Raw genomic sequence first — 72,089 nt, 5'->3', positions numbered from 1 at the left:
CTGCATTTTTGAGTCCGAAGGGCATTACCTTGTAGTAGTAGAGGCCTTAACTAGTAATGAACGCTATCTTTTTTTGATCTTGTTCGTCCATCATCATCTGATTTTAACCAAAAAATGCATCCATGAAGCTGAGAAGTTCATGTCCAGTGATCGAATCTACCAATTGGTTGATTTGTGGTAGAGGAAAACTGTCTTTTCGATAGGCTTTATTCAGATCAGTAAAATCTATGCACATCCTCCATTTCTCATTTGATTTCTTGACCATGACCACATTTGCTAACCATTTTGAGTAATAAACTTCTCGAATGAAATCAGCAGACAATAGTTTTGACCATGATAGCCTTATTGTGCTCTAGAGCAAAAACTCATCATTTCTGTTGGATTGGTTTATGCCTTGGATCTACTGATAAACGATGTACTATCACTTCTTTATCTATGTCAGGCATGTCCTCGTGGCTCCAAGCAAAGACATCTTGGTTATCCTTCAAGAATTGCATTACCTTCATCTTCATTTCTAGTTCTAACTTGGCCCCTATCTTCGTGGTTCTGGTCTGATCTGCTTCGGCTAACTGTATTTCTTCCAACTCTTCTGCATGGTTCTTTTTTGGCTTTGCTTCCTCGACTGTCCAGGTATGGTTTTCCTCTATAGCCAAGGCTGCTTGGTAACATTCCCGAGCTAGAACCTAGTCTCCTCGAACCTCTTCGACTCTGTTCTCCATTGGAAACTTCATCTTCAAGTAATAGGTGGAGGTCGATGCTTTGAATTTGTTCAGCGTTGGTCGCCTAATGATCACATTGTAGGACGAAGGACAGTCCACAACAAGGAAGTTGATATCCTTCTTCACTTGATTTGGGAACATTCCTGCAACCACAGCCAGTGTAACAATTCCCTTCAGATATACCTTGTCTCGGTAGAAACTTACCAAGGGTGAGTGGAATATACCGATTTTCATCTATTGGAAAGCGGATAAATACATTATGTCCACTGAACTGCCATTGTCAATTAGGACTTGGCAAATATTGAAATTTTCAATTTTCAACATGATCACCAATGGATCGTCATGTTGTTGTTTTACCCCCTATGTATCCTTTCCTAAGAAGGTGACATCTGGTTTGTCTGATTTGGCATGCTTTGTCCAAACAGTTTCTGTACGTATCTTGTTCACTTGCCTTGTGTATGCCTTTCTGAGTGACCTAAATGAACCTCTAGCCACTAATCCCCTAGTTATAGTTCTAATTTCTCCTGCTACTGCTTACTGCTTCTCTTTTTCTGGTGCTTGTAGGAGACTTCTATCTTCATCTTGAGGTCAACTCCCACCTTCGTCTTTCCAGGACCCATAATGCTGACCACTTTGCCCCATAAACCTTTTTAGTTTTCCTTGTTGAATCAAATTTTCAATTCGATTCTTCAAATCATGACACTCGTCCGTATCATACCCATGATCCTTATGGAAATGACAATACTTATTCTTATTTCTCACCTCTAGATTACATCTCATTGGCTTGGGCCACCTCAGAATGGGGTCATTTTTTACCTATATTAAAATTTTGCTAGGAGGCATTACCAGCGGGGTGAATTTTGGGAAATTCCTTCTATTATCCGTTGGCAGGCTGTGTGCGAGTTTGCCCTCTTTTCTATGATTTGGATGATCTTAACTTTCCTTCTCCATCCTTAGCCTTTTCATGATCCCTTTAGAAGCTAGGACATCCTCCACATTCATGTACTTCAATGCTTTGAACAATAAATCAGCGATGGTTGTCGGCGGGTTCTTAGTTATCAAAAACAGGAAGTCCTCTGACCTTAATCTCGCTTGAAAGGCTGTAAGCAGCACCTGATCTTCTGCTTTGTCTACTTGTAGGACTTCTTTGTTAAATCTTGTCACATACATTCTCAAGGATTCTCCTGCTTCCTGTCTAACACTTAATAAGTGCAAAGTGGGTCATTTGTACGTTTGTCCACCGATGAAATGACGGACGAACGCACCTCCTAGTTCCTTGAAACTCTCGATCGTTGAAAGGGGAATTTCGCTAAACCAAACTCTGGTTGGCCCCTTCAAAGTGGTTGGAAAAGCTCTACACATAATTTCATCCAGGGTTTTACTGCGACTTAAATAATGCTCTCAAGTGCAAGATTGTTGCGAAGTAATAACTCGGTAAGTCCGAGGTAGAATCCACAGGGAAAAGGGAATTGATTAGCAAACCACAAGAGAATAAAACTAAAATAACAAAGTTTAATTGAAGAGATTTTTTTATAGTTTAGTAAAGTTAATTTAAATTAAGAGAAAATAACAATATATTAAGGCGATAAGGTTTAGGGATCCACACACAACACATCTATTGGTAGTCTTAACAATATTTATTTTATGACTCAACTAAAATTCATACGAAGGATGATTTTAGTCGGATGATTTAACAATAAAAACTCAAGAATTAATTGTCTAAGGTAGTTTCATGCAATTGATTGATTTAAGGCAAAACAAAACTAGTGAATTAGTTCGCAAGGAATACTAAGCATTTAACATGCCCGGAGTCTATGATAAATCAAAGGATTATATAGAACTAAACACTTTTCTAGATGAGTAAAACAATCAAAAACATAAAAACATAAGCATTAAAACCAATAAATAATTGTTAAGAACATATCAATAAACGGTTGGGTTTCACCCCTTGCCTTAGCAAGGTTTCTAGCAAGCCATAACACAAATAAAACTCTAAAAACTATAAATAAACTTTAAGAAAACCTAAATTATGTTCTACAATAGCTCTCTTCTGAATTTTTCCCTAAAGAGCCTTTAAATAGGTCAAGGAATCCTATTACAAGTTGAATTCTCGTTTGGAGGAAATCCAAAGTTTTTAGGCTTCAGTTATGTTGGGAAATTTAGACCCCGGTTGATAGAATTAACAAGTTTTAAACCCAAGTTGTTAATTAGATTTATTATTAATAAACTTGTTAAAACAAACAAACATCAATATCATGACAATAATGAATGCAGCGGAAAAATAAATAAGACAAGATATAATGACCGAGGAAAACCAATGAAACTAACTAGTTTCACAGTAAAAAACCTGGGGGGGAAACCTCCCGAAAAGCAATCCACTATAGTAAAGAGAAGTTTCAGATCTAGTACAAAACTTTTGTCCCTAGACTCTACATCCTCGTAGATGAACTCACAGCAGAAACCTTCTACCGCTTTAGAACTTTTGAACTCTTCAATATATGAACGCCACCCTTTTTGTAGCACGGATCCCAATACGTGACTAACTCCTTTGCACAAATCCTAGAACGTGACTAACACCTTTGCACAAATCCTAGTAGATGACTCACTCACCAACTTAAGGAAGAAGAATGTTGGCTGTAAAGTTCTTCACTTCATCAACAATGAAGATCAAGAAGCACTTGGTTACAAAACCCTAAGGCGCAAAGGCGCAGTAGCTTCTTTCAGAGAGAATAAGGCATTGGTCACCTTTTGCATATGTTCTTCTTGTATTCTCTTATGTGATGGCGTCTAAAATAAGCCTTATATAGGTCTAGGGTTGTGAGAAAAGAAACCTTACACAAATATATAAGTCTGGCCTAAAAACAGAAATCTAAATTCCCGTAACCTTGACAGATAGCAGCTATGGAGCAGGTGTCGAGCAGGTGTCGAGATTTAATGAATCTTGACAGATAGCAACTATCGAGGAGGTGTCGAAAAGGTGTCGAGGGGACGGAAACTTTCTCGATCGATCGACCAGTTATCGAGAAGCTATTGAGATTGCGATAAGCATCAGCTGAAGATCTCGACAGATAGTCAGGTGTCGAGGAGGTGTCCAGCAGCTATTGAGCTTTAAAATTCAACACTTTCTCACTTGATTCTTGGACAGACTTGCATGACTTTAACACTTGAACTTAAAACAAGGTTTCTTGAAGTATTAAACACATTCTAGATCTACCCAAATACAAGTAAAATGTATTTTGTCAAAGGATTAGCCAACTACATAAAATAGTGACATATGTTCTTAACAAATGAACCACATATGTCCTAACAATCTCTCCCTTTGGCAATTCGTGACAAAACCACAACAAACAAATGAACATATAAGAGAAGTCATAAATCACTTAACTTATAGTTACTTGTTAAATACAATAAAATCTATCCTAGCATAAACCCTTGAAAAACTTTGCAAGAAGAGAGTTAATAACATGGAAGACTTTGACAACCTGTATTTCTGAAATACTTAAACAAAACTCATCAAGGCATCTTTGTGTAAAATAGAAATAATAGATTGCATACAAGTATAAGAAACATGTGTATAAAGATAGAAAAGAAACAACACATGTAAAGGTAGGTGAAAGAAAACATACATCATCATATATATATATATATATATAAAAGATAAGCACAATGTATGTAAACATGGTCACAAGACCCAAGGTACAAGAAGAAGGAAGTAAGCACTCCCCTTAACAAGATGAAACACATCTCCCCCTTACAAATGAATGTATTTCTCCCCCTAACATGTAGAATCTTAAAAAAGAAACCACATCACAATTTCTCCCCCTTTTTTTCATGATTGACAAAGGGTACAAGAAGTTAGAAGGCTTCACCCGAGAAACATAAAGATGATCAAGGATGATCAAGGGGGCACAAAGAATTCATAAAAATGCATGAATGTAATGAAACAAGATGCTATGGATAACAAGATAAAAGAAAGATGCACACCATATTAAAAACAAATCTCTTAACAAGAAAAATGTTAAGCACATAGATTCAAAACACACACACACACACACACACACACACACACACACACATTAAACAAATCTAACCAATTTTATTTTTCAAAAACAAGTCAAGACAGTTTAGTGAACATACATTAACACATGTAAAACCTTGTAATGGCCAAATCACATTGTACCTGCACATGTATCATGAGTAATAAAGAATATTGCGTGTTGTGTGTGAAAAACATTGCAAGATTGCATATGTGTATACATGTTATGATGATCTGAGATATGAGAAAATAACTTTAACTCACACACAATCATAACTGTTTGATGGGGACTATCACCTTCGAGGTACATCCTATAACTCCCACATCTCCTAGAATACACGCTTGCAACCATATTTAAAACATTTTTGATCTTTTTGCTTTTTATTTTTCTTTACATATTTTTCTTTTATTTTAGCATATCATGCATGGGCATATAAAGAGAGAAAAGAAATACCCAAGATGTTAAGCATTTGACATCGCACTTTTGCTATGCCGAAGCATACGAATGTTTTTGACACTGCACTTTTGCTATGCCGAAGCATACAAGTGTCTTATTATGATTGGCGGGTAATAGTGGTGAGATGGTTATTTATGCCTTTCTCTTAGAATTTTCTAGTCCTACTCGTAAAAAAGAGTGATATGAGTGTTAAGTTCAAGAGATGACTTAATCTTACTCATTACAAACAAGAGCCAAAAGCTCACTTGCTTAGTTGTGCATAGAGATGCTCATCTAAGCTACAAAAGATACAAAGTTTAGAAAGTTTTGTTTCAATGGCTATCCAAGGTACACAAGTACCAATGTACACAAAACACACATTGTTTTTGTATTTTTCTGATTTTTCCTTTTTATTTTTATCTTGAAAACAAAACAAAATAAAAACTAAATAACCAAACAAAAATAGATAAACAACATGAATGCATGAAAGAAAAATGCATATGCATGAAAACATGATAAAAATATGCAGATGCATGAAAGCATGATTCCAAAAACAGATAAGAAATCAAGCAAAGAGAGTCCTACTTTAGATTGAAAGAATTAAAGCAGAGGACAAACAGAAAAGACAATTAAGTCTTAAGCTCCTTTCTCACCCACACAGCACGAGTTTTTGGCCGTGAAGATGAAAAGACACGTGTCCTAGTATGTCTATTAAAGGACATAGAAGAATTAAAATTCTCCTGAAATTGAGTTAAAAAGCTCAAAACTTTTAATAACTCTCCAAACAAAGGTGTACTTCCTTGAGAGGAAACCTGTGACCGTTTGGACAATTGCTTATGGGGATACAACTTAAAGCAAATAGGACGAATGTGTCCAGAAACACCATAATGGTGACAAACGTGAGCAGTTTTAGAGCTACTCAGTTTCCTAGAAGGAGGTCTAACCTGAGAGGTTGACAGAGACCTCAACTTAGGATAATTTGGCCTAATATGACCAACAATATGACAATGATGACAAATGGGGAAAAATTCAGATTTATCATTCAACCTAGGAGGAGTTTTAGACATAGGTTTAGAAATTTCAACATTAACATCAAATTGTTTACCTTTGTCTATCCTAGCAATATTAGCCTTCAAATCCTGATTATTCCTTTTAAATGGAGGAATATAAAAATCCTTTTCTTTTGAGCTAGGCTCAACAACAAGTTTGGCACTAGTTAATTTTTCAACTTCAGTTTTAGATTCAACTAGTTGCTCTTCCAAACTTTTAATTTTGTCCACCTAAGATGAAATTTGATTTTTAAAACTCTCATTCAAATTATTGGCTTCTTCCAATTTTACAATCAAATCATCTTTTTCAAGCTTGACCTTTTTAATTTTAGCTTTCAATTTTGTAGAACATTCAAGAGATTTCATACAAAAATTATAAAGCTTGCAACAGGCATTTTGAAAATTATCATCATCATTCAATACAAGATCACGCAAATCAAAACAATCAAGGGATTCCATGACAAAGGGGGTCAAGGATCACACTCAGGAAATTAATCCAATCAGAGTGAACCCGCTTTGATACCACTTGTTGGAAAATTTAGACCCCGATTGATAGAATTAACAAGTTTTAAACCCAAGTTGTTAATTAGATTTATTATAAATAAACTTGTTAAAACAAACAAACATCAATATCATGTCAATAATGAATGCAGTGGAAAAATAAATAAGACAAGATATGATGACCTAGGAAAACAAATGAAACTAACCAGTTTCACAGTAAAAAATCTAGGGGGAAACCTTCCCGAAAAGCAATCCACTATAGTAAAAAGAAGTTTCAGATCTAGAACAAAACCTTTGTCCCTAGACTCTACAATCCCCGTAGATGAACTCACAGTAGAAACCTTCTACCGCTTCAGAACTTTTGAACTCTTCAATATATGAACGCCACCCTTTTTGTTACACGAATCCCAATACGTGATTAACTCCTTTGCACGAATCCTAGAACGTGACTCACTCCTTTGCACGAATCCTAGTACGTGACTCACTCACCAACTTAAGGAAGAAGAATGTTGGCTACAAAGTTCTTCACTTCATTAACAACGAAGATCAAGAAGCACTTGGTTACAAAACCCTAAGGCGCAAAGACGCAGTAGCTTTTTTCAGAGAGAATAAGGCATCGGTCACCTTTTGCATATGTTTTCCTTGTATTCTCTTATGTGACGGCCTCTAAAATAAGTCTTATATAGGTCTAGGGTTGTGAGAAAAGAAACCCTACACAAATACATAAGCCTAGCCTAAAAACAGAAATCTGAATTCTTGTAACCTCGACAGATAACAACTATCGAGGAGGTGTCGAGAAGGTGTCGAGGGGACAGAAACTTTCTCGATCGATCGACCAGCTATCGAGAAACTATCGAGATTATGATAAGCATCAGCTGAAGATCTCGACAGATAGCCAGGTGTTGAGGAGGTGTCGAGCAGCTATCGAGCTTTAAAATTCAGCACTTTCTTACTTGATTCTTGGATAGACTTGCATGGCTTTAACACTTGAATTTGAAACAAGGTTTCTTAAAGTATTAAACACATCCTAGATCTACCCAAATACAAGTAAAGTGCGTTTTGTCAAAAGATTAGCCAACTACATAAAATAATAACATATGTTCTTAACAAGTGAACCACATATGTCCTAACAAATTAACTGACATTTTTGGCCCATTTAACTTCAGAATTCGGACTTATAGTAAACCACAAAGTTGTAGCCCTCTAAGTTAGCTTTCCAGCCCAGCTTGAATCATCCTGATTGGACATCTGAGCCAAAAGTTGTACTCCAAATACTAACTGGTATGCAAGCTAGAATCCTAATTCGAATTAGACTTGGATTTGATGCAAATTTCCTTTGATTCCTAGCTCCAATTGGACTTGAATTTAATTGGGTTGACCTTCTTTGACTTCATCATGGCCCTTATAAAAGTAAAGTCCATTAGCTTTCTTCTTTGCACAAATCCACTTATTTAATTTCATTATCCTACAAAAGACAAATTCGCGCATTAAAATTCATTTGAGCACAAAATTGATTATTCAGAATTATTCCAAAATTAACTATAAAATGCATGAATTAACTCAAAATAAGTATGATAGTGCTTTCTTATAATGATATAAATATGCAAAATTAAGCTATTATCAGGTTTTCTGCAAGTTCATTAGGCTTTTGAAGGACTTGATGTGGTCAAGCGGGTCCTTTAATCCGTCAAATGAATCGAGCTAGGGGAGCCTAAACATCTATGGCAGCGGTAAATCTAGCACAACTGTAGTAAATGGTGATGCAGTTTGTTTGATCATTCCGTCTAGGTTTCTCTCTCCCTTCCCCTTCACTGCGTTATTCAATTCGTCCATCCGTTTCTTCATGTTTTGGAATTCTTCTTCCATCCTGCTTGGAAGCTCAGTCTTGTTAGAATTATCTCTAATAGGCCAAGAATGTATTGACCCCTTATGATAAATTAACCAATTAATTTAGCTAGGTGAATTAATTAAGTTAATTAAGATACAAAGTGCGTGGTAGTACAAACAAATCACCAATTAACTAAAGTATGCAATGGAAATTAAATTGACATGGTGATTTGTTTATGAATGGGGAAAACCTACACGGCAAAAACCCCACCAGGTGATTTTAAGGTCACTACTCTCGAGAATTCACTATTATCAAAACAAGCTGTTACAAGTAAAGGAATCCCAGTACCTTATACCAACTTACAGTTGAATCCTTACCCCAATACCCAATTGGACTTGTTCTATAGTGACAATCTCTCATTTTCAATGCATGACTCCTAGTATGTGACTAACTAATAGATGCTTGGATCCTAGTATGCGACTTGATCACCAACTTGGGAAAGATGTTGGCTGCAAAGTTCTTCAGCTCATCCAGACGATGAAAATCAAGAAGCTCCTTGGTCACAAAACCCTAAAGTGTACAAACACAGCAGCTTCTTCAAGAGAAAGATGAACTAGGACAAATTCTATCTCCGGTCAAAATTTGTATGAACAAGACTTTGCTCTACACTTGCACAATTGTGCAACCTTTGACGGCCCTCAAAATAATCCTTATATATGTTTAAGGTTGTGAGAAAAGAAAGCCTAAACACATACTCACGGATTGGATGCAAAAAAGAACTGAAAATCTGTTTTTTATAAACCTCGATACATAGCCATCTATTGAGCTAGCTGTCGAGCCACAGGATGAAACAGCTTTTAAACCTCGATAGATGCTACTTGTCGAGCTTTAAAATGCAGCACTTTCTCACTTGTTTCTTGAACAGACTTGCATGACTTCAACACTTGAACGTGAGATTAAAATGGATATGAAAGTTGGGACAATGTGATATAGAATAGACAACATAAGCTTTCCTTGAGCAAGGAGACCGAAAAAAGTCAATGTACAAGAAATCCCGAAAATAAAAAGTGTTAGTAGAAATTATTGGCCAGAGTGACAAAATTGCAATAAAATTGGCAATGAGAAGGGAAACGGTGCTAGGAGTGAAACTTCAACGGAAACTGGTACTAGTTTCGGAAAAAAAACCCCCCCCCCCGTGAATTCTTTTGTTTGGGCCATAAAATTGTTGTTTTTACTCTTTTTAATAGTCTTCTTTTCTATTATAACTTTTAATTTAAAAGTTAAAATAATGTTTGTTTGTTTTAGAATGTCCCCTAGAGAAAGTAGTGTTTGATTTCACAATTATCTCAAATTTTTTTTTTTTTTGTTTTTAGTAATTTTTCCTATTTTGCCATTTGAAAGCTCAGATTTGTGCAAAAACACAAGAGCTTGTTCGAATCCCCAATTAAAAATTACAGCTAGATTGCTTTTATTTTAACATAAACAAAGTGCGGAACAAGAGTAAATAAAGCGCAATGAACTAATAACACTACCTAAGCCATATTCATCCATCATCAACTATAAAATAAAAGCTTAAAGAGTAGAAAAGAAAGATGCAAACACAAGATAACACTAAGATGTGTTATCAAAGAGGAAACTAAAGAACTTGACGAAAAACCTCTCGGTGACCCTCCAAGTCAAAATTGATCCACTAGAGAATAAAGTTGGAGTACATAAATAACAAAAGACCCTCCAAGCCTAGTCTATCCCATGTACTTGAGCCCTCTAAGCTCTTGCTACCAACATATTTCTTGGAGTTTTGTCTTCTCTAGCTTTCCGGATCCTACAATTCAGTCCGATTGCATCTGCCAATGAATAACTCATTCCAATCCTTCCCAGCAGCACCAAATTCTCACTTAGCACTTAGAATGGCTGTGGTAAGTATTTGGGCTAACATCCTCTCAAGGATCTAGAGATTGAGAGGTAGGAGTTTGAGGAAAACCTTAAGAAAATGTGTAGATGATTATGGGTATAACAATCTCTAACTCTCAAGTGTATTTGCTAGGGTTTTCTCTCTAAAAGGCACTCCTTACAATTCATGGGTAATGAGGGTATATATAGTGTGGGTAAAGAATTTGGTAAAGAAAATAAACTTTTTGCCAAACAGAGGGTTTCGTGGGTACTTCGCGGGATGGCCCTTCTCGCAAAACACTTGCGAACTTCACAGCCTGACATGACTCTTCAACTTCTAGTCATGTGCTTCACACGTGGCCTTTTCGCAGGTTGCTTCTCGCGAGCTAGTCGTGAATTCCACTGATTCATCCTTTGAAGCTTCATTCTTCACCAATCTCTCACACTCATCCCTTACAAATAAACCCACATACATACAGGAAAAATGATTAAAGAAATTACAATCAAATTTGGTACGGAATTAAAGCCAACACAAGATTGTTGAAAATCACAACTTTACACCATCTATTTTCATGCTTAACGTGAATTAGAGTTTTAGGACATTTTTCCTAGTTACCCTAGGAGTGCTTTAGGATTTTCTAAGCGTATCCTAGAAATCCTAGGATTTCTTTTTCTATTAAGCATTGTAACCTCCAAGGCAATTCCATTTTTTTAATAATAAAATTTCAAAGTTTCCTCTAATATTATCCTGGTAGATTTTAGCCTCTCTCTTTGTGGATTCAAGGAATCCTTAGCTTGTGGATTTAAACTTATCTTTTAGGAGCAAACTTGTTTTGTTTTTTTGGGCGGCTTTTTGCCTACGTTATACTAGCAGCTTAAGTAAAAATCAACTTAAAGAGAAGAAGCTTGAGCACGTGTATTTGTGCTTGATTAAATTAAGTAGGACTCTTTGCAAATTTCAACCAAGCTGAGCTTAAAACCAGTGGCGGCTCTAGGAATTTTGTTTAGGGGGTTCATTAAAAAATTTTATTAAAAAAAAAACTTGAATATATTGAGTTACCGACATAAAAAAATAATAATAATAAAACATGAAGTTTTATAATTTTCTTTTACAAGTATTCAAATTTTGAATTGTTATATGATAGTTCATTATAAGTATCTATTGCCAATGTGGGTAGTTATGAGCCTATAATCATTTTATTTTGTTAAGTTATCTAACATTTTTATTTTTATATAGTTTTTATTATCTATTTGTTATTGTTTTTATAAAAATAGTTTAAACTAAATGACTAAACTAAACTCATTGGTTTTGTATTAATTATTGATGTACACAACCACACTTATTCATACATAAAATTATACAATAGTGTCTACTTAACTAATTAAATGCTTCGACAATAACTAACTTTACATTTTTTTTTCTTGAATTTTACTAACTTTATAATAAAAAGTTATTATAACATGATAACAATATACACACATGTAACAAACCATATCTATTTCCTAATTATTAAATTATATATATTTATATTATAATGTACACACAAACATCCACACACATCATAATTCACACAAATAATATTATAACAAAAGTAATGCACACAATCAATATTAGACACACTCACACACAAAATATAAATTTATAAAAAATAATGACACTTACAATTCACAAACACTTACATTTTATTCTTAGAGTTGGAAGTACTTGTAATAAGAGTGTATAAAATTTAAGTCAGAGTGTGCAAATATATTTTTAAGAAAAAAATTAAAGTATTAAACTAAAAAAATATTTTTTATATATAATTTTTTTTTTTTTTGGGGAAGTCAGGGGGTTCATTTGAACCCCCTGAGAACAGTGTAGAGCCGCCCATGATCAGCATGACTTTCAATCTCAAATAGGGCACCTGATATAGGCCTTAAGAATTGATTTTCTAATGGAAAAGTTATATGTTTCAGCAGGAATCATTCTTCTTCCATGACTTCCAATTCAAACATACTTTTGTAGTTCAACTTCTGTAGGTAATTATTAGATAAAGCAAAATTTAGATATATGTGTTTGGCTATGAAAATTTTAGGTGAAAATTTGCAATAGAATCTGTATCTGACCGTCTAAACATTTATAATACAATGGAGAATTCACATTCCTCTGTAATCCTTCAGATTTAACTTGACATATTCCTAGTCATTGATTTTCATCAAAAACTTATCTTGTATGTCAAGGAGCATCAGACAATATAAAATGAGTTGAAATTATCCAGTGTAACTGATGCATTACATTATCCTCTTATATAAAAATAGGTTTTATATGTACACAAGACCTACCGTTGTATAATACGGAGGTATGATACACTAGGTGTTCGAAATAATTTCTTCAGCATTTGATACATGTGGGAAAATGAAGAAAATAAAACTAAGCAGAGAACAAAATATACCTGAAATTCATCACACAAAATTCAAAAAAGGAAAAAAAAATACACAACATAGCTGAAAAGAAAAGAAAAGAAAGCTATTTCAGTCACAGACAAAAGTTTAACTTGATAGCAAGAGTTCCTTCATGGAATTGGCAAGAAACTAGCCAATTTTATTAATCAGTTCTCATCCATTCCATGGGAAATCCGAAAAACACAAATTCAAAACAGAGCGAATTGTCTCGAAAGTGAAACAGAAATGTCTTTTGAAAGCCTAAAAATACAATTTAAACAAATCAACCCTCAAAAAGGGTACATTTAGAGAATGATAATAAACATCTTAGAAGCCAGGAGGCTTGTAAGCAATGAAACTGATGCACTGCACTTGACGCACGTTGTCGAATCCAATGATTCGGACAAAGGCATTGGGGTAAGCCTTCTTGACCTCCTCAAGCTCCCTCAACACCTGAGAGGAATCGGTGCATCCAAACATGGGAAGCTTCCACATCACCCAGTAGCGTCCATCATAGTACCCTGGTGACCTGTGGTTCTCACGGTACACAAAGGGGTGCTACATACACATAATAATTCAATTGTTAACCATCAGTAACTACATGTATACGTATATAAATTTTGTGTTATTCTAATCAACTTAATTAGGAACATATATATATATATATATATATATAAAAGTTAATGAAAATGAATGATAAAGAGAACTTCAATGACCTCCAACTCAAATTCTAAGCAAGGAACCCATCCCTTTCGAAGAAGGTAGTCTACTTCCTTAGCCAATGAATCAGCAGTAAGTGGTGGAAGGTAGGAAAGAGTCTCAAACTTCTTTTTTCCAAGTGGAGGCCACACCTGCAATATAACGAAGTTTAATCTAATTTAGTAAACAACTTCAAAATATATATATATATATACACAATTTGGTTTTTTTTTTTTCAACTACAGTATATATTATTCTTGCAATTTAATTGAGTGAAAATCATGACAAACTAAGTACACTCTTAGAAATATTAAAAGTACTTTTAAAATTGGTAAATGTATCTACTAAAATATGCATACGTATTACATGCAACCTTTCTATATTATTTTTCAATTCATAAATACTTAATCTAGCTTCAAATTCATAAGGTACCTGCATGCATTGCACTCTTCCACCATTGCTTGCAAGAGAGGTGATGTCATTGTTGGTCTTTTGGGTGACTGGGAAGGCTGCGTTAGACTTGAGGCCAGTGAATGGTGCGACCATGCTGGCTTGAGCCAGGGTAGCCCGGTTAACGGGGGCGACGGTAGCGGAGGTAAGAATTGAGGAAGCCATTTCTTTCTTTCTCCTTTACTTCTCAAAATCCTTTGCTAGAGTTGCAAAGCTTCTACTCTCACTTCCTATATATAATGGTATAAATTGGATAGTTCATATCCTGTGGTCACAAATTGATGGACTTAATTTCAAACAAAATTTCACCATTGGATCGTATACTTGATGACATTACACCATTATGGCCACATGAAACAGGAATTTTTTTTGCATCTAGCCTTATCGTTAAGCACCACAATGACAGTGCCACGTGGCAGGAGCTACATAATCTTATCTCATCCAAGAGGGCAAGAATGAGTGATGGTGGTTAAGTTTATTTCTGGTCAGTCAGCCTTTTCCTTGCGTTCTCTTTCAGACTTTGCCCTCATCTTATGTAATAATGTACTGCCCGTTTAAGACCATACCTTCTCGGACCCTTTTTTTTTTTTTTTTTGATAGGTACCTGCTCGGACTTATTCTGTGTGTCAAGTTAAATATTGCCCTTGGTCCCTTAGTTGAACAAGTCAAGTTCATCTTGGGACATTGCAAGCCATTTTGGACCTGCAATATGAGGTTGGGGCAAAACATTTTCAAGTAAAAAAGAAGTAAATAATCAGCGTAAATGCTACTTGCATGAGTATTTCTACAAGTTAGTATGATATTTATATACTTGTCAAACTTATTTCACACAATCTCACCAATCGATAGTACTAATTAAGTCCTCCCATTTTGAAAAGTTGAAAGACTTAAATGATTTTTTTTTCTTTGTGGTTGTTTATAGATGTCACCCTTACACTTTGATATGAATATCAATTTGGTTCTTAGACTTTTAGTTTGAAAAATATACTCTTGCAATATTAGACTTGTGACAAATCAAATTTTTTATTAATATATTTTTTTTGGTTAAAATTTGAGCAGTCTCATTTTTTATGTTTTTAGTTTCTTCTCTTTCTTTAGTAGTTATCCTTACATCCGCCTTAGGTTTGACAACTGTGGCACTATAGACATATCTAGTCAAGAACCCACAATCCTGTTACCAAGAGCTTCTCCGATTGGGCTTTCAACTCTTCGAGTATTCAAGAGACAATTGCTAAAATTGAAATTATAAGAATTAGACTTGAAACTCATGTCAAAGTTTAAGAGTGATCTTCGTAAAAATCTACAAAATTACTTCTGAATTTTGATAGGTAGCTACTTCCCATGTAAAAAGACTTTATGTATGTATAGTGAAACTTCATGCAACTTTTATAAATGGATGATGATTGGCCAAGAGTCTCATAACTCAACTAACATATTTTTTGGTATTTTTAATAGAGACATCTACAATTCAAATCATCCCTCCCTCAACTATGGACTTATAACATATAAAAGTAAATTAAAATAGTGAGAATTGCAAGGTTATATATACCGGCCGGCAACATATTGCTCATTTCTGGGGTTAGGTTAGTGACTTCGAGTCAACAAAAGCCACCTATAATAACTCAAAATGTGTTAATATTGCATGGATAGCTAGGTATTTCTTTGTGTTCATATATTGGTTTCCAACTTACTCTAAACTTGCGATGACTTTTTCAGATTTACTCTATTAGTTCGGAAACATTTACCTTCCATAATCAATTATTTCAATAAAAAATTTTTTCTCTATGTTGACAGTTTGGTGTCCACTAGAGTCCAACTTGTAGACTAGTAATATCAAAATAAAATGAGGACGAACTACAATTTATAGAATACAATACCAAGAACATTCGAGCACCATGCATTTGTATTCATTTTTTGACGCCATTCTACTAGTTGGCCTGTTGCTGAACTCAATTAGTTATGGCATGAAGCCTTGAAGAGAAAATCTGTATAGGTTGCTTGTCTTGTCTTTTCCCTTCTTTGTTTCTTTCTTTCTTTTTTTCTTTGTTTTTGTTTACCTAAAACAAAAAGGGGCTGTTGCTGAACTTAATTAGTTATGGCACGAAGAGAAAATCTGTCTAGGCTCATTGTTTGTCTGGATTTTATATCTCAAAATTATGAAACTTTCGGGTGTAAAATCCAAGCATCCCCAAACTTTAGGAGGTAAAATCCAAACACCCCTAAAATGTAGGAGTTAAAATCCTAATTTTGAAACGTCAGGGTGTAAAATCCAAACACCCCCAAAGGTCAAGGGGTAAAATCCAAATTTTGAAACTTCAAGGTGTAAAATCCAATTAGCTCCAAACTTTAGGGGTGTAATTTGCAATTTACCCCTCTTTATTTATTCTTCATCTATTTCTCTCTTCCTCTCTGTCTCTCTCTCTCTCTTCCGCCACAAGTTGACCCACCAAACCTTTCTCTATGTCTCTCTCTCTTCCACTACAAGCTGACCTACCAAACCTTTCTTCCCCAATCGAAACTCACTACAAACCCACCAACCACAACACCACCGACCATCAACACATTACAAACGACCCCAATCGAAATCCATCCCAACTGCCACAAGATAACCCACCACACCCACAACAACCCACCACCACTGCAACCCATGGTGTGACCCACAACCCAATCAACAATCCATCACATCCATTGCAACCCACAGCCCGATCAACAACCTACCACCACTGCCACAACTAACAACCCAATCCAACCCCACCATTGTAATCAAACCCCACCACAACAACCCAATCCAACCCCACCACTGTGACCAAAACCCAATCATTGCCAAACCAACATAACCCAACCATTGACATTAAAAATAGTGTACATTTTTAGACCCCTTAAAACACAACTAGATTGACTTAGTTAATTAGCCAAGTGATTACTTAGTCAAATTATCAGATCTAGGTTAACACAAATATATCATATCATTGTAGAGTGTGGAAAAATAAATAACAAAACGATAAGATAACCTAGGAAAATCAAACCGAAAAAAAACCTGGGGAGGATTTAACCTATCTATCCTCAAGGTAAAATAGATCCACTATGAAAGAATTGAATTTTACACAATAGCGATTTCGACCACTAACATCCTGTTGCTACCTCGAGTAGGAAACTTACTATATTGACCACATGATAGCTCTGAGTCCACGGACTACTTCTTTCTTGGATTCACAGTAAGTACAAGCTCTCTTGGTTGTGTATCTTTAAGCTCTTAAAATTGCAACTTAATTGATCATTAAGCTCTCGACATCAATCTAGATCTTGAAAATCCTAAGTGTGTATGAAGGCAAACACTTCTAGATTTCACAAGAGATTCACACACACAGCATAAAAAGTAACCACAAAACGTGGCTAGAGTTTTCCCTTTTATACATAAGGCAAAACATAAAACCCTACACGTCAAACGGGCTTAGGGTAAGTTGGAAAATTCTGTAAAAAAAAAATCTGCATGAGCTTTGATCGATTGAGTCTAATTTTCGATCAATCGAGCCAGGCAAATTTACACAGTAAATCTTGCAGTACACTCGATTCCAACTTTACACTTAAACATACTTTAACCAAGTCTAAAATAAGAGTAAACGTTTTGATCATGGTTTGCCAATATTACAAAATGAAGTTCTAATACATTTAAACCTAAATTTTAGAACCCAACAAACTCTCCCTTTGGCAATCCATAACAAAACACAAACTAGACAAAGTGCTCAAAGTTACAAAAAAAGCCCATTACAAAAACATTGCCCAACACAACAAATTCAACCTAACTATTATCTATCAGTTGCAAGTGTAGACAGCAGCACGACTGAATCAACTTGTATATTCCTGTAACACTTAACAAATGCAAAAACGCATGTGTGAAAAATACAAGTAAAACAAAATAAATTCTTAATTTCACATAACATAAACTATAAGACATATATCATGAATAACCTCATAAATATAAATCAATAATCAATGTAGCACAATGTTAAACAAGAAATAGAAATTAACACATCATAATATATCCCCCTATCATAGACAACTCAACTAAAACAAAATAAATCATGAACCAAAAAATATAAATACATGATGAAGCACCTAGATACAATCTAAAGCTCCACAGCTCCAAAACAGAAAACAAAATCTCCCCCTATCAACAAAATCTCCTATCCATATGTACCCCCCCTTTTTGTGACGAATTGCCAAAGCGCAATCACTCATCATCAAAAGGAGGTGGCGAAGGTGATCGTCTAAAACTCACCAAATCTACTCACAAAGCCTAAAGCTGGGTAAGCACGTCCACCAATAGCTGACCATGAGCCGCCTGAATGGTCAGGACAATGTCCAAATCTTGACGAATGCTAACGACATCCAAAGCAGAAGGTGGAGGAACAGTAGCAGCGGTTGAATCAACATAAGCATCTGCAGCCGGATCACCTAAAGTAGAAGGAGGAAAAGGTGCACCAGAAGAGGAAGAATCGACTTTAAGTCGTTTAGAGCTAGCTCGCATCTGAGTAGCCCTCTGCCTAAGAAAGGTAGCACCTATAGGAGCTATGATATGAATGAGCTCAGACGCCGGAAACTGCTTTAATCCTAAATGTAAAAAAATCCTATGAATGAAAGCAGGAAAGAAAAGAGCATGAGTAGTAGAACTACTCCTATGAACCTCAATCAAAGAATGAATGAGAAGATGAGGAAAGCTCATAGGAGCATCTGTGACAAACGCATACAAAAATGCACATCTCTCCAAAGGAATAGTGTGCAGGTAAGAGATAGGCCAAATGGAATGGCAAGAAAGCTGGAAAAAGAGATAATGAATCTCGGTTAACTCGTGAAAGGTGATCCAATGATTAGAACCCCACTGGATATAAGTACCAGTAATAAATTACATAATGTCATCTAGGGGAGGAGACTCATCGTAAGGATAAACAGGATGCTGGACCAGTGGCACCCCAAGAGCATCAGCCACCACTGAAGGAGTAATGGTGTACTCTTCACCCCGTATCCAACTCTTCACCTGAGTGTTGGAATCATAGGAGTGGACCGAGAGGTTCAAATAGAACTCTCTGATCAAGGCAATTGCAGCGGGATGTGAAATGTCCAACAAAGGAAATCAACCCCTACACTCAAAGTTTCTTTGAATCTCACCGTCTAACTCATCTAAAACGGCCTTCCTCTCAACCCATACATTCCTATGAATGTTAAGCTTCTCATAAGTTTCCTGGTTTTTCTCACTAAGGAACCTCTCACTATCAAAGGAAGGAGAAGAAGTAGAGGTGGAGGTCCTATGAGCTTTAGTCTTCCTAACCATGATGCTAAGGGTCAAAAGGACAGACATAAAAGAGATAGAGGAAAAAAAAAAAAAAAACTAAGGGCAGACTGCAAGTTAGCACAAAAATATAGAAAATAACAATCTATATGATGCATAAACAATAGCAACAAATGATGCATGCTCTAATGCAGTGAAAATAAGTTCAATTGCATTTTAAAATTACAAAATTGGCTTGAGCATAGAGCTTATATCAAAAACCCCAAATTTTAAAAACCCACTTTCAAAAAACTCAAAAATTTTATCAATTGATCATTACTTAAGATAGATAATAGTATATAATGATCAAATTAATCNTTAATGTACACACCAATTTTGTTGATTGATTTAATTATAGTCCAATAATGTACACACCAATTTTAGCATTTAAACCGAGCTACACCTTATATTCTTTTTGTGCATATGCTACACTTTCTCGAACACAAAATCTTATGATATGCACTAAGGTGTTCATGATTAGCTAGTAAACAGTGGTGAGATGGTTATTTATGCCTTTCTCAATAAGATCAAGTCCAGCAATCAAAGGCATGTGACTTCAAGATCAAGATCATGTGATCAAAAACTATAAACATCTTCCTACACAACATGTATTACAAAGCTCAAACTAGTAAAGTGCAATAAAATAAGCTCATCTAAGCTAAATAAGATACATAAACATGTAATGTAAAGATAAATTGGCCAACCTTGATGTCAAATCCAAGAAATAATGCAAAACATATTTTACTTCCCTTTTCTCTCTTTTTTTTTTTTTTTTTGGTGAAAAGAAATAACAAAAACAACCTAGAATGAAATGCATTAATGTTATGCAATGCAAATCCTAGAAAAGCAAAGAAAACAAAAACAACAAAGAACAAAAGTCACAAAGAGTAAAGCGATGAAGCACAAGGACTATGTCAGAAAAACTCAATTAGATCGAGCTTTTTGCATCAAAAACTTTTTAAATGCAACTCTAGCATTGGAGTTGTTATTCATATTTGAATTCTGAGTAACTCCAAGATTGGAATAAAGGTTTAAAGCTTTTACCAACTCACCAATAAGTATCATAAGATCTTGTGCTTGAGGCATAGGTACTTCTGGCTTATTTGCTCGCTTAGCAGCTTGCAACTTGAAACAGTTTGGACAAATATGCCCAGACTTTCCACAAATATGACAAACCCATGCAGGTCTATCATGTAACTTGCCCTTAGGAGGGTTAAGAGTCTTAGGTTTAGATTCTTGAAAATCAACCCTAATTTCCTAGGAGGTATAACTTCAATTGGTTTGACAACCTCACTCACGGGAGGTTCAGAAGAAGAAACAAAGTTTGTGGAATAGTTTCAGGCACAAATATGCTTTCTACAAAGCCTAAACCAGTTTTGTTTGAGAGAGACTTTTGAACACTCAGAATGTGATTAAGTTTGGAGCTTGCAGACCTATTAGTTTGTTCTCTAACCATAGATAATTCAAGTTCCAAATTCTTAACTTTATCAAGCAAAAGCATGTTCTCAATTTTCACATTATTCAACAATTCATTAGCATTAAACAGTTTCACAAGCAAATTTTTCTTATCAAGTTCAAGAGATGCAATTTTCTTTAAGTCTAAATCAACACTCATAGCATTCTTTGCAGCAACTTTGCAAAGTTTATTATAGGCTTCTTCAAATCTGCATCCTCATAGAGTTCCCCATCAAAAGGGTTCTCCTCAACAGCAGCATTTTCATCAACTACAGCAGTAGCAGTGAAAATAATGAAGTTTTCATCTCATCACTACTAGACTCATTGTAACAGAGAGTTTATCATCAAATCCTTTCACATCAACATTATCAACGGACTTAAGAGCCATTGATTTGGATTTGCTTGTCTTAGGTAGGTCCAACTTATAGGACTGAAGAGATCCTACAAGTTCAGTGATGGCAATCACTTTGTGTATAAAATTCTCAGTCAAAGATCTAAGAATCTTCCTAACAATCTTAGGTTGATCATAGATTTCACCCAAATTATAAGCAGAATTGACAATATCATTAAGTTCAGCATAGAATTCATCAAAAGTTTCATCATCAGACATCCTAATGCTTTCAAATCTAGTTGTTAACTACTACAACTTATTGATTTTAACTGCCTGTGTGCCTTCATGCACAGTTTGGATAATATTCCAAGCAGTATGAGCAACCTTAACATTAGAGATTCTCTTGAATTCCTCCATAGAAATAGCATTATAAATAGCATTCATTACTTTGCTATTAGAAGTGGCTGCTTCTTTTTGAAAAGTTTGTCACTCACTCACTGGAGTAGTGGGCTTCTCCCATCTGTATTCAACGGAATTCCAAACTCTCTCATCAATAGATTTCAGGAATGCTTTCATCCTTACTTTCCAATAAGCATAATTATTCCCATCAAAATGAGGTGGGATAACAAGAGAGTGACCATGTTCCATGACAATGGGGGTCAAGGATCAACTCTTAGATCAAAGGATCTAAACATTAGAGCTAACCTACTCTGATACCATTTGTACGTTTTTAGACCCCTTAAAACACAACCAGATTAACATAGTTAATTAGCCAAGTGATTACTTAGTCAAATTATCAGATATAGGTAAACACAAATATATCATATCATTGTAAAGTGCAGAAAATAAATAACATAACGATATGATAACCCAGGAAAACCAAACCGAAAAAATCTAGGGAGGATTTAGTCTAGCTATCCTTAAGGCAAAATAGGTCCACTATGAAAGAATTGAATTTACATAATAGCGACTTAGACCACTAACGTCCTATTACTACATCGAGTAGAAAACTTACTACATGACCACATGACAGCTTCGAGTCCACAGACTACTTCTTTCTTGGATTCATAGCAAGTACAAGCATTCCCGTTTATGTATCTTTAAACTCTTGAAACTGCAACTGAATTAATCATCAAGCTCTCGACATCAATCTAGATCTTGAAAACCCTAAGTGTGTATGAAGGTAAACACCTCTAGATATCACAAGAGACTCACACACACAACATAAAGAGCAACCACAAAACGTGGCTAGGGTTTCCCTTTTATACATAAGGCAAAACATAAAACCTTACACATCAAACGAGCTTGGGCTAGGTTGGAAAATTCTACAGAAAAACAATTTGCATGAGTTTCGATCGATCGAGCCAAGCAGATTTACACAGTAAATCCTGTAGTAGACTCGACTCTAACTTTACACTTAAACATACTTTGAGCAAATCTAAAACAAGACTAAACATTTTGATCATGGTTTGCCAACATTACAAAATTAAGCTCTAATACATTTAAACCTAAAGTCTTAGAACCCAACAAATAGAGAGAGAGAGAGAGAGAGAGAGAGAGAGAGAGAAAGGGGACATCACGAACCCACCACACTGACCCACACAACGAACCCACACAGACGATTTCAATGAACCCAAAGGCAAGTGTGAAGAGAAGAAAGGCTTGGTCCAGTCAAGAGGGAGAAGGGGAGGCACAGGAGAGAAAAAGAAAAAAGGAAAAAAGGAGAGAAGACTGAAGAGAGAAAGAGAGAAAAAAGAGAGAATGATTTTTAGTGAGAGAAGAGAAAGACAAAATAAATTTTTTTTATTTTTATCCCTTTGTTGCTACAGTAGATTGCCAAAGATGGCATATAGCAAGTTTGTTAAAATTTTTAACAATAACACTATTGATGTAGCTTAGTTGTTGTTATTTGTGGTGCTAAAAATAGCAATTTGACAATATAGCTTCATCATTGCTAATGCTCTTTTATTGTATAGCCACGAATGACTTTCAGAAGGATACATAATTTTATTTTTCTTGTAGAAAAGAAAAAATGGAAAACCCCTTTCAATCGGTATCAATATAAATTAATAGACGGAGTACTATGCCAAAGGACTATAAAAATTAAAATGTTAGGAGTTAGAATCCAACAAAGTTGCAATTAGGATGTTTCCCACTTCCTGTAAGAGTATAAGAACACAAAGGAATATTATGTGGGAAGGAATAATATGGTCTAATTGGATTTTTGAATAAAATTGAATATGTGCTAATGTCAACCTTGGGTAATACATGTAGTGAAAACGGATTTGGAATGTATTTGGTAAAAGCTGTTAAAAAGTTTTTTTTTTTTTTTTTTTTTTTTTTTTTTTTTTTTTTTTAATTTGAGTGTTTGGCTACACTTATAAAAGTGGCGGTTTGTGTTGTCAATTACAAAAAATGGCAATGTATATATAAGGGAGTTTATTTTAGACATAGTGTCAACTTCTTAATAATAATAATAACAAATATATTATTGGTATTATTTTAATAATGTTTGTGTTAGTTTTTTTTAGTGTCATAATTATTTGTTATTACTATTAATGACTTCTTATCAATATTAATTAAATCTCAAAAAAATTTCATCATCATGGAGCACAAAATGATAATGTAAAAAGATGATAAAATCCACACCAATAATCCAAGTTTAAATTGTACTACATGATATTATAAAAAATAAAAAGGAAAACTACTAATTATTATCCCCCTAAATGGAATTAGCAATGGAATCATGAGGAACCAACATCTCAAGGTTTGTTAAAGATCTTATGTTCTGCTCATAATTATTGCTTACTTCACTATTATGTTGTCTCATAGGAATTGAATCTCGATTGGCACTATTGAAGCCCCTATCATTCCTATCATTTAGTCTAACAAAATTATGAAGAGCCTTAGCAGTAGATACAATAAGTATTTGGATATGGAGTGAAAAAGATGACATGTTTATGATAATTCTCTATTTATTCTTTCACATACCAAAAGTGCACTCATTCACACATCGAAGAAATGAGTGAGCATGATCAAATTTTTCATGTTTGCTTTTAGATCTTCCACATCTCTTTCAAAAATCCTGAAGATGGTAAGGTATCCTCTTGTATGGTGCCAAATAGTCTTTCATCATTGGGTATCTAGAATCAACTACATAATATTTCCCTATAAAACAACACTCAATTAAATTAACACACACACAATATGTCATTGTAATGAACAATTGATTAACCAATTACAAACTTGGTGATGGGTTTGGAAAGTTGTTACTTGGTTTACGAATGGTACCAAGAAAAATGGAGGTGTTGTGTGCTGAACCTTCCCATCCAGGCAAAACAATTGTGAATAATATATCAAAGTCACATGCAGCCATCACATTTTGGGTTGGATATCCCTTTCTTCCATAGTATGAAATGGACTTATTAGTGAGTACAACCGCTACCACATGTGTACCATCAATTGCATTGATGCGATCTGAATAAAAACATAAATGATTTTCAGTTCCACATGCATTATATTATCTTAGAGACAATAGAACTTATTCAAATATAAAATACAACACATACTTAGAAATGTGGCCAATAAATTGGATGGTCTTGTAATTTGGTTGGTATTGGGTTAAATGTGTGAGTGAAGTCCCAAATTGAATAATGATGAGAAGAATGACTAGTTAATATAACATAATTGAGCACATACCCATTGGGCTTGGCCTTTTCGGTTAAGGCATTTCTCTATATATTATATTAATTATTCAAGGAAGCACCCCAAGGGTGTTATCTCCCTAAAAAGTGGTATTAGAGCCCATGGTAGTATGGGGTAAAGGTGGCAAGGTTATCGAGGTTCAATTCGCAGTTGGAGCAGGAATGAAGAGTGTGAACTTGGAACCCTTTTGCAAATGGAGTAAGGATGGGTCCCTTTTGCAGTTGGAGCGGGGACAATATATTGCACCAAGGAAGCTTATGAAGCCCACACAAACGATCTTGGAAAAGGCCAGAAAGGCAAAGACTCACACATGAGGGGGAGATTGTTGGGTTACATGTGTGAGTGAAGTCTTACATTGAATAATGATGAGAAGAATGAGTAGTTAATATAATATAATTGAGTACATACCCATTGGGCTTAGGCCTTTTGAAACAAAGTGTGTCTTTATATGTTATATTAATTATTCAAGGAAGCTCCCCAAAGTTTTTATCTCCCCAACAGTTGGAACTTCGCTAAAAGTTGGATCAAAGGGCTTTATATATGAAGCTGCAAAGTTAGTGCCCAAAAGAGTGACCATCTTTTCAAAATGTCTGCTTATAGTTTCACCAATGTTGAAATATTTCTTGAACCATTAGGTTACATGTTCCATGACCAAGTAGCAGTAAACAAATAATTGTAGACTCTTCTAACCTTATATTCCTTGAATGTTGAAGTCCATATTCATTTTTTAAAACTTGACACAAATTATGAAGCACCTGTTTTTTCATTCTAAACATGTTGTAATATAATTTCTTATTACCTTCCATACAACGTTTCACCTGAACCCACCCTGTTTAGATCATAACAAGGAGTCTTATTAATGTACTTATTGAAATATGTTACAACTGCTTCAAATGTAACTGCCACAAGCTGATAAAACTCCTTATTAGAATCATTGTTGCTATCATTATCGTCAAAATAACTATCACTGTCATCATCATTGTCACTGTCATCGCCATCATCATTATTGTCACCATTGTTAAAATTACCATCATTCAAGTTGCCACCATCATTGTAATTACCATCATTTAAGTCATCACCATCATTACAATGCCTTTTGTAATCCCCTTCCATTAATATTTCCATAAAGCTATTCTCATGATTACCATTATAATCATCCATATTTGTGTAGCCTATACAACAAAGTAACAAATAATCAACCATTGCTTTTAAAATGTAAAAATAACACTTTAATACAAATTTCAAATATATTTACATTATACATAGATTAGTCCGAGTTAATACAACATAGCACATAAATTAGTCTAAAGTTAATACAATGTAGCTAATACAACATAAAGCTAATATTAGTCCTAAGCTAATACATAATAGCACATAAGGTAGGTCACTTCTTTTGTTTTAGAATCATTCATTGTAGCTACTGCAGCTATGACTCTAGCTTCTTGAACATTGGAAACATCTCTCTATGTGACCTTTTCATTAAGACATAGAAAGCTTGAATAACAAAATTAGGGTTTTCCTTCACTCCAGAAAGTGTTCTCACAATCTCCATGACATTACTAATTGAATTAGTGACTCTTGAGAAGTATTTAAAGACCTATTCTACGTGATTGACTAGTATGGCCTTGTAGTAAACTATCAATGTCCATATTCATGTCACATTGATTATGCTTAAATTGGAAGCTACCAGATGAATCACCAACACCCTCCTATGGCATTGTTGGAGGTAGCGTATTTGAAAAAGGGGTCCATGCAGCTACTCTAGTTGCTGCAAAATTCCTAAATATTCTATCAAGTTGTTGTAGATTCTTTAGACCTTTTTCTTGAAATTTTGAAGCTTTGGGTACATCCTACAAAATGTAATTGTCATTACACTCATATTACAACAATATACATAATTATCTCCAATTAACTACATATTAATAAAATACGAACAACTCACCTTCAACTTCATGTCCCACCAATCATCACTAGTAGCAATTGTTCCCTATATTGCATCTCAACTTAACCTATGTCATGACCCTTCAATTTTTCCACACTTTCCATTCTGTCTTTAACGTATCCCACCTTTTTTTTTTTTTTTTTAATTTATCCTTATCATAGTTTTTACCAATCACATCATAGAACTTGGACACCAAATTGTTCCAACTAGGACTAAAGGAAGAACCTTTTTTTTCCATTCCCAACTTCAGTCTCTTCCACACAAAGGTCACAAAATATAGTTGTGAAACTTGGGTTGCTCCATAATGCTCTTACTTTTTTTGCTTTAGGGTTGGAAGTGGTGTTTTTAGCCATCTACGGAGTTAAGTCCTGCGACTTAAATAATGCTCCCAAGTGCAGGATTGTCGTGAAGTAATAACTCAGTAAGTCCGAGGTCGAATCCACAGGGAAAAGGGAATTGATTAGCAAACCACAAGAGAATAAGACTAAATAATAAAGTTTAATTGAAGAGATTTCTTTATGGTTTAGTAAAATTAATTTAAATTAAGAGAAAAATAACAATATATTAAGGCACTAAAGTTTAGGGATCCACACACAACACATCTATTGGTAGTCTTAACAATATTTATTTTATAACTCAACTAAAATTTATACGAAGAATGATTTTAGTCGGATGATTTAACAATAAAAACTCAAGAATTAATTTTCTAAGGTAGTTTCATGCAATTGATTGATTTTAGGTAAAACAAAACTACTGAATTAGTTCGCAGGAATACTAAGCATTTAACGTGCCCGGAGTCTACAATAAATCAAAACATTATACAGAACTAAACACTTTTCTGGATGAGTAAAACAATCAAAAACATAAAAGCATAATCGTTAAAACCAATAAATAATTGTTAAGAACATACCAATAAACGGTTGGATTTTACCCCTTGTCTTAGCAAGGCTTCTAGCAAGCCATAACACAAATAAAACACTAAAATTGTAAATAAATTTAAGAAAACCTAAATTATGTTCTACAGCAGCTCCCTTCTGAATTTTGCCCTAAAGAGCCTTTAAATAGGTCAAGGAATCCTATTACAAGTTGAATTCCCGTTTGGAGAAAATCTCAGGTTTTTAGGTTCATTTAACTGACGTTTGTGGCCCATTTAACTTCAGAATTCAGACTTTTGGTAACTAAAAAGTTGTATCCCTTTAAGTTAGCTTTCCAGCCCAATTTGAATCATCTCAATTGGACATTTGAGCCGAAAGGTATGCTCCAATACTAACTGATGTGGCAAGCTGAAATCCTAATCCGAATTGGACTTGGATTTTAATGCCAATTTCCTTGATTCCTTGCTCCAATTGGACTTGATTTAATTGGATTGGCCTTCTTGACTTCATCATGGCCCTTGTAAAATTAAAGTCCATTAGCTTTTCTCTTTGCACAAATCCACTTATTTAATTTCATTATCCTACAAAAGATAAATTCATAGCATTAAAATTCAAATTAAGCACAAAATTGATTATTCAGCATTATTCCAAAAATAACTATAAAATGCATGAATTAACTCAAATAAGTATGATAATGTTTCTAATAATATATATAGTATGCAAAATTAACTATTATCACACTCTCCAACAGCTCATTGCTAGTGCCCTAAGCAATTTAAGCGACTCGAGACAAAGACGAATAACAAAAAATATTACTTTAGTAGAAATAATTAATCAAAAGGTCAAAACACTAACAACCACCAAGATATTCCACATGCCATCATACTCAGTGTGTGAATAGTTTAGCCAAACAAACACACCTTAGTCTTAAAATAAATATGGTTGAATTTCTATCCACAAGTTATGCTTCAACTCAAACTCACATTGTTAACACTCAACAAATAAATCACTCCGAAAAGGGTGTAACACTTCAAACATATGTGAGCAGAATAATATAGAACAAAGACTAATATTCACATATAAATAAGATGAAAGGTGAAGCAAATAAAGGATCATTTATAGTCTCATGAAAGGATGCAAACACTAAGAATATTACACCACACACATTGATTAGTCATGTCAGATCCAAACCATACTTCACTTAAGATCAAATAGGACTTTCATTGGGAGTAATGTAGGGTAAAGAGAGGAATTTAGAACAAAGGTATAGGTAAAAATAAAAGTGTTCTAAGAATAATTAGAGAGACAAACTTCTTTGAAGTATATGACATTAGATTTATTCTCTCAATTTCTTGAATATTTGCACTTTCACTTTTTTCTTTCTTTTCTTTCTTCAAAATTTCATCAACAAATCATTCTCTATTTCTTCCTCTTTCACATTCCTTTTTTTTTTCAACATTTTTCCTTTTTCTGTTTATGACTCTTTTTTTTTTTTTTTTTTTTGAGTGAGTCCTCCTTTTCTTCCAACTATTTCACTACAAATTTACTGTAATAAGACAATTTGATTGCATTCATTCTTGGAACACTTTAGGAAAGGGTTTGATAAAGAATGGCTAAAATAATAGGCTCAAACGACCGACTAGCGGTAATGTGTCAAGAAAGAAAATAATAGTGGAAAATTAACAAAGATGGCATAAAATCATCTCTTAAGGATTGGGATAGTTCTTCAAAATCCATGACTTTAACATATTCAAGTGTGGTATAAAATTGATGAATTCTTAGCATTCGACTAAATCAAAGAATAATGAGACTAAGCAACAAAAAGTTATGTGCTTCCAAATGAAAAATGAGATAAAAGAAAATAACCTCTAAAAAAACGAATGCCTCAAGAACTCACTTGGGTTATAGTCTCTAATTTTATATTCAAGATTTACAAAGTCATTTCTATCTCTCAACCAAGAAACATGTTCATGTGGCTAAAGTGCATGTGTATAATAGTTGAACATAAAAACAGTGGAATTCTTTAGATAGAAGTAGCATAAATAACTTTGACTTAAAACTCTTACTAAAGCAGCACTTTTTTTTTTTTGTTGGATAAAATCTAAAAACAAAAACAAAAATCACTAAAAATAACCAAAAAAAAAAAAACATAAAATAAAACCAAATGCAAATCATCTCAAGTTCCTCCCCCAAACCTAAAACTTACATTGTCCTCAATGATAACAAGGAAAAACAATAAAGAGTAGAGATTACAGAGAGTACCTTGAAGAGATAAACATATATGAACAAAAAAAACTTTAACACCTGCAAAAGGGGTTAGAAAACAAAACGACAAAAATAATAAAAAGAAAAAAAAAAATCTACAATATGACACAATCACTAATGCTAATTGCTTGGCAAGACTTGATAAATGGGATCCTCTAAATTAATGGATTCATCCTCTTGTGAAAAATTCTCAAGAAATGGCTAAAGACGTTGTCCATTCACCTTGAATATGTTACCATTCTTAGTATTTTCAATTTCTATGGCACCATGGGGGAAAACATTTTTAACAATGACAGGTCCAGTCCATCTAGATCTCAATTTTCTGGGAAACAAATATAACCTAGAATTATATAAAAGAACTTTTTGAGATGGTTCAAAAGATTTCCTTAAAATTTGTTTGTCATGAAAAACCTTCATTCTTTCTTTAGAAATCCTAGAATTCTCATATGCATTATGCCGAATTTCTTCCATCTCATTCAATTGCAATTTTCTCAATGAACTAGCCTTGTCTAAGTTAAAGTTAAACATCTTTATTGCCCAATATGATTTATGTTCCAATTCCACAGGCAAGTGACAAGCTTTACCATAATCAAGTCTATAGGGAGACATACCAAGAATATTTTTATAGGCAGTGCGGTACGCCCAAAGTGCATCATTCAACCTCAAAGATCAATCTTTATGATTTGGGTTAATCGTCTTTTCCAAAATTTGTTTAATCTCCCTATTGGCAAGCTCAACTTGTCCACTTGTTTGTAGGTGATATAGGGTGGCAACCTTGTGTGTTAATGCAATATTTTCTCATTAATGCCTCAAAAGGTCAGTTGTAAAAGTGCAAGCCCCCATCACTAATAATTGCCCTAGGGATGCCAAACCTTGACAAAACATTTTCCTTTAAGAATTTCAAAACAATTTTGTGACCATTCTTTTTGCAAGGAATAACCTCAACCCTTTTTGGAACATAATCTACAGCCACTAGAATGTCAAGATATCCAAAAGAAGGAGGGAACGGACCCATGAAATCTATGCCCTAACAATCAAAAATTTCAACAACTAAAATTGGGTTTAAAGGCATCATATTTCTACGAGTTATTCCTCCCAAATTTTGACAAGACTCACAAGATTTGCAAAAATGATGAGCGTCTTTAAACATATTAGGCCAATAAAAACCACATTGCAAAATCTTTGCAACAGTTTTCCTTGAAGAAAAATGGCCTCCACAAGCTTCATTATGACAAAAGGAGATAACACTAAATATTTCAGACACATCTTCTAATGATTTGATATGGATAGCACTTAAATAAATAAGGATCATCATAGAAAAAATTTTGTACCTCAACCATGAAGCGTTTCTTATCTTAAGCACTCTAGTGAGATAGTGTCTGGCCTGTGACAAGAAAATTGACAATATTAGCATACCAAGGCAAAGTAGAGATGGAAAATAATTGTTCAACGGGGAATGAATCCCTAATGGGCAATGCATCCATGGATTCATTAAAAGTGAGGCGTGACAGATGGTCTGCCACCACATTTTCTACTCCCCTTTTATCTTTGATGGTGATATTAAATTCTTGTAGTAGAAGAATCCATCTAATCAACCTTGGCTTAGCATCCTTCTTTGAAAGAAGATATTTTAAAGTTGCATGGTCAGTGAAAACAATAACAAGAGAGCCAAGAATATATGAACGGAATTTATCTAAGGCAAATACCACAGCAAGTCACTCTTTTTCAATTGTAGAATAATTCATTTGAGCTTCATTCAAAGTCTTACTTGCATAATGAATTACATGAGATTTTTTATCATTTATTTGCCCTAAAACAGCTCCAATCGCATAATCACTTGCATCACACATAATTTCAAAAGGTAAAGTCCAATTTGGTGGTTGCATGATAGGTGTAGTGGTAAGCATGCCTTTTAGCTTATCAAAAACTTCTTGGCAAGCTTGGGTCCATTCAAAGGGAGTGTCATTTGTTAGGAGGTTATACATAGGTCTAGATATGAAACTAAAGTCTTTTATGAACCTCCTATAAAATCCAGCACGTCCTAGGAATGATCTTACATCTTTAACAGTCTTAGGTGTAGGCAAATTAGCAATCAACTCAATTTTTACTTTATCCACCTCTATGCCTTTTGAAGAAACAATGTGACCTAATACAATCCCTTTTGTGACCATGAAATGAGACTTTTCCCAATTTAATAGTAAATTCTTTTCTTCACACCTAGTTAAAACTTTTTGCAAATTAGAAAGGCATTCATGAAAAGAGTCACTAAACATAGAAAAATCATCTATGGAAACCTCTAAATAATGCTCTACCATGTCACTAAAAATACTTAGAATGCATCTTTGAAAAGTGGCAGGTGCATTACATAAACCAAGTGACATCCTCCTAAATGCAAAAGTACCAAAAGGACAAGTAAATGTGGTTTTCTCTTGATCTTCAAGTGCAATTTCAATTTGATAGTACCCATAATACACATCTAAAAAGCAAAAGTACTCATGACCCGCTACTCTCTCTAAAACTTGATACAAGAAAGGTAAAGGGAAGTGATCTTTCCTAGTGACTGTATTCAATTCTCTATAATCAATACACATGCGCCAACCTGTTGTGACACGAGTTGGAATTAACTCGTTATTCTCATTTTTTACCACAGTTATTCTAGATTTCTTAGGCACCACTTGAGTAGGACATACCCATTTACTATTTGCGATGGGGTATATGATACCCACATCTAACAATTTAAGCACTATAGTCCTAACTATCTCTTTCATTGTAGGGTTCAACCTACGTTGCATCTCCCTAGATGGTTTAGCATTGTCCTCTAAATAAATCCTATGAGTACAAACCAATGGGCTAATTCCTTTAATGTCAGCTATATTCCATCCTATGGCACTCTTATATTTTCTCAAAACATTTAATAACTTACCTTCTTGCAAAGAGTCAAGTTTAGAAGGTATTACCACAAGAAAAGTCTCATCGGTTCCTAGAAAAGCATACCTTAGCTCAATAGGCAAGGGCTTCAACTCCAATTTTGGTACTTGCTCAGTAGATGGCAAATCCTTTATCTCACAAGGTGGCAACTCCTCATATTTCAATTTCCAATTGCTCGCTTCCAATTCCTGTGCAGATTCCAGAAGACAATGAATGTAGGCAATTTCGAAATTCTTATCAAAATTAAAATCACATGAATTGACTAGACAAGATTCTAATGAATCTGAAAAACATGTTTTGTTGAATTGTTCTTGAACAAGTGTTTCAATTAAGTCAACTTCATGCACATCCTCTTCATCCCTAAGTTGCTTACAAGTATTAAAAATATTAAGCTCAAGGGTCATATTCCCAAAAGATAATTTTGAGACTCCACTTCTACAATTTATCAATGCATTAGAAGTTGCAAGAAATGGGCGTCCTAAAATCACAGATATTTGAGAATTAGCATTAGAAACAGGATGCATGTCGAATATAATAAAGTCAACAGGAAAATAAAATTTGTCCACTTGAACCAAAACATCCTCAACAACACCCTTTGGAACAATCACAGATTGGTTGGCAAGTTGTAAAATTATGGAAGTGGGTTTTAACTCACCTAGACCTAATTGCTCATACACTGAATACGGCAAAATAATCACACTTGCCCTAAGATCGAGCAAAGCTTTCTCTATTTTTGAATTACTAATCACACATGAAATAATAGGACAACCTGGATCTTTGAACTTAGAAGATTTATTGTTTTGAATGATTGCACTAACTTGTTCAGTCAAAAATGCCTTCTTATGTACATTAAGCTTACGCTTAATAGTACACAAATCTTTCAAAAATTTAGCTTATGATAGAATTTGCTTAATGGCATCCAAAAGATGAATGTTCACTTTAACTTGTTTAAGCACTTCAAGGATTTCAAAATTTTGATTCACTTTTTGAGGTGGAATCAACCTTTGGGGAAAGGGAGCAGGGATAGGACACCTTTCAATTTCATTAGATTTAGGCTCAAGGACTTCATCATTACTCTTTATTTTGGAAGGTTCATCATGTGTATTGCTTTTAGGAATATCTTTTTCAATGATTTTTCCACTACGAAGAGTAATTATAGATTTAACTTGACTCACTTTATTTTTAAAGGAACTACAATCATTAACACAAAATTGACCTTGGGGGTTTGGTTGTGGTTGAGATGGAAACTTACCCTGTTCTATCGTTCTCATGAATGTGGTCATTTTAGCTGCTCCTAATGTGATTTATGGCTTGTGAGTTTTGATTATTAATGGTGGATTGAATCTGCATGAACTGTTGCAAAGTGTCCTCAAGACTTTTCTTTGGAGGGTGATTATAGGGAACAAAATTTAAAGAACCATGTGTAGGAGGTGCAACCACATTATCATTCCACCATCTAAAATTTGGGTGATTCCTCCACCCTGAATTGTATGTCTCTGAATAGGGGGAAGGGTTTGATTTTTTTCACCATGTTCATAGCATTTGCTTGATCATGCAACACCTCTTTAAAAGCTTAGTAGGATATTCATTGGTAGGGTGTTCCATTGTCTCACAAATTCTACAAACCTCATCAATTTTAGGCATAGTATTGACTCCATTGATTTTCCTTAATTCCATGGCTTCAAGCTTCCTAGTTATACTAGCCACCCTAGCATTAAGGTCATCATCTTTCCTAAGTTGGTACTTACCACCTTTAGAGGGGTTGGCGGATGCTCTAGACCTATCTGAGGTATCAGTGGTACCCAAGATTGGGCATTCTTAGATAAGAGATCAAAATAATCAAAAGCTTCATTAGGATATGTATTCAAAAACTCTCATTGCACATCATCTCTACAAATCGGTGCATCCTTGGAGTTAAACTTTCATAGAAAAAACTAATTATATGCCAAGATTCGTTGCCATGATGTGGACAAGCATTGAGCAAATCTTTAAATCCTTCCCAACATTGATAAAATGTCTCATTATCTTTTTGTGAAAAAGTCATTATTTGTATTTTAAGTGCATTAGTCCTATGAATTGGAAAAATTTTCTTTAAAAACTCAGTTTGCATCTCTTGCCAAGTACCAATTGACCTAGGTCTCAAAGAATTAAGCCATGTTTTTGCCTTGTCTTTAAGAGAAAAAGGGAACAACTTCAACCTAATGGCCTTTTCATTACATGATTGGTCATGGAAGGTAAAACATACCTCCTCAAATTTCTTAAAGTGTAAGTAAGGATTTTCAGAATCTAAGCCATGAAATTTAGGAAGTAATGTAATCATATTGGGCTTAAAATTAAAATTATTTGCATTAGTTGGGAAAATGATGCATGATGGTGCACTACTCCTAGTAGGTTGCAAATAAACCCTGGAGCGAAAATATTTTTTTTTTCTCTTTTTTTGGTCTGTCTCGACCTAGTTTGGCTAGGAATGAAGCCAGAATTTTTTTTTTTTTTTTAATTTTTTTAACTATTTTTTCAAATTTTGCTAGGATTGTTCCAGCTCAGTTTGGGCAGAAATGATACCGAAACGAAATTTTTTTCCTCTCTTTTTCAATCTTTCCCTGCTCGGTTCGGCTAGGAATGATGCTAGAATGATTTTTTTTTTTTTTAATTTTAAACAATTTTTTAAAATATCTTTAGGAATGCTCCAGCCCGGTTTGGGCAGAAATGATATCGGAACGAATTTCTTTTTCTCTTTTTAGGTATTTTTAGGACATATATGTTTCACTTGTTAAGAACATATATCACTATTTTATGTAGTTGGCTAAGCCTTTGACAAACGCACTTTACTTATATTTGGATAGATCTAAGTTGTGTTTAATACTTGAAGAAATATGTTGTTCAAGTCTAGTATTAAACCCATGAAGATTGGACTAAGAAACAAGTGAAGAAAAGGTGTTTAATAAAGCTGGACAGATAACTCGACACTTGTGGACAGATAGCTCGACAGCTGTTCGACACCTCCCGACAGCTGGCTATCTATCGAGATTTAAATCTTGACACCTCCTGATTGATCGAGGTTACGGGAAATCAGAATTTTCAGATCTAATTTTTGGGCTAGGCTTATGTATTTATGTAGGGTTTCTTTTCTCACAACCCTAGACCCATATAAGGCTTATTTTAGAGGCTGTCACATAAGAGAATACAAAGAGAACATATGCAAAAGATGACCGATACCTTATTCTCTTTGAAAGAAGCTACTGATTCTTTGTGCCTTAGGGTTTTGTAACCAAGTACTTCTTGATCTTTATTGTTGATGAAGTGAAGAACTTTGCAGCCAACATTCTTCTTCCTCAAGTTGGTGAGTGAGTCACGTACTAGGATTCGTGCAAAGGAGTTAGTCACGTATTGGGATCCGTGCAATATCAAAAGGTGGCGTTCATATATTGAAGAGTTCAGAGGTTCTGAAGCAGTAAAAGGTTTCTGTTGTGAGTTCATCTACGGGGATTGTAGAGTCTAGGGACAAAAGTTTTGTACTAGATCTGAAACTTCTCTTTACTATAGTGGATTGCTTTTTGAGAAGGTTTCCCTTTAGATTTTTTACTGTGAAACTGGTTAGTTTCATTGGTTTTCCTGGATCATCATATCTTGTCTTATTTATTATTTCTGCTGCATGATTTTGATATGATATTGATGTTTGTTTGTTTTTAACAAGTTTTATTTATAATAAATCTAACTAACAACTTGGGTTTAAAACTTGTTAATTCTATCAACTGGGGTCTAAATTTCCCAACAGGTATGTCTTGGCTCGGTTTGGCTAAAAATGAAGCTAGAATTTTTTTTTTACTATTTTGTAAAATCTTTTTAAGAATGCTCCAGCTTGATTCATGCAGAAATGATACAGGAACAATTTTTTTTTTTTTTTTTATTTCTTTTTCAGTGAGCAAAGTGTCCTTAAGACTCTTCTTTGGAGGGGGATTATAGGGAACAAAATTTGAAGTACCATGTGTAGGAGGTGCAACCACATTATCATTCCTCCAAATAAAATTTGGGTGATTCCTCCACCCTGAATTGCATGTCTCTGAATAGGGGGAAAGGTATGGTTTTTTCACCATGTTCATAGCATTTGCTTGATCATGCAACACCTCTTTAAAAGCTGGAATTGTAGGACATTCATTGGTAGGGTGTTCCATGGTCTCACAAATTCTACAAACTTCATCAATTTTAGGCATAGTATTGATTCCATTGCCCTTCCTTAATTCCATGGCTTCAAGCTTCCAAGTTAGACTAGCCACCTTAGCACTAAGGTCATCATCTTCCCTAAGTTGCTACTTACCACCCCCAGAGGGGTTGGTGGATGCTCTAGACCTATCTGAGGTATCAGTGGTATCCCAAGATTAGGCATTCTTAGCTAAGCGATCAAAATAATCAAAAGCCTCATCAGGATCTTTATTCAAAAATTCTCCATTGCACATCCTCTCTACAAATTGGAGCATCTTTGGAGTTAAACTTTCATAGAAAAAACTAATTATATGCCAAGTTTCATAGCCATGATGTGGATAAGCATTAAGCAAATCTTTAAATCTTTCCCAACATTGATAAAATGTCTCATTATCTTTTTGTGAAAAATTCATTATTTGTCTTTTAAGTGCATTAGTCCTATGAATTGGAAAAAAATTCTTTAAAAATTCTCATTATCTTTTTGTGAAAAATTCATTATTTGTCTTTTAAGTGCATTAGTCCTATGAATTGGAAAAAAATTCTTTAAAAATTCAATTCGCATGTCTTGCCAAGTACCAATTGACCTAGGTCTTAAAGAATTAAGCCAAGTTTTTACCTTGTCTTTAAGAGAAAAAGGGAACAACTTCAATCTAATGGTCTCTTCATTACATGATTGGTCATGGAAGGTAGAACATACCTCCTCAAATTCCTTAAAGTGTAGGTAAGGATTTTCAAAATCTAAGCCATGAAATTTAGGAAGTAATGAAATCATATTAGGCTTAAAATTAAAATTATTTGCATTAGTTAAAAAAATGATGCATGATGGTGCACTACTTATAGTAGGTAGCAAATAATCCCTGAGAGTTCTAATGGGTTGGTGAGCATGGAAGTTTTCATTATTTAAATTATTCTCACCACCATGGTTACTCTCTAAGTCCGCCATGATATCATGTGTGTGAGAATGTGTGAAAGAATCAGATAAATTGCCAAACAAATTATTAGAATCAATTCTAACCAAGCAATTATTCACTATCACGACACCAAACACTCATGCAATAGTAAAGCAAGAAAGAAAAAGAAAATAAAACAAAAGAAAACAAATTACCCTTAACAATAAAAAGAAGTTAAAAATAAAAGAAAAACTCTAAAAGAAGACTAAACTACTTAAAAAAGAAAAGAGTTGGAGAGATAATACCAAATATGTGAAGAAATTTAATGCCGAAAACCTCTCCAAACAAAGTGGAACACTTCTCTAATCACCTAATCCCTAGCAACGGCGCCAAAAATTTGCTACGGCTTAAATAATGCTCCCAAGTGCAGGATTGTCGTGAAGTAATAACTTGGTAAATCCGAGGTCGAATCCACAGGGATAAGGAAATTGATTAGCAAACCACAAGAGAATAAAACTAAAATAATAAAGTTTAACCGAAGAGATTTTTTATGGTTTAGTAAAATTAATTCAAATTAAGAGAAAATAACAATATATTAAGGCGCTAAGGTTTAGGGATCCACACACAACACATCTATTGGTAGTCTTAACAATATTTATTTTATAACTCAACTAAAATTCATAAGAAGGATGATCTTAGTCAGATGATTTAAAATAAAAACTCAAGAAGTAATTGTCTAAGGTAATTTAATGCAGTTGATTGATTTTAGGCAAAACAAAACTAGTAAATTAGTTTGCAGGGAATACTAAGCATTTAACGTGCTCGGAGTCTACGATAAATCAAAGGATTATACAAAACTAAACACTTTTCTAGATGAGTAAAACAATCAAAGGCATAAAAACATAATCATTAAAACCAATAAATAATTGTTAAGAACATACCAATAAACGGTTAGATTTCACCCCTTGCCTTATCAAGGCTTCTAGCAAGCCATAATACAAATAAAACTCTAAAAACTATAAATAAACTTTAAGAAAACCTAAATTATGTTCTACAACAGCTCTCCTCTAAATTTTTCCCTAATGAGCCTTTAAATAGGTCAAGGAATCCTATATCAAGCTGAATTCCCGTTTGGAGAAAATCCCAGGTTTTTAGGCTTCACCTAACTGACATTTTTGGCCCATGTAACTTCCGAATTCAGAATTTTGTAAAAAAATAAAATAAAATAAAATTGTAGCCCTTTAAGTTAGCTTTCTAGCCTAACTTGAATCATCTCAATTAGACATATGAGCCAAAAGTTATGCTCCAAATACTAACTGGTACGCAGGCTGGAATCCTAATCCAAATTGAACTTGGATTTGATGCAAATTTCTTTTAATTCCTTGCTCCAATTGGACTTGAATTTAATTGGGTTGGCCTTCTTTGACTTCATCATGACCCTTATAAAATTAAAATCCATTAGCTTTCTTCTTTGCACAAATCTACTTATTTAGTTTCATTATCCTACAAAAGTCAAATTCACGCATTAAAATTCAATTAAGCACAAAATTAATTATTCAACATTATTCTAAAACCAATTATAAAATGTATAAATTAACTCAAAATAAGTATGATAATGCTTTTTAATAATAATATAGATATGCAAAATTAAGCTATTATCATATCTTCTAAAACACAATAACACAGTATGATCATTGTATACAGAACACTTGTAATGCATATAGAGCAAGTACAATGCTGTAAAGTTGTTATTTACAACTATATATTTTGTTGGCTGTTATTCCGTGCCAAATTTGATTGTAATTTTATTCAATCGTTTATACCTTGTATTTATTGTGAGATTTTATTGTAAGGGTTGTGTGTTAGAGAGAGAGAGAGTGTGAAGACTCAAGTATTTTAAGACTGAAGATTTCTCACGGGTATGTCGCAACTTAGCTTCCCGCAAAGTGACATATGTGCTCTACACATGCTGGAATGCGAAGAGTCAGGACAGATATAGACAGCTGTGTTTCGCGAGTAGCTCGCTGGTAAGGCATTCCTGCGAGATACCTGCAAAATGCTCTGTTTAGCTAATCTGTTATTTTTGATACACTCTATCCTTGCCCACTCTATATATACCCTTATTACCCATATATGTAGGAGAGGCTTTTCAAAGAGAAAAACCCTAGAGAGGTTTTCTAAAACACACACACCCATCTTTTGAGAGAGAGCTACTCATCCTTAGTGAGAAATCATTGTAGTCTCTTCTCCATCCCTCTCCCATTATCATAGCTTGAGAAGAGATTTGTACCCAAACACAACACACACCTATTTAGAGTGTAGAGAGTGTTTTGGAGTTGCTGGAAAGCATTGGAAGAAGCCAAGGATGGCAGATGCAACATGGAGCTTGTTGCAGGATCCGGAGAACTAAGACAAGACACGGTTTCAAGAAGCCTTGTTGGAGTAAGAGCTTGGACGGCTTAGGTACATCGGGTAGATTAGGCTTGGAGGGTCTCTTGCTAACCCATGTATCCCAACTGATTGTCTAGTGGATCAATTTTCGCTTGAAGGGCGGCGGAGAGGTTTTTCACCGAGTTCTTCAGTTTCCTCTTCGAAAACACGTCTCGGTATTTTCTGTATTTGCATCCTTCTTCCCTACTCTTTAATATTCCATTATACTGCTGTGTTGCTTAGTTTATGGATTAGAGTAGCTTATTTGTTCATCCGCTCACATTTACACTATTCCGCACTTAGTATTAAGTTAGTGTAAAATCTATCTAGCCGTAATTTTAATTGGGGGTCTAAATTGCTCTTATGTTTTCAACACATTTTCGAGCTTCCAATTGGTATCAGAGCGGGTACACTTGTTTTGGTTTCATTACCTAAGTGTGATTCTTGACCCGTGTGTGTTTTGCCATGGATAGTGTTTTGTATGCTTCTATGGATGTTTGTGAGTGTAACATGCCGTGTGTTTGTGAAAATGCCTCTATGAGTGTTAACCCTCATAATTGTGATGACATGTTACTTGAATCCTTGAGTGTTGTTGATATTCCTAACATTAAACTCTTGAAAAAAAATGCTAAGAAGTTTCATAAGGATTTGAGCAAGTTATTTTGTGAAAATGATGATTTGATTGTTAAGCTCAATGAATCCAACAAATTGGTTGAGAAATATAAAAAACTTGCTGAAATTTCTCTTGAAAAGCTGAAAGAGTTTGAATGTTTGAATATGCACTTGGATGCTAAACTTGTTTTGTCTAACAAACTTATTGATGATCTTAAATCTGAAAATGAATCTCTTAAGATGCATGCCAAGTATTTGATTGCTGAACCTATTGTTAAAAAAGATGAAAATATATGTTTCAATCATGTTGTGGTACCCGATTCTGTGCCTAATGTGTGTTATGCCTCAAAGGACAAATCAGTGTATATTCCTCCACATAAAAGAAATCAAAAAGTGGAGAAAAAGGTTATTAAGTCAAAGCCTCTGTTTAGGTCCAATCCTAGGGAATTGAGTGGATCTAAGTTTGTTCCAACTTGCCACCATTGCAGTGTGATTGGTTATATAAGGCCTCAATGTTCTAAGTTGAAGAGAGAATGAAACAAAGTTGCTAGATCCATTCCCGAAAAGCCTAATGGACCTAAACACTTTGTTTGTCACCATTGTGGTGCCTTTGGTCATCTAAGACCTCATTGCTCTAAGTTTCATGCTCTTAAAAGAATTAAAAGAAAAGAGAAACTTGAGCCTTTTGGAAGTTGTACTTTGCATGATAAACTGGATTTGAGTGAAAATAGCATGTTGTTAAAAAAAGTGTTTAATGCTCTTAACTTCTTGACTATGTACATCTCCGGTTCTCATTCTTCCAACCCTTGTCTCACTTCTCTTGAGATACTCATTCCAAGCAATCATTCCATTTGGATGAGGAAGGGTTCCTATGGTTGAGCTTTTGCTCCTTTGGTCCTTGATCTAATTCTTTCGATCTTTATAGGACCCTTCATGCATTGAATGTCATATCTTCATGCATTTGTGCATTTTGCATTTATTTGTGTGCATTGCTTTTGTTTTTATCTTACTTTTTTGTCTTTGTTTTGTGTGGGTAAAAAATCCAAAACCACATAAAAAGTGAAAAATTCAAAAAGTTTGATCGTATATGTTTGAGCACATATCTCATGTGAGTTTGGCCTAGTACCTTCGTACTAATGGCGTAGTGCATTTACAAGCTTAGCTTGTTCTGTATGCACCTATTTTTGTGTGGAAGAAATCTTGAAAACTATGTGTGATTGTTGTAAATAGATCTTTAAGCTTGTCATAAATGATTGGTCAATAGTCTTGTTGGTCTTGATACTTGCATAGACTTGTGTCTATATCTCTTCCCATTTTATTTTTATGTTTTTGTAAAAAGAGCTCACCAAATGTAAATCTCCAAATGAAAAGAGATATTAAACTATAAAAGCCTGTTGCACACACTATTATTCGACTAGGAAAAAGGGAAAGCGACTCTTATTAATATGTTTTGTATGGTGCTCAAAAAGCTAAAGGCTAATCATCAATATTGAAATATCATAAATTTCAAGCACCAATCTCAAAATGAGATGCTTTTTTCCAAACAAAATGAAATGGACCAATTGTTATGCCTTATGCAGAAGCCAAATGAAAAGCTTCTAAGTTGTGTATTCAATGTGTGGGAGGTCATATATACTCATTTCTATAACGGAGATAGTCCACTTGATTTCATATCAGTTGTGTATGACTCGATTGAATTGATCATTGAAGCTTCACTCTAGTCTAAGGATTATTCCACACTTGATCGTCACACACAACACACAAGACTTTTGTTCAATGAATGTCTATTTCAGTTGTGTGATTGCACATGTTCAAATGTGACGTGTGTGTGCTCAACCATATGTGGTTCAAACTAAAAGGATTTTTGTTCTTTTTGTTTGCTTTGGAAGTGATTTGTATCACCTATGTTTTTCAAAGTTTTTAAAGTATTTTTGTGTGAAAAACATGTTTTCTAGGTGTTTTCGTGACTTATTTCATGTTTAAGTTCAATCACGAGTGAAAGGGTCCAATTCGCAAGTTTTTCAGCTTCGGACAGAGAGTTTTGCGACTGTTTCACGACTGTTTCGCGAGTAAGGCTTACTTGTGAGATACCAGCGAAATTTTCTCGAGATTCTAAGTAGCGAGATACCAGCGAAAGTTTCCAGATTAGCTTTTTAAAGGACATTTCGTGAGTCATTTGTTTTAAACGTCTCCCATCCTCTCCCAAACCCCAAGTTTAATATTTCTACATCAAAACCCAACTAAATTCAAGTGTTTTTCATTCCATAAACATCTCTAAGGTAATCTTTAACTCTTTTCATTGATTTTGATCCTTAGATTACGTTTTTGGGGGGTTTTATGTTCATAGTTGGGAATTTCTCAAATGGGAGTTGGAAAACTTATTTTCTGTCAATATTTTTGATTGGGCTTTGTTTTGAATGATGATTTGCTTTGGATTTTGGTCCCTTGTGGCAAAAATAACATGTATTTAGGCAAGATTTTCATATGTTCTTGCATTGTTTATAATACATGTGTAATGTGTGCACTCTAAGTGTTTGATAAAATGCTCAAATGGCATTTTCTCATTGTTTTGGACTCCGATGAATACCAAACTTTGGGGATCACCATAATTTTTAATGTTTATCATGTTTTGATCTTTAGTGGTGTATTTTGTATACTTTGTCCCTTGAGTGCCTTGCTCATGCATTGGTCATGCATCTCACATGCACACTAGATGCACAGTAGCTGCACCTTGTTGCACACATTCTAACACTTGACATGTTTTTACTTTCACTCATGCTAGTTAAGTTCTTTTAGACCTTTTAGCACATATAACATGTTCTTGTGTCCATGTCATGTATAAGTTTACATCATGTTTCATCATCCTTAGCATGTCATGTTCTTTATGCTTTGTAGCATTGTTTTAAAATGTTTTTATCTTATGTTTGAGTTTCATTTTCTCATTCATCTTGCACCCCTCATGCATCATCTTCATATTTTCTTCTTTCCCTCCTTCCTCTTGATTCATTTGTCTATTCGTGACAAAAAGGGGGAGAATACTCTAAAGAGTATACCGGTATGTTTCGTCATTTCTATATGACTCATGTGCACACTCTTAGGGGGAGAAATTATACCTTGTGCACCTTCGTAGGGGGGGAAAGCCATAGGGGAGATGCATATACCAAGGGGGAGAAGACATTTTTTGAGAAAACCTTGATCTACTTTATGCTTATTTTCTCGTTACTTTATGGTGCTTTGATATGCTTTATTGCTCTCATTGCATCATGCTTATGTGTTGGACATGCTTTTAACCTTATGCTATTGTGCTTTATTGGTTGCATGTTCGGATGATCATTTGCTTTGCTATATGATCATTGTAGTCATTTTCATATGACTGTCATATGTTTGATCAAGTTACTCATATGTTTCACAACATGTTTACTTGATTGCATTTTACTTATTACATTATACTTGTCTTTTTATCACCTGATTTACCTTGAGGGTCTAATGTGTTTTGTCCAAGTGTTTCAAGTTACAGGTATATATGTTCCAAGTTCATCACAGCTCCTATAATTCATGATAAGGGGAGTGATATGATAGGGAAGTATTTCATATTTTGTATGGTTCATGTACCCATGTTGCTTTTGTAAGCTTTTAGGATTTATTGCATTGCATGTTTGTAGGATTTTATGGTTTGTGCCATACGTATGCAGTACATTGCCTATGCAGCCTTTATGTTTATGTACTTGATGTTTAATGTCATACATTTTACTTCAGTACAACACTCTTGTACCCTTGTAGGATTGTTCCTAAATGCATATACATTCTATGCATTGGTTGAGTGATGAATACTTTTGTGCCCTTGTAGGATTGTTCCTAGATGCAAATACTTCGTGTATTTCGCATTGGTTGAGTGTTGGATTTGCAAATGATACTCTTCAAATGAGCTTATCATCTTGCATGTCCGGATGTTCATTCCTTGTGTGAATAAGCATAGTGATCGCTTTTGTATAAGTGATTGCTTGTTTGATCTTGCCATGGTCTATTGTTTTTATTCCATTTTGCTTGATCACATTATATTTGCTCCATATGCATTTCAAATTTTCAGCATACAATGATATTAGTGCGTTATTGTGTTTCAAGAGATACTTGTTCATATGTTTCAAGAACTTATCAGAATCTAGAATTAGGTGTGAGTGAGTTTTGCCTTTGTTCCCAAACTCACATTTAAGTCTAGAGTTTGTTTTAGGGTTTTGTCACAGAATAGCAAAGGGGGAGATTGTAAAGTTGTTATTTACAACTATGTATTTTGTTGGCTTTTATTCTGTGCCAAATTTGATTGTAATTTTATTCAATCGTTTATACCTTGTATTTATTGTGAGATTTCATTGTAAGGGTTGTGTGTTAGAGAGAGAGAGAGAGTGAAGACTCAAGCATTTGAAGACTGAAGATTTCTTGCGGGCATGTCACGACTTAGCTTCCTGCAAAGTGACACATATGCCCCGCACATGCAGGAATGCGAAGAGTCAAGACAGATGTAGACAGCTGTGTTTTGCGAGTAGCTCGCTGGTAAGGCCTTCTCGCGAGATACCCGCGAAACGCTCTGTTTAGCTAATCTGTCATTTTTGATACACTCTATCCTTGCCCACTCTATATATACCCTCATTACCCACATATGTAGGAGAGGCTTTTCAAAGAGAAAAACCCTACAGAGGTTTTCTAAAACACACACACCCATCTTTTAAGAGAGAGAGCTACTCATCCTTAGTGAGAAATCATTGTAATCTCTTCTCCATCCCTTTACCATTATCATAGCTTGAGAGGAGATTTGTACCCAAACACAACACACACCTATTCAGAGTGTAGAGAGTGTTTTGGAGTTGCTAGGAAGCATTGGAAGAAGCTAAGGATGGCAGATGCAACATGGAACTTGTTGCGGGATCCGGAGAACTAAGACAAGACACGGTTCCGAGAAGCCTTGTTGGAGTAGGAGCTTGGAGGGCTTAGGTACATCGGGTAGATTAGGCTTGGAGGGTCTCTTATTAACCCATGTATCCCAACTGATTGTCTAATGGATCGATTTCCGCTTGGAGGGCAGCGGAGAGGTTTTTCGCCAAGTTCTTCAGTTTCCTCTTCGAAAACACGTCTCGGTGTTTTCTGTGTTTGCATCCTTCTTCCCTACTCTTTAATATTCCATTATACTGTTGTGTTGCTTAATTTATGGATTAGAGTAGCTTATTTGTTCATCCGCTCGCATTTACACTATTCCGCACTTAGTATTAAGTTAGTGTAAAATCTATCGAGCCGTAATTTTAATTAGGGGTCAAATTGCTCTTGTGTTTTCAACACATTTTCGAGCTTCCAATGTGATCAAGCAAAAAGGAATAAAGCAATAGACCATGGCTTGACCAAAAACGAACAATAACTATAAAAAGTGACCACAATGCTCATTCACACATGGAATGAACATCCACACATCAATTGTTTGAATATAAGCTTTGTATTGGAAAAATTGTTTTTGGGGGTCTAAAAATTCACAAGTGTTTTATACACTAAGTGAGCTTTCAAAAACAATACACAGAAGAATAAAATCTTGATGAAAAAGAAAAAATTGCTCTACAACTTTGTCTAGAATTTGTCATGCCTTCATTTTCATAATTCGTTTAAAATACATGTCTACGGACCGCGTAAGCACCTGTACTCATTAGCCATATTCTTTTCCATAAAAGTCTAAGACAGATCAGTGATGGTTGTGGAGTGGATGAAGGAAACTAATCTAGAGTTTTGAGAGAAAAAGACATCTATGGAGAGACTTAAGGTCACTAAAACTAAATACAAACTGATCAATTGATCTTTTGGATTTCAAATTTATTTCAAGTTTTTGAATCTTGTCTGTATATAAATTAAATTTAGGCGTAAATGCACTTTTAGTCTCTATATTTTGACTTTTTCCATTTTAGTCCTTACATTTTATTTTTTCCACTTTTAGTCCCTAAATCAATTTATGCATTCCATTTTAGTCCTTCAAGCCCCATTTCGTCACTAATTTAACGGGCAAACTAATAGATGAATAAAATAATAATAAAAAATTTACTGTAGCGTGCCACATCATATTATAATTTAAAATATTTATTTTTCAATTTTAACAAAATAAAAAATATGAGTTACCCAGATCTATATTCATCTTCAGTAAGAACACCAAAGAACACAAAGAACACAATCCCAAATTTTAAACATAAGAACACATGCGCAGATTTTCTTGCATTTTGCCCTTTCTTGTCAACCAAACACAAACACAAATCAATCTCCAGCAAGAACACAAACACAAACCTAGCAGCAAATCTTCTCAGATTTTCTCAAACTACAAAGCCCAGATATACAAAATCTCAACTCAATCCCAGATTTTCTCATCTTTCAATCAACAACGAAACCTCCAACAAATAAAATTCATAAACCCAGAAGCCAAATTCCTAAACCCAGAAAATTCAGCATAAAAACACCATTAAAAAAAAATCATAAATTCCAAAGCCCCCAAATCTCTCTCACACCCAAATCTCTCACAAACAAAAACACAAACACCTAAACTACAAAAAAAAATCTCACAATGGAAAAACCCACAACAAGCTCAGCGTGTCAACGGGTCAACTCGTCGCAATCGGCGATATCCACTGCCGCCGATCTGCTTACCTGGTCACTCCGTCGTGGATTTCATAGTCCTTAAGGGTGATATGGTCGGAAGTCCCTCCGTCGTAGATGTTGTACCATTTCTGGATCTAGATCTTGTCGGCTCGGGTACCCGTCTACGCCGCCACGAGTGTCTTTAGGTCTCCAATGGTGTCGTCCTCGTTGCACTTCACTCTCACCTTCTTCCCTAGCTGATCGTTCAACACCACCTCAATCATCTTCACTAGATTCAACCTCAATCTTTGATTTCCAAACAAAAAAAAAATATTTTCTTTCAATCAAAAAGAGGGTTTCTACAAGGCCACCATGGCCGGAGCTTCCTCCACCTCCAATCTCTCTACCACCCAAACTAAATCTCACACACTTCGAACACTTGAGGCCTAAAACCTGATCTGAGTCCATCTCTCTCTAGACCTCGGCTTCTCTCTCTTTGATCCAAAACGAGGCATAGCCTCCCTGTTCCACCACGAAACTCAGCCTCCCTCTTAATTCCTCTCATGGTGAAGCCTCTCTCGCTCCCTCTCTCTCTCTCTCTCTCAAGATCGGCTTTGGGTGGTCCTAGGCCAGATCGGCTTTATGGGTGGTCCTGAGTTTCAGATCGGCTTTATGGGTGGGCTTCAGATCGGCTCAGTGGGTGGTCTTGTGTTTTAGATCGGCTTTGTAGGTGGGTTTAGATTTGGTTTGTTGGCGGCCCTAGGTTTGTTGCGGTGGTTCTACAGATTTGGTATTCAATTTTGGGGGGCTTTTGGTTGAAATATCTGTCGTTGTGGTTTCTGGTTTATGAAAAAAATCAGAGAATTTTTTGTGTTTTTGGGCTGGAACCTTCCTTTCTTGGTCTTCTTGTTGGGGTCTTCAAGTTTTATTTTTGGATCTTTGGCACAGAGGAGAGGAAAGATTTAGATTAATATTTGTGTTCTTTATGTTTTTTTAAATTTGAGTTTGTGTTTGGATCTGGGTTTGAGCTGATTGTGTTCAATTAGATCTGAATTGATGTGTTTTATTATTTTTAATTCTGTTTTTTTCTCTTTTTTTATTTTGTTAAAATTGAAAAATAAATATTTTAAATTATAATATGACGTGGCATGCTACAGTAAATTTTTTATAATTATTTTATTCATCCGTTAGTTTGCCCGTTAAATTAGTGATGGAATGGGGCTTGAAGGATTAAAATGGAATGCGTAAATTGATTTAGGGACTAAAAGTGGAAAAAATAAAATGTAGGGACTAAAATGGAAAAAAGTCAAAATGTAGGGACTAAAAGTGCATTTACGCCTTAAATTTATTTGTGTTTTTCCAATTAATTCTTTTTTTTTTTTAACTAGAGTTAAATTTATGTGGTTTTGTTTCATTTTTTCATTTAGGAAGTTGAATTAGAGTTGTTTTAAATGTGTGGCCTTTTATTTTTGGTTGGGACTACTCGAGACCTAGGTCCTAATAATTTCTACTTAAAAGGACCTAACAACATATACAAATTGAATATAAATTCTCAAGAAAGAACTTACTTAACGACACAAAAAATCATCCAACTTCTACACAACTTATTAAACCCATATAATGGTTTTGAAATTTGGACTATTCAAAGAACCAAAGAACAAAAGGGTTAAAAAAATTTTGAGGTTGGACAAAGGTTGAATCATGATGATGTCATAATTAATTTAAAAATTATTTAAAATATAAATTAATAAAATAAATTAGTATAAATAGGAAAATGACTAAAATAGTTCAAAAAATAAAAATAAAAACCATCTTTCAAATGTATTTTTTATATCGATAGAATATTATTAATTGTTAAAAAAATAATAATAAAATTATTAATTTACATTATAAAATAGATATTATAGACAAAACAAATATTTACAACATTATATATTTTTATGCAAATGTGTATAATTTTTGCATTTGTTAATCTATAATATAAATTTTAATTTACAATAACACATGAATTTAGCATATGAATACGTGGGTTTGTAGTACCAATAAATAATGCAATTAGATATTTAAATGTCTTATAAAAAATGAAATTAAATGAAAATGGTTTAAAAAAATCTAAAAGCAAATGAAGGGTGGAAACATGGCTACATGTCCAACCTTTTCATTGGGAAGGGTAGTGTCTGCCATATTGGTAGACAACTTTATTTGAAAAAGAAAAAAAAAAAATCTTAGACTTTCGATTTCTTTTGGTTTTGCTGCTTTGGGTACCAGTGACAGAAGAAGAAAGGAGACACTAAACAAGCAAAAAGAATAAATGCCAAAAGAAAACACAGAAGATTAGAGAAAAGGAAAAGTGGAAAACGCAGAAGAAGTAGGGTAAAGATAAGGTTTGTGCTTTTCATTTCTATTTTGCCTGCGTTTGGGAGTGCACTTAAGTTGCGGCACGTTTTATGATTCACGTTTTCTGGCTTTTTTTTTTTTTTTTTTTTTTTTTTTTTTTTTTTTTTTTTTCTGCCGGCTTTTTTGACTTTGGAGACAAAATTCACTGTGTATGTACTGTGTGTGCACTGTTTACGCACTGTTCATGCACTGTTCATGCAATATTTAATATTAAAAGTGGGTCCCACAACACTATTTACACATTTAAAAATTATTTTGCTACAGTGTTTTCAGCAACAATCAGTTTTTAGCAACTTTCAGCAACAATAAGTGCTATCCAAACGGACCCTTTATGTTGTGGACTTGGCGTGTTTTGGGATTGCACTTTCGGATTTGTGGCAAGGATGAGTGATAAAAAGCCAGAGTTCAACGGAGAAAATGGCATAGCGTCAACGTCCCCATCTTTTTCTATAATCCCCCCCTAAAAAAAAAGGATTTAAAAGGTGGGATATTTAAGTCAATTTTTTGTGGGACCAATTTTATAATTTCTAATTATAAGAGAGTTTTTAGAAAATAATGTTGAAATCTTAACTATATATATAAGCTTATTAAACCAACATATAAGGAGGAATATTTTTTAGAGAGTAAATTACCTAAAAGACTGAATTAGAGAATAATTAATTACACTCTCCATACAAAAGCCTAAAAAATTTTGTTCTTTTGTTAAATTTAGACTTGATGTAGTATTAGAATTTTTTTTTTTTATGTGAGTATTTTAAACAATATTAAAACTATTTAAATATTCAAAAGTTTTAAAAATGCAAACGAAGAAAAGTTTAGATTTATTTTTTTTAAACTGGACAGACCACCTGTAAATTTTTCTAAGTTCAGTGATAAGCGCATATTGAAGCTGCAGATTTAAGCAGATGAGAGGTCAAGTTTCTGCACAGTATTTGTGTCAGGAAATTGTGCCGAATTGATGGATTTGTAGAAAAAGCAAAGGTACTGTAAGTACAGGCCTAAGTTTGAGGTCTGACAAGTTCAAAGAAGAAAAAGTTATACGTAACAGTGAATTTTGTTGAAGATGAGCCGGCTACAAAAAAAGAAAAAGAAAAAAAGAGAGAGCTGTAATGTAAGTGCTGTACTTAGATAACCCACGTCCTTGTCCTTTCTAGTCTGATAGAACACAAGGAGCTATAGCCTTATCTTGTAAAGTATTAATGGTGGCAGATTATATATATATATATATATATATATATAGAGAGAGAGAGAGAGAGAAAAAAAAAAAAAATTATGAGTAGGTGAAATTTTGGCGTGGGATGGATAGATATTGGATATTTTTAGTAGTCTCTCTCTTTTGGTTGGCTATTATTATAAGTTTTTTTTATAAATTATTTGATTATTAAGTAAAAGTATTTTAAAATTGTTTTAGGTGATATCTAAGGATTTTAGAAAAAGTGTTAGGAAAAAATTCATTTTGGTATGACTTTTGGAAATAAGTAATCTTATCCTAATTGATTTTATTTTGCGTAATTTAACTATTGAAAATTTTTTATAGTTGTTACAATTTTATTTCTATTTTATTACTGATTTCAAAAAAAGAATTATCAAAAATATATCTGATTATTGAATATATGATATATTTTATTTAATTGTTTTTAGCTATATTGATTTCAAGTAAAAGAATTATAGAAATATCACAATTAGATTTGAATATTGAATATATGACTATATATATGTATTTGAATAAGATATATTTTTGTTAGAAACTATGATTTCACATATATAATTATGAACAATCTGATTATGAATTTATTCTGATACCCAACCAATGGGGGTTATTCATTGGTACTTTGATACCCAGCCAATGAAGGTTATTCATTAGTACTCTGATACCCAAACTAATGGGGGTCATTTATTGGTACTCTGATACCCAACCAATAGGGTTTATTCATTAGTACTCTGATGCCTAGTTACGGGGATATAGCGTGACCATAGTCATAAGATTGTTAAGAATATGAATTATGTTTGAATATTTGAACTATTTTAAGTCCTTAAAACTATATATGTGATTTTGGAAATGTTTGAGTATTTGAACTATTTTGAGTCATTAAAACTGCTTATGTATCTTTTTGGAACATATTGTAAATTATAGCTTTAATATATGGTAAACTGACTATTTTCTAAACCATTTGTGATATATTTGTCAGATTAAAGTATGTGATCTATTTGCAACTTATTATTCTAAGACTAGGAAATTTCTTTAATTATTTTTGAAAACCCATAGTATACTATAACTTTTGAAGACTCATATTTCATCTTATTACTTTACAGATCTATTGCTTGATAGAACTTATTAGGACTTTGGTTACTTATTGAGTTATCAACTCACCCCTTTTTCCTCTTCAGTTTCATATTGTGAAGAATAACAAGTTTTGGGAGTTTTGATGTTGTGTTGTGAGCAGGAAAAAAAGCTTTGAGATATTGGGATTTGGATAGTCTTCTAATAGTTTTATATTTATTGGCCAATTGGCATTATGTAGATAAGGTTTGGATTTTGTTCCTATTAAATTATTGGAGATCTATTCATAAAGAATTTGTTGAGGTATTATAGATTTTTATATTTAATTTTGAGGATTAATTTTAGTTGTTAAGAATGCCTTGCACACTTGTATGGTGTTTACTTTATAAGCGTGCGACAGTTGTCACGTGCCTATTTTATAGTTGGGTTCGGGGCGTGACATTTTCTTTTTCTTTTTCTAGCTTCAGCCTAACCCATGAGACCGACCATGGCTCTCAAATCCAGGTTCACACGATTCACTATATTTTTTGTACAGAGCAGGTTTTGAGTTTAAAAAACTGTTTCAAGGGGCGGTTCTTCATTAACCAGGTCGGACCATACGGTCCGGTTTGGATTTTGATACCATTAATAGAACTAAGATTAAAAAAAAAAAAAAAAATTCTAACACCCAATTACAAGAACTCTAAAACTAAATTCCCAAAAAGAAAAGAAAAAGAAAAAGAAAAAGCCCATTACAAAAACTCTAAAACTCAAATACTCAAACCAAACCAAATGGTAGAAACTGGGGAAAAAAAATTATAAAAATCCAAACAAATAGGGAAAAAAATTTATTGTTGTCTTTTCCTAGAGCCTAACATGGCACTGGCAGCCTTGGTTGCACTGGCCGCCTTGGCGGCACTGGCAGCCCTGGCGGCACTGGCAACCCTGGCGTCCTGAGTAGTACTCGTAGGTTGGCGGCCCTGGCGGCCCTGGTGGCCCTGGCGGCCCTGGTGGCCCTGGCGGCCCTGGTGGCCCTAGTGGCCCTGGCGGCCCTGGTGACCCTGGATCTCCTTTGTCCCCTTTCGGCCCTTTATCCCCTTTCGGCCCTGGCTTCCCTGGATCCCCTTGGTCCCCTTTCGGTCCTTTTCGTCGGCGAATGTAAATCGCCACTACGATTAAGCTAATTAATATTATTAGAGCAAAGATACACCCCAGCACAAACCTCACGGATGCTGGTTGTGTTTGACTTGGTGGAGGCCATATGTTGTCATCTGGTAGTGATGGAGTGAAAAGGGGAAATGGGGAAAAATTTTGGATCGGAGGAAACTCAATTGCTGGCGGTATCGGTGGTGGACATGGAGTAATGGTGGGTTGTGGTGGTGGTGGTGGTTGTGAAGAGAGGGTTGGAATTAGTGGTGCGATGATGGTGGTAAACAGTATGAACAACAGGGCAAACATGGTTGAAATATTTGGATTTTGGAGTTGGAACTCCCTAGAAAAATCTTAAAAGCATCCGAGAAGATGGAATGATGTTAAAGAATTGTATCATAAAAATAGGCCAGCTCTTCAAGTTACTCAGAATTTGATACCCCTTTTAGTTTATCCTTATATTACACTATTGCAGATTTTCACACGCTAAATGTGTCCACTGTTCTTGTCAAATCAAGGGTAGTATCTTTTCTTTAGAATAATTTGTACGAGCAGAACCAAACTATTGTAGTATATATTCTACACTATATATAAGGCACAAGAACATATAGACAAACATATATGATTCGTCACTTATTTAGCTCATGTAAATCTCAAAAAGGTTAAAGATACATATTCAAAGCAGTTCCACTAGGGAGAAGGAAAGATTTGTATATAATCTTTCAAGAACCTAGTGAGGGGGAACTATAGCTGGAATCCTAGATCAATTAGCAACAACGATGTAGATGCCGGGGTGACTAAGATTCCAGCTATAGTCCCCCATCACTAGGTTCTTGAAAGATTATATACAAATCTTTCCTTCTCCCTAGTGGAATTGCTTTAAATATGTATCTTTAACCTTTTTGAGATTTACATGAGCTAAATAAGTGACAAATTATATATGTTTGTCTATATGTTCTTGTGCCTTATATAAAGTATAGTACATATACTACAATAGTTTGGTTCTGCTCGTACAAATTATTCTTAAGAAAAGATGCTAAACCCTTGATTTGACACGAACAGTTAACACATTTAGCGTGTCTCTCAAATATTCTATGGAACGAAAAACTAAAGGGGCATCAAAGTCTGCGTAACTTGAAGTGCTGGCCCATTTTTATGGTACAATTCCATAACATCAGTCCATCTTCTCGGATGCCTTTAAGATTTTTATAGGGAGTCAGTGAAAAGATGAATATTGGGTAAGAGATAAGTACAATAATTTACAAACTTATTTCAAATTTTGTCCATAGGTTGGACTAGCATGAAAATAAAAGATGAACTATAAGTTTATTAGACATATTGTTTCTTTATATAATGAACATATTAATTATTGTTGTTAAAATTAAATCTTGAAAATCGTTTATTGTTTCTAAATACAATGAATATATAAATTATTGTTGTTAAGGAAACTTTAATTAATACTACCTAGAATACTTTTATTTATTAGTTTAGGACAATTAAATGTTTATATTGTACTATTGTACTATCAATATAAGATTTATATTGTAGATTAAATAATATCAATGTAAGATTTGCAAAAGTGTATAATATTAGTTTTGCATAAAAATGTATAATGTTCTACATATTTGTTTAGAGACAATGTAACTTTTATACTAAAATTTGTTAAGATCTAAATGAGCATTTTTTGAGGTTTAAGATGAACAAATTTTGCTATTATTGTTGGATTTACTATTTTTTACTCCCCCATATTTTAGATAAAATTGATTTGTTGTTGGGATAAAAAAAAAAAAAAAAGTATTTTAAAAAGACCAAAATATTGTTAAGAGAATCATATTTAAACTTATTTCAGCTAGGCTTAAAAATAAATTTAAGATCAAGGTGTTCAAATTTTTATTAAAGGAGTTAAATAAAAAAACATTAAAAAATATTTTATATATAAAAAATAAATTGCCAACGTAGAGGGTTCATTTAAACTTCAATCCTAAACTATACATAGTGCCACCGATGACCATAAATTCTTATTAAAATATAACGGTGAGCATACCATAACTTATCATATCATTAATATAGTGTTATTATTTGCCATGTCAACTAATTTTACTTAAATTAATTCTCCACTCTCCACCATCATCTTCAAGAGTTCAACTCTCCACCACTACCCATCATCATCTGTTTGTTGCATATTTTCTGTTGTGAGAGTTTGATATGCCTTTCTCATTTGTTGCCACCAGTGAATTGTGGCATCACCACTGACGAGCAGCAAGCACTGAAGGCATCAGCATCACATGACAAAAAATAACAACCTCTAATTATACAATTGTTAAATTGTATACCCAACTAATACATCTCAGGGCAAATCACTTTAGAACACGAAACACAAATTTGTTGAGCTAACCCCAAATTTCTTTACATAAACTGTGATGATGCAAAAAAATCAACAGTTGAGCTCCTCGTCATAGCGGGTGGACTATGTTGTGAATGGGGACGTCTCTGTGGATGAGAAACCTACAAAATGAACTGGGTGGAAGAGTAACATGCCGGTGTGGCATCAGCCAAACTGCCTCCGATGCTTAAGTCAGTAAAGGATAAAGATTCTAGAGAGAAAATGAGTAGAGGATGATTTCGTAGAGTATTTATGTGTACCTTTAGCTTCTGTTATCTTCTCTATTATAGTTGTATGCCTCATTAATGGGTAATGATGTGCTGCAGTTATCAATGATCATAATAAATGTGTAATGTCTTCTCTAGGTGAATGACGATCTTTGTATAATGACAACCATAAATTTCTGGTTCATTAGATACCCCCTTGTTCGTTATTTCATCTTTTAGATGAGATAAGAACAAATTCGTCTAACGCTTCGTACTCTGTGTGCGGCACATTTATGACGATTTGATGTCTAGGTGGTTGGGTGCCATGTGTACGGCTAGGATGTATTCGACATACGAACATGTCTCGGTTTTCCCACGTGAGTTTTGGCCACTTGTTTTAGCATTTTTCCCTCCTCTGTCCTTTCTTCTATATTTTTATTCAATTTTTTGTTCTAGGGTTTGTTTCTCCTCCGAGCTTCCTTTCAATGTTTTGCGTTTCTTGGTAAGTCCTTCGTGCTTCTTCTTCTTTTCTGGTTCTTCCATGGTAGATTATTCTGCTGTTAGAGTAGATTGTCCTTCCATAGCCTTCTTTTTTGCTCATTTAGGTAGTTTACTTGAGTCTGTAGAAGGGGAGTGTCTTGAGGGGATCAATTCCTTCGTAAGGAAGGATTGTTCGTATACTTCTGTCCTTTCTTCCTTGTTTCCTTTAGTTTCTCATTTTGCTGAGGTAGCTAGGTTGTTGAGGATGTCTGAGGTAAGGTCAAGCGATCCAGAAATGGGGTTATCCTTGTTTGATGATAGTGTGGTCTTGGAGGCCACTTCTGTTTCTACCCCTATAAGGCCTGGAACATCTCTTGTTCTCTCTCTGAAAAGGACAAGAAGTGGATCAGGGATAGATTTCAGTTCCCGGATTCTGTAAAAATTAGGATCTTGAGTGACAAAGAAAGAGGTTGTCACTCGTATGCTAATCAAGTTTGTTTCTACGAAGCAGATTTTACCTGTGGCCTTCATTTTCTTGTATATCCCTTTGTTAGGGAGCTTTTTTCCTATTTGCATCTTGCTCCGACACAGTTGGTGCCTAACTCTTGGTGAATCCTTGTTCTTGCATGGTGGTATGGATGTCTGCCAATGAGGGTGACGTCATTATAAGGGACGAATTCCTCCATTTTGGGGTTGACAAACTTCTTTTGGGCACTTCGTTGCTTCAAAAATTTGGCTCCTATGGGGGCTTTGATGTGAACCAACTCTTGGGAAGGAAAATTCTCTAATCATAAATATTTAAGGACCCTATGGATGAGAACTGGAAAGAATAGACCATTCCTCTTATACTTGCTCCTACGCACCTCCACAATGGTTTCAATGAAAAGGGAATCAAAACAAATGGAACTATTGGTGACGAGGGTGTAAAGAAAGAAACACCTGTCTATAGGGATTGTATGGATATGAGAGATAGGGAAAATGTTGTGACAAGCTATCCTAAAGAATATATAATTAAGCTCAGTTAACTCACTCGAGCTAATACTTTGGTCAGAACCCCGAGTGACTGATCATCCATAGAGAACATCCATAACATCATCAATACGAGGAGATCTAGAGTATGGATAAGTAGGTGTACGAATTATAGGTACATCAAGAGCTTCAAAGACGCCGGCCCTAGTTATTGTAAATGGTACACCACGTATCCACGATGCCACTTTGTGACCACCGCGATCCTCATGCACTGAAAGATTCAAATAGAATTCTCTAATCAAGTCAATTGGAGGGGGTTGTATGTTTGTACACAAGGACAGCCAATGCCTAGACTGTAGATTCTCACGAACAAAAGGATGCAGTTCATGTAGATTGATTTGCCTTTCTCCCCAAATACACCTACGCTTCATCAAGGTTTCAAAGGTTTGCTCATTTTCGGGCGTGAGGAACCTTAATTGATTAAACACCACTTCAGGTTCGGATGCAGCTTTGGATTTTCCCCTCTTAGCCCTCTTCGAAGCCATAACTAATTAATGATCAGCAGAGGAAATACGATTAGGAATCAACAAAATAGAACTAAAGCCCGCATTACGAAGAGATAAAAACAACATTCCTACTACCTAACCCATTAATATTTTCATAGCCAAACATATCATTTCATCACAATCTACATAGACAATGAAGTTTGAACTTTGAAGCAGAGAAGAAAAAATGGAGAATAACGCACTACCATGTGTAGAAAATCATCCATACAATGTACCAACCAGAGCAGTTTACAACAATACAATGAAAAAACAATATTCTTACCAACATGTTGTTTAGTTGGTCAAATATTTGTAATGCATTTCGCACCGAGTCAANCCTGATGATTCCCTTTTTGAGGAGATCTTCAATTTCAGCTCTGCAAGTATCCATGAGTTCTTGATTCATTTGGATAGGTCGAGCTTTGGTTGGGATATCCTTTTCATGGAAATCTTTGACATAAGGGAGAGCAACCTCGTGTCTCTTCCTGTGCCAAAAGGCTGTTGGTAGATCAGAACAGACTTCCTGTCTTAGTTTTTCTTCAAACTTTCTGATCTCTTCTTGGATGGATTCACAAGCTAATTGTTCCTCAATTCTTTTGTATTTCAAATCCTCCTAGAGGTGTTTGAGGTAATAGATTTTGGCTTGTATAAGGTTAAGGGTCTTAGAGGCAGTATTTTCCTTGAGAGTTTTAATGTCTCTAGGTTCAGGTCTTCTAAGAAACTTAAACTTGATTGGTTGGCCAAAAGGATTGGTGGTGATGCCTTCACTATCCGTGGTGAAAGGATACAATAGACACATAAAGGGATTTCCTAATATCACTCTATCTGTCATGTTCTTAACTAGGACAAATGTGGTTTTGAAGCATGTGTTGTCCTGACACACATGGGCTTTTGGGATTTTGAATTTAATCTGCATTTTTCCTCCACTTGCAGAAGTTAACCTTTCTCTGGTTTTCTGGAAGTACTTAGAGGGAATGATTCCTTCTTGAATGCAGTTGAGGTCAGCACCTGAATCCATTAAGGCAATGGTCTCAAATTCAAAGTCCTTGCTTATGACAATCCTGACCTTGGAGTGCCATTTTTGGAAGTTGATTCGACTAATGGTTGTCAAGAACTTGTCATTAGGTGAGACAGGGTCTTGGTTTTGAACTATAGTTGGATCTTCCAGTGTTTGGTTAAGGAGATCATGATCAACTCTAAGGGTGGTTAACTCTTTCTTAAGGATTATAACCCCAGACTTAGTTTCTTTGATTTCTTTCTGAAGGTCATTGATAGTAACTTCTTTTTTAGAAATTACCTTTGGTTTATGAAGCCTAGTTTCAGGTTTGTCGGGTTCTTCAGTGCTAGAAGAAACCTTGGCTTGGTTGCTAATGAGGGTATTGGTAAGGGACTTGGCCTTAACTTTACACTCTCTTCGGGGATGACCTTTCTTACCACAGGTAAAGCATTTTCCTGATGCTTTTGGTAAGTACTTACCAATGGATTTGGATTTACTCTTCTCATGGAAGTTATCTTCACTGTACTTTTGCTTCCTGTAATATTTGGCAACCTTGAACTTGGAAATGAAATCCTTGTAGATCTTGTTAATATATTTTGTCTTTTATAAACAAAAATTTTCATTTTTGCAGATAGTAAAATATTTGCTTTCTGTGTCTAAAGTGAAAGAAGGAGCAGATGCCTTAAATAAGATGGGTCTTACAGCCTTAGAAGTCTTAAATCACTATCCAAAAGACTGGAAAAGCTTCACCATTCAAAACATCTTTATGGATGCCTGTGCCGTAAGAATAACAAAGAAAAATAATCTCTCTCCATCACTAGAAATCGTTGTTGGTCACCATGATTCAGCAAAACGAAAGAGGTCAAGCAAGAAAGGGTGGAATAAATGGTTTAAGTACCTGAGGTACCAAGGTGATTGGTTAGAAGAGACGCGAGGTGCACTAATGGTGGTGGCTACTGTCATCACAACTATCACTTTCCAACCAGCAGTCAACCCCCTAGGCGGTGTTTTGCAACCAAAAGAAAACGGTAATTTTGTTTGGGAATTTAACGCAAAGTTAATATGTGAGGCTGGAAATTCAGTGTTAGCATGCAGCCCAAACAGAGACAGAAAGAAAGAGTACTTAATCTTCATGATTTTCAACTCCGTCTCTTTCACTGCATCTGTGTGTGTCGTCTTTTTGCTTATTAGTGGATTTCCTCTTAAGAATAAGGTTTGCATGTGCCTCTTAACATTTGCCATTTGTACCTCTCTCGCATTCTTAGCCTTTGCATATTTGTATGCATTCATCCTGCTGATCCCATTTCCTTTTTTTAATGGGTTTTCTTATAACGCGACGTTGGCCATAGCATTTTTTGTTCAGCTTAGTTTGATGGTTGTGGTTGGTGTGGTTCTTCTGATTCACACAATTCGCTTACTCGCCTGGTTGGTAGTGAAGATACGAAAGTTCACCTTATACATACAAAGGCGCCAATAAGTTAAACAGATCGGATTGGACAGACTCGAATCTAAGACCGGAGACTGCAATTTGTATTACTAGCTGAAATTTTAATCGTTTTCTGAATTGGAAAGTGACATGGCTGGTTATATATATAGTGCTCTACTAGCAATCAATATATACGAGATTGGTATCATAGTGTGTAGGCTACTTTCCAAGTCCAGGTCTTTTCTTCTTCTTTTTTCCTCCTATTTACTTTTTCAATCTTTTGTCCTTTTTGTTGGAATGAAAATTCAAACTATGATCCTATGTATTTTATTATTATGTATTTCATTGTACTCAACAAAGATTATATGTAACAGAGTAGAGTTATTTGTTTTTAAATTTTCTCACTTTAACCAAGATTGGTGTTGGAGTGTGCAAGGGATTCATCCAGTCTAGATTGGACCTGTTATATTGTTAATCTATCCTTGACGCATATTCTTCGACACTCAATTTATCAAGAAACTTTATAAAAATAAAAAATAAATAAAAAGGGATCCATATGTGGTCAAGTTCCCTCATAAATTTGATTCTTTTAGCAATAACTGGTGTGTTCTATTATGACTATTCCAAAGCCTATCTTTGAAGAAGACTCCCAAATGGTGATAGAAGCAATTGGAAGACCACCAACTGGTGTAGACTGATCTTTCGGACCCATAATTGTTGATATTGAAGCGAGCCTCTCCTATTTTGAGGTTTGATCCGTCTATAAATTAAATTATACTTGCCTCACCTGCATTTTTTTCAAAAAATTTGTGCCAACACACATATGAAATACTATTGTGTAATTTTTTTTTTCTCAAAAAAATTACACTATTCTCTAATTCTCTAATTCTTTTTTTCTTTTAATATTTAATTTTAAATATGTATACTACAGTCCCACTTTTGTATATCACTATATGCTCCACCAATCATAACTTGTCATAAAACTAAAATTTTGACAAAAATGTAAAACTGATCCTTTAATTTTCACATTTTTTCATTTCAGTTCTCTAACTTTCAGTTTTGTCAATTTAATCTTCTAACTTTCAATTTTTGTCAATTTAAGGCTCTGTTATAAATCTGTTACTACTGCCGTTAAACCCACTAAAACGACGCCACTTTGCATGTGGTTATTTTTTTATTTTTTTTAATTTGGGAAAAAAAATTAATTGCTTTATAGAAACCCATTACAGAAAACTCAAACACCCACATGAAAACAAGCTTATATACCACACACATTTCACTATAAACATTGAATTATCCAAAACCCAGAAAGGAATTGAAGGGAAAAGTAACTATAATGAAAACAAACAAACAAACAAAAAAAGCATACAATCACAGAGAAATCGAAATATAATCCAACCCCATTACTCAGAATTGAAGCATTTACACAAAACCAGTTTTTAAAAAATTAAAATAAAAACTTTTGAAAACCTGCTGAGCTCTAATGGAGGAGGAAGAAGAAGCAACAGAAACCGAATTTCTTGTAGGCAAGTCCATTGAAATGGACTTTCTCACAGATAATTTGTTGGGTCTGTGAGCTAGAGAAGGAACCGTTGCTCTCAGAGAAACCAAAGACTCCATTTTGTTTTTAGTTTTGGTTGAATTTTCAGATTGATTGAATTAAAAGGTGTTGATCTAAATACTAGTGGCGTAAATTTTTTTCTTGTTTTTTTATAGGATTTCTAAGGTCGAGACTATGGGCTTATTACGTCAAAAAAAGAGTCCAGATTGTTCTTTCTTTTAAATTCTATAAAGCAATTAATGTTTTTTCATATTTTTCATATTTTCTTTTAATTCCAAATTAAAAAAAAAAAAAAAAAAAAAAAATCACATGCAAAATGACGTCGTTTTTTCATATTTTCTTTTAATTCCAAATTAAAAAAAAAAAAAAAAAAAAAAAATCACATGCAAAATGACGTCGTTTTAATGAGTTTAACGACAGCAATAACAGATTTATAACAGATCCTTGAATTGACAAAAATTGAAAATTAAATGACTGAATTGACAAAACCGACAGTTAGAGGATTGAAATAAAAAAATGTAAAAGTTAGAGGGTCAGTTTTGTATTTTTGCCTAAAATTTTTTGTTTAATTTAAATTTTGAGTATTTTATAAGAAAAGTCAAACAAATACTATTTCATCTCATCTCTTCAAATGCTTTTCTTTCTACTATCGCATGTGTGATGGACAAAAAATGATGAGTCCTATAAAAAGTAGTAGGTGAAAATGTCCACCACTCACAATTAATCATTTTAGCATATTGTGAAATCAAGTTTGAATTGAGTCTAACCTTGATTTATTTATATTAAATTCCAATTTATCATATGAAAATTTCTAATCAAATTTGAGTTTTTTTTTTTTTCATTTTTCAGTACGCTATTTTGTTTAGAATATTTTTGGGATAGTTGGTTCTTGCATCTTTATTTTTCTCTATGGATAATTTCTCTTTTGTATTTTGTATACGTTTGGAAAAAAGATTTCCTTTGATGTTTGTTACTTTTTTGGTGTTTTTTTCCCTCTTACAATTTCTTTCATTTTTAAAAAAAGAAAAGAAAAGAAAATTTGATTGAAGATGATTGAAAAATGTCAGTCATGATTAATTTAATTTAATTTAAAAGATAATACACACTTTATTGATTTTGAATATTAGCATATCATTATAATTTAAAGTAAGAGTAAATATGGGCTTATAAGAAAATAAATGTCAGGACATACTCAATTTCACATCTAACTTCACAATGTACTAAATTAATCAACTATGAGTAGTGGAAACTTTCTATTGAAAGTTAGCCATCTTTGTGACCAATGCTAGTTGAAGAAGTGTCGCTGGAAACTTTTATGTGTTTCTCCTGTATGAGTTTTGACACAATATGAAAATGTTAAGAACTAAACTAACACATTTGAAATATAAATGACCATTTAGATATATAAGACAAATGTTGGGGACCAAAATGGTAATTAATTCTAAATTTTATTTGATGTGTGATTTATTTTTTATTTTTAAATCTAAATTTAGGAATTATAGAAATTTAAAAATAAAAATTCCTTCAGTACTTCTGAGCGGAATCTGCAAACTAAAAATTCAAATTACAAATTCCAGCAAAACATGCATGTGTTATTATTCTTTCACTTGGTAATAAGGCTGGCCGGCTGGGTTCACATGTGTTATAGTTAAACTTTTGACCTACTGAGTTTCTTGAATAAGCCCCACAATAAAATAAATTTGATTTTCCCAATCCAAATAACGTATTAGACAAGTTAACTTTTGACCTACTTTAATTTTTTTTTTTAAATAACAAAATAATTTTTTTTTTTGGGTAAACCATGAAAATTTCATTAAATTTAGAAGTTAACAAGTCTGTTACAGCACATATTTGCTTTATCATAAGCTAATAACCTATCCACCACAGATGGTGGGCACAAGAACACAGTAAAGAAAGACAAAGAAGCCGCTCCCAACTTTGCCAATGCATCAGCGCATTAATTAGCTTCGCAGTAGGCATGAACAATCTGTTTATTGGGTATTTCCCTCAGCAGGTTCCCACAATCAATCAATAGAGGTTCCATTAGCAAATTGTCACTGTTATTAGTCATGAGAAGCACAACACTTAGTGCATCAAGCTCAATGACCAGCCTATTAAGCCCCATTTCTTTTGCCAACACTAATCCATCTCTTAGTGCCCACAGTTCAGCCCTGCAACTGTCAGTGTGCCCGATTGGCTTTGCATAACCCTTCAGCCAAAATAAAATTATTAATTTCACTTGTTATCAATTTTGTATTTTTGTCACTGTCATTACGTACTATGCTCATTTTGTCATGATTTAAATTTAGGTCAAATTGCCCGATGTATGAAAATTATCACCTAACTGCATTGTTAAAAAAATAATCAATTAAATACCAAATTACCTCTATTCATTAGTAATAGTAGAGATTGATAACAGAATTGGGTATGCGTGGGTACCTTACATCTTTTTATTTCATAACGATACTCTCAAACTTATCCTTAACGAAGCACGCGTTAATTTTCCTTAATTATCCAATGCGCCATCAAATAAATAGGGTTTTCAATTTTCTGTTTGATTTTCCTTTAAAAACCTGCATGAAGTAAGTGCTGACTCCTTAATTAATTTTTATAACCTTCTTTTACTTATTTTTAAAATAAACCATTATATATGGGGCATCATGTGTCCACAAATTGCCAGCTTCACTGAACACCAAATATATATATATATATAATCCAAAATGCCACAGGGTCAAGATTGTCACATGTCTCTGCCCAAAACATCAACATGCAATAGTTTAATAACTAGTAAATTTAAGGTTATTCTCGAATAAATTTTTATATTGCATTGGAATTAGGTAGCCAAATTGCTTATTTTATTTGTTTTTATATTAAAAAATGAAGAGACCACAGGGGTACAAATTGACTTTATAAGTTGTTTTTTCATATATTCGTTCAAATTTTAGTTATTTTGGTGTCAATCATGGAGACAACTAGACATATGATCATCACAACCCTCAGAAGGCATGGCCACAAAAGTTGGGCTATTTACAACCAAGTTATATACCGTAAATATTGCATCCAACGGTGTGTCAAGTTCACTTCTAAGATTCACAAACTGAACTTCTAAGATTCACAAACACTTTATTTAGGATACTGTATTCATGTCGTAATAGTATGCCATATTGTGTTATAATTTTAAAAAAATTAACCCATGTCAATGTATTATATATGTACCTGTACTTGTACTTGTTTCTGTTTTTGTCATGTATGTGCATCCTAAGTTCACTCCCTTCTATACTAAATCTATGGTTAAATTAGAAGAATTTGATAAGTCAGCTGGGTGTCCTATTAAAGAACGTAATAATTGTTTTGTCATGTATATCTTTGAGTTTGGAAAGTCAATGAGGAATGATTTGCAAAATCAAGAATTTTGAACTCCTTAATTATGTTTGGGATGGAAAGAGAATTATGTTTCACCTTTCTTTTAATTTGAATAGATACATACAAACTATTAGTGGTTTTGTACATATGTACCTAATGATACACTACTAGTTTTCTCAACAAATATTTCTATCACTTTTTTTTTTTCATTTAGCATCATCCTCTTTATGGATTTTTGCTTGGAGATTTTGATGGCCTTGTAGTGAGAGAGGGCCTCATTTGGACAATTTGTTCTTCATCACCTCCCATTTTCTTGGCATAAAGGCCAGCCTCAAAGAAGCGTTTTACAGCATCATCTACATACTCCTTCCCTTGCCGAACATTCATTCCCTTCCCTATTTTTTCTGGGAATCTTGTGAAGACATTTTCTCCTTTTAGGACAGCCCCTACCTGCAATAGCTCTTGCTGGAATATTCAGTCACCTTGGCCTCTTCATTTGCCTCAGTACTCCAAATCTTCACTGGAGTAGGAAGTTGAACTATTGAAATAGCAAGAGACAATATTGTGATCAATTTGAAGAGACCACAATAGGTCAAGAAATTTACAACAAATAGTATATATATTTGTCTTGTATTATTTGTACTTTATTCTTGTCTTGTAAGAGTTTCTGTGAAATACAATTTTTAATTCACATACTGTATATTAGTGGTTACATAGGCTATTTAATGAGAATGATGGAATTGTGAGATGAGGACTTAAAACCTTGACTTGCCATGTTTATGAAAAATAGAGTGAACAAAACCTTTTATAAAGTAAGGGAGAACAAATTTTCATTGTTTAGGATGTGTGCAATAGAGCAAGACAATACAAATGTGTGTTGAAGTCTACAGTAGCAGAGGAGAATATTAAACAATACTGTTACTGGAAATAGGGTTTTGATGAGGAATAGGATATATGCTTATGTACAGTTGTTGACATGAAATGTATGGTGAATTATTTTCTTTCTCCATTAGAAGCTACAGATATGTATCTAATTAAAAAGAAGTTGCAGATATGTGGGTCTTATTTTCTCTTTGGCTTGATTTAGTGGTTCCAAGAGAAAAGGAAAATGAACAAGACTTAAGAAATATGGGTAGGCTGAAGGAAGAGAGTTGCTCTTCTAATTTGCGTTTTTTGTAGTGAAGATAAAGTTCAGTTGATTTTATTGGTTTAAAATTTTATTGCAAATCAATACAATAAAAATGCTAACTAAAGCATTAAAAGGCTAGAAGTGGGATAAACATTTATCATAACCTCTCTTTTTTCTTTTTCTTTTTTCTAAGGAATTGGAGCTAAACACTCTTTAGTCATACTCACCACCACAGGTCATTTTATTAGACTTTTAAAAAATTTAATATTTTTCTCCAAAGTCCAAAGTGTACACGTTTATGGCTGGGAAGCATTCCACTATTTTCTATGCTATGAGTCATCATGTCAATCTGCAAGAGTTATCAGAACCCATGTGAATTGCATACTATAGTTACACATTTCTTACAATTAAGCAATTTTTGAAAATTAATTTTTATATTTTTTTTTGTTTTAATTCGAGCTTTAATACTAAGTTGGCCGATTACCTGTTTTAATTCTATTTTTTGTTGACTGAATTTGCAGACTATTATGGTGTTTCTGCTTCATATACTAAGCTGAGGTACTACACAAATCTAAATTCTGTCAAGTCAGTTCAAAGTTACTAATAATAGTTCACATTTTTTTTTTTTAAGAAGTAACTAATAAATTTTAAACTGAGCTCTAACCCTCTCAATGCTTTCACTTACCTTGGCTTTATTTGCAGATATCTTTCTCATGTCATGAATGTGGCGACTCCAACAAAAGACTGCTTAGAGCTCGTGAATGAGTTGCTTGTACCCATAATAAAGGCTAAAAGAGAGAAAAGTTTGACAAGACAGGAGGTAAGCCTCTTTAGAAGATCCACATCATGTCCCTTACCATTTACTGATATTTTAAATCAAATTGTGTGCTTTTGATTTACTAATAAGTGATAGTGGCCAAGTAGATGTTTTTGATGATGATTACTTTTTTTGTGGTAAAATATTAAAGTGTTAAGTACTTGGTGGTTGATGCAACAAAATTAATCAATAGAGATCTTTGCAGGGATTAATGGGAAAAAACTATCTACCTTTGTCCATTTGAGTAACAATGCTCACCAAACAGGCAGAGCCTCTTGATTGTGGTGAAATGATGATAAATTTTTTTTCTTTTCACAGCTAGGGCTCCTTAGATTGTGGTGTACACATTTTGAAAGCTTAATTTACTTCATGTCCATGTTGCTCTTCAATTATTATTTAATTAAAATCATTGAAGGGCAATTTTGGGTTGGGAACTTGTATATATCCTTCTTGATTTGCTGTTGGGAACTCTTTCATGGAACCTGTGATGTTGGGATGTAACAGGGAGTTGTGTTAGGAACTTGTATAATATAGCAGGAAGTTGTGATGTTTGGAGGGGCGAGGAAAAACTAAAAAGAAAAAAAAAACGCGGCTATAGGTTGTTCAAATGTAGCTTGAAAGCCGCGTTTTCTGTACAAAAGCAGGTATAGAACCCTTTTTAGACAACCTATAGCCGCGTTTTTAAAAACGCGGCTATAGGTTCGCAGCCTTAGTCGCATTTGTAAACGCAGCTCAAAGAGAACCTATAGCCGCGTTTTTATTAAAACGCGGCCATAAGCCTATAGGGCCGAATACATCTTACAGGGATAAAAACGCGACTTTAGGTATGACCTATGGCCGCGTTTTAGAAAAACGCGGCTATAGGTCATACCTAAAGCCACGTTTTTCAAAAACGCGGCCATAGGCCTGTTGTTGCGGTGATTAGGCCGCGTTTGTAAACGTGGCTATAGGAAACGCGGCTCTATCCTATAGCCGCGTTTTTGGGATCTATAGCCGCGTTTTTTAAACGCGGCTATAGACCCGTTTTTTTGTAGTGAGTGGCGGCTGGCAAGGCTGGTCTTCTTGTTAGTTGTCGGAGAAGAATTAAGAAGTCAGTCCATAGAAACATAAAAGTTAAAACTGCACGTTGCATGTTACCTGGAGAAAAATTAAATGATAAAAAAGTCCATGCACTGGGGAAACAAGTGAGCATTAGCAGAATCGGTAAGTGAGGAAGAATAATTTTGTGCTGCAGCATGCTCTGAAACTACCTAATACTTTTCCCAACTGAGAGAAAGAGGTAGGCCAATCACGTTTGAATTTTATTAAAAAGATAAAATGCAAATTACACCTTCAAAAATTCGGAAGTCTTTAAATTTTATACATTAAAATTTCAGAATTTAAATTTTACATTCTAAAATTATATGCCTTAGGCATCAGTAGCCCACCATTAGTAGAATTGCCTATATGACCATTAAGTGCCACAATAAGTCTGTCATGTGCATTACCTAGTCCAACTGAATAATGCAACCTAATTATAAATATTCTATGTAATTAATTGAACTAAAAGTAGCCTTTTAAAATTTAATATAAATCTTATAATCTAATATATAAAATAATAATATTAATAATTGTAAGGACCAAATTTGAGTTCCTTAGCCCAAAAGGTGGATGGACTTAGGCCCAAAAAGCTCAAAACAATAAATTTGTAGAGAATGAGTTTGGAAAACTGGGCTTTAGTTAGTCAAATAACACATAAAATAGGTCTTAATGACAAAAGATTGAAGCTAAACAAGTTTAAACTGAATAAATACGTCCTTGGCAGAGTCCAAGGAAACTAATTCTTATATACTATTCTTCAGTTTGATTACAAGTTTGATTCCTGATTATTACAGTGTTTTTTCTTGATTTTTTCAATCCTCCTCCTTCTAGGGGTCTCTTACATTATATATCTCCCTCTTAATGATCTTAGCCCTCCATTGGTTGATCATCCAAGCCACTATTTAAGTGCTTGTCCTATCGAACAGCCTCTCTAACTCTCTGTGAGTTGAGATAACTAAGGCAGCACTGTTCAGGGGTCTTCTCCACATAAATGTACAACACATCATGAATTTTTCCCTCGCTTTTGGAAAAAGTGTCTATATGAAATTTTCCAAGAAGCTTGAACTATAAAGCACAAAGGTTTGAAGAGGCCCAACCTCTACTACTATCAATAAACTAGAGAAATACCTACAGTAGAACTCATTAATCTCCCATACAAAAATGCTGAAAGAAATCATTAATCCCACTGTAGTAAATAAATTTATACTCAAATTTTATTTGGAGATATCAAATATATAATTTTATTAAAATTTTCAATCATAATTTTTGGGAATGATAATTTTTTAGTATTTGATTGCTTCACTAAATAGATAGTATTTATTTTAGTTGTATAGTCATTGAGTAATACAATTGATTCATTTTTATTTGTAATTTTTCATCTAAAAAAATATTTTAAATGAAAAAAAAATACTAAGAGTGAATAAAATTTTTTACTAATATTTAAAATATAAGAATATATACCCCACTTAAAATAGTCGCCTTAGGCCCTACAACTTCTTGAGCCGGCCTTGGTTTTACATTCTAAATCTGAGAAAAATGAACAATTATTGTCACATATAATGAAGAAGTGGGGTATAAATTCTATATTCTTAAGGTCCCCAAATGTAAAAATGAACAATTCTTGAGCCGGCCTTGCCTACTTGCCTCATGCATTTAGCTAAGCGTCAAGCCAAACCGTATATTTCTTTGTGTTCTATCCTCTTCTCCTTCTACATCTATTACTTCAATTTATTTAACATGATATCAGAAGTACTTTACTTTGGCCTCAATCCACTGCCTTCGACATATCTCCGTTCAAAACTCAAGAGTCCACCATTGAACCTTCACCATGGCCATCAAATTCAAACCCACTCCTAGTCCTAGGCTCACGCCACTTTCTGTCCAGGTCGTGCTTCTGGAGACTTGCGACTCCATTTCCCATATACGGCAATGTCGCACCAGATGCAGCCATGGTTCATCCGCTGTCAACCTTCATGGCTAATCATGCACGGTTGTATCCAAAGCTTGCTTGAAGTTTCTTTTCTGACTTTTTTCTAATCCCAAAGTGGCTGATCTTTTCTCATCCCAAAACTCAAAAATGAGAAACATAAGAGGGCCAGCCCACTCTACATTTTTTGGTGCAGCCACTAAAAAAGCACTAAACATCCCTTCACAAATCACTAGCTTCCGCGTGTCCTTTGAAGATCTTTTCACGCGTCAAAGTGCCAGTTGAATTTTCAATGAATCATATTTATGTATTAAAATTGTTTTTGTGTTTTAAGATTTAAATTGCTAATTAAATTTTTGTATTTAGGTTTTATTTACCTCTCTTTCACCGGTTGTTAGGAAAATATTGTTAAGTAATATTCGGCACACTTATAATAATAATAAATTTTTTTCATTGTGAAATAATTTGTATATAGTTTCAATTGAGTTCAATTTTTATTTGATCTATATTTTGCGGCTTCTTAAAGGTGGGAGGAAAAAATGCAAAACCCAACTATTTAAAAAAATATAATAATAATAATTACCATTTTACAATTTCAAAACATTTTTTACAATTTTAGAAGCATTTTGCTTATGCAATCGGGAGTCCCCTATAATTTTATTTATTTTTCGGTAAATCCTTCTTTTTTTTTCTTTTTCTTTTTTTTCTTTTTTGCTTGCTATATTGTTATGTGGACTTGCTTCCAACAAACTATATAGATCTATATTCTTTTCTTTTCTTTTTAAAAATAGAAATCATTTTTCTTCATAATCTAAATATATGTGTATGAAACTCTTATTAAAGACTTAAACCTCATCCCTTAACCTCGTATCTCTACTCTCACCTAACTACCCTACAAAAACTTGTACTTACAAACTAACCAATTGCTAAAGCCTAAGGTTGCATTTTTTTCTTTCTAATATTTACTTTCTTGTGAAACTATTTGTAACTATAAGCAACGACATTCCTAATAAATAAATAAAAACAACTCATATCCATACAATAATATCATAGATAATCTATATATATAATAATAGGTAAAATTAAGAGAAACTCAAATTAGAATTTCAAATTAAAGTTCCAATTTGTGTCATGTGTCCTAATTATTTATTCTTAAAGAGTTTTATTTCTCAATTTTAGAATCAAATGAGGACCACATCATAAATATTTATCCAAGTGAGTTATTAAGTACAAAAACCAGAGAGTCTAGAACAAATAAATCGTAGAAAAAAAGTGCTTCACAATAATTAAAAAAATATAAAGACAATTTACATTTTATACCTAATAATATCCTTACAATTTTTTTAAAGAATTAACAAAATATTAAAATGACTAACAATAATATTTAAATTAAATATATAGGAATTATATTATGCATTTTATTATATATTTTTAAGTGTATTCATGCATGTGCATGGAGTTATAAGTTTTTTTTTTTTTTTTAAAAACCATGGTAATAAAGCAATGAACGCGTTACCTGAAACTTGAGCATCATGCTAATCCTCTATAAACTAATTGGTCAAGTTATCATGGGTAGATTAATAAATGATTTGATTTCTCTCAATTTTATTGACACACACATAACACTAGTCAAGCATTTTTTTTTTTAATTAAAAAAAAAGTAGGATTATTTTAGGCAAAACTACAGTTCTAGTCCTTGATGTTTACCTAGTGAGCTCTTTTGGTTTCTCAAGTTTCAAATGAGCTCTATTTGTCCCTAATGTTTAAAAAAATTAGCATTATTAGTTCTTTTGTGAACTTCTATTAATTAGTTTC

General features: G+C 34.1%; 2 protein-coding genes, 2 non-coding genes and 1 pseudogene across 4 annotated transcripts; 2 read left to right on the top strand and 3 right to left on the bottom strand.

Annotated features, from left to right (window-relative positions):
* Window positions 1–12,993: 12,993 nt before the first annotated feature.
* Window positions 12,994–14,254, bottom strand: LOC112027225 (ribulose bisphosphate carboxylase small subunit, chloroplastic). Its single transcript, XM_024059894.2, has 3 exons — window positions 14,012–14,254; window positions 13,597–13,731; window positions 12,994–13,438 (listed from the first exon to the last, which is right to left on the bottom strand). Exons 1-3 carry the CDS (start codon window positions 14,192–14,194, stop codon window positions 13,208–13,210), a joined length of 549 nt encoding a protein of 182 aa, XP_023915662.1. The 5' UTR covers window positions 14,195–14,254; the 3' UTR covers window positions 12,994–13,207.
* A 15,875-nt stretch (window positions 14,255–30,129) lies between these two features.
* Window positions 30,130–37,100, bottom strand: LOC136061269 (uncharacterized; annotated as a pseudogene).
* On the top strand, window positions 34,812–34,918 carry LOC112027168 (small nucleolar RNA R71). Its single transcript, XR_002884440.1, has one exon. It is a non-coding gene; the product is annotated as a small nucleolar RNA R71 (small nucleolar RNA).
* Window positions 37,101–37,380: 280 nt separating the features above from the next.
* Window positions 37,381–37,487, top strand: LOC112035450 (small nucleolar RNA R71). The gene has a single exon (XR_002885496.1). It is a non-coding gene; the product is annotated as a small nucleolar RNA R71 (small nucleolar RNA).
* A 15,619-nt stretch (window positions 37,488–53,106) lies between these two features.
* LOC136069237 (uncharacterized) lies at window positions 53,107–53,700 on the bottom strand. The gene has a single exon (XM_065777539.1). It carries the CDS (start codon window positions 53,698–53,700, stop codon window positions 53,107–53,109), a length of 594 nt encoding a protein of 197 aa, XP_065633611.1.
* Window positions 53,701–72,089: the final 18,389 nt, after the last annotated feature.

The sequence above is a fragment of the Quercus suber genome, unplaced genomic scaffold (genome assembly GCF_002906115.3).
Source record: "Quercus suber isolate HL8 unplaced genomic scaffold, Cork oak 2.0 scaffold_158, whole genome shotgun sequence".
Taxonomy (NCBI): Eukaryota; Viridiplantae; Streptophyta; class Magnoliopsida; order Fagales; family Fagaceae; genus Quercus; species Quercus suber.
The sequence above is the reverse complement of the archived record's forward strand: the minus strand, read 5'-3'. Positions and strand labels throughout refer to the sequence as shown.

What these genes read in the sequence shown, in the direction of transcription:
- LOC112027225 (XM_024059894.2), bottom strand. Translation starts at nt 14,194, where the DNA reads ATGGCTTCCTCAATTCTTACCTCCGCTACCGTCGCCCCCGTTAACCGG. An exon ending in GAAGAGTGCAATGCATGCAG is followed by an intron (nt 13,732 to 14,011) that starts GTACCTTATGAA and finishes GTTATATTGCAG; the next exon opens with GTGTGGCCTCCACTTGGAAA. An exon ending in GCTTAGAATTTGAGTTGGAG is followed by an intron (nt 13,439 to 13,596) that starts GTCATTGAAGTT and finishes ATGTGTATGTAG; the next exon opens with CACCCCTTTGTGTACCGTGA.
- LOC136069237 (XM_065777539.1), bottom strand. Translation starts at nt 53,700, where the DNA reads ATGTTTGCCCTGTTGTTCATACTGTTTACCACCATCATCGCACCACTA.